The following is a 61493-nucleotide window of genomic DNA, read 5'->3' as shown; positions in this document are numbered from 1 at the left end:
TTTATAAATAATGAAAATATTTAATAAAAATTGATTATTATTTAATTATTTCCTAAAAATTAAAAAGTAGAAATTAATTATTGTATGCATTAATATTTAATAATATAAAAAAATACGAGTATTATTCGTGAATATAATAATTTTTTACTTAAATTCAATATTTACTTCTATAGATTATAAAACATATATAATAAAAATATTAGTTTTTAAAAATCTTAAAAATTACAATGTAAATATTAATTATTTATCTAGATTAATATTCTATGATATAGAAAAATAAAGTCCTACTCATGAATGTGCTAAAAATATTAGTTAAGAAGTTATTAACATAGTCTTTTTTCTTTGTTTAAATATATTTCTTTTATTTTTTACTGTAGTTTAAATATATTTCTAGTTTTTACAAAATGAGTGACTTTTAATTATGTTTATCGTAAAATTTGTTCTTTTATTTTCATCTCTAAAAAATATAAATTGATCATCATTGTCACGAGGGCCGTGTACAACGTGAGGCCAGTTAGGCCATAGCCTTAGGCCCCCGTTCTTTTTTCAATATACTAGTTACTATGTAATATTACAGTCTACTCAGAAAAAAAAAATGTAATATTATAATCTCTCTTTCGAATTAGAATCGTAGCTAATTGTTACACACCCAAAAAAAAGGGATTGCTTGCAGATTATTATTAGCATTGATAGTGATTATAATTGGAATAACATGTATCATTGTATAATTGATTATTATAATAATTATTAATTGGCTTGTTTCAGATTTTTTTTGTAATCCATGATTCATTGTAAGAGAGAAAAAGAAACAAACTATCGGTTGAAAAATAAACAAAGTCTAACTTAAGAATTGTTTCCCCCCCCCCCTAAGATACATGCACTATTACCTCCTAAATTAAGAAATCAAAAGACAAATTTACTTATTTTAAGTGCTTATAAAATTGTAATGGAAAGAATAAAACTAATTAAAATTATATGTTTGATTTTTACTTCTAAGTTATAACGGATCAAATATTTTAAAATTGTATACATATAATTGTTACTTTAATTTGTTTAGTTCTATCATCTTTTCTCTCTTTTTCTTGCTATCTTTGCATACTTTCAAAGACTTGAAGTGAATTTTTAAAGTGAATAATTGATGCTAAATTAGTGGAGTAATCGGTAGATAATAGTCATTTTGTTAATATATGATTTATTATTTGTAATCATTTTGCTAACATATAATTGTTACTTTAATTTGTTTGATTTTGTTAAGATATGATTTATTACTTGTAATCATTTTTTCATTAATAAGACTATATAATCTTAAGTTATGAATGTAATGGTCATCGTAAATCATTTATCTAAAATTTTAATTTTATTTCAAAATGTTAAAAAAATTTATTTTATATCTATTTTATATTTAACCTCTCCTTCACCTAAAAAAATCTATTGAAATTAGTATAAATTTTAAATTTAATGTCTATGGTTGATATATAAAAAAAGATATTTTGGTGAAAAATATTGATTATAAGATCACACATTTAGTTAAAATTTTATTTCATGTTGATATCTTGCATACATAAATTAATTTAAATCTTTAATTGAGTCAATTTGAAATTTGAATAATATTTAAAATAGCAACTCACAATTTTTTTTAAAAAAATTAGCAAAGTGTATTAAATTAAAATTTGAAGTAAATTTTATTTTAAGTCTTATAATCTCTATATACGACTCTGACTATAACATATATAGGTCAATGACCCTTCTGAATTATTTTGAGAAAATATTGTTTTTTATTTCATATTTTTACTAATATTTATAAAGAATAATGAGAATTCCTTGAAAGTGAAGTATTAAAATTGCTTGATTATAAAACTCTCATAAATGATTTTGCAGTTAAAAAAGTTAAAAAATTAATATAAAAATTGATATTTTATAAAATATACTAAGTCTCTTTAAAATTTTTATAAAAAAATATCCCTTTAACATTTTCTTTTTAGGCCTCAAAAATCAAATGTATATTTCATATTACACTCGTTAATGTCAGCGTACCATGTCTGCATGTAACACTTTCAAGGAAATTGCTAACTCCATAAAATAAATATTATTTCTTTATTGAAATAAATGTTATGCGCCGTCAATAGTGATTTGATATGTTTTAAGGATAAAAATCAAAGAACTTTACACAAAGACTATGATTAAAATTTACTCATTTTACATGAACCAAAAATATTGATTTCAAAATTTAGAAGATGAAAAAAAAAGGACTAAAACTAAAACGCCATTTTACAAGAATTAAAAAATATTCAAGTCTCTACTTTTTTTACATTGGTCACTAAGATTAAGTTTTTTTTCTTAAGTTTCTCATAAATTTTAGGTTGAGCTTTTTCTTAAGTTTCTCATAAATTTTAGGTTGAAAATGTTAAGTTATTCCTATGTTTGATATGCATATTTTAAAAATTATTCCTAAAAGTTTAACGTTCTTAATAATTTTTTAATTAAGTATGAGAAGGGGTGTATCTCATTCCTGAACATATTTTAGATATATTAAACATATTTATGGCATTCCTAAGAAACATGGTTTTTGAGAAATATAATTCCAAGAAACATAATTCCTAATAATGGAAAAAGATTTCGTTTACAAAAATACCCATGATTAAGTAATGAAAACATTAAATAATTTGTATAATTATAAGTTTAAATTTCTTTATCATTATTGTACCAGAAAAATGATTAATTATAATACTTAAACATTAAATATTCCAATTACTCAAATTTAAAGTATCTGTGATTTTTTATATTTTTAATCTAATAAATATTTTTTATTAAATACTACTCATTTTTTTCTCTTATTTAGTGTTTAAATATTATATAACAAAGTAAAAAAGATAAATGTAATATATATCGAGTCCAGTAAAAGAAATTCTTAAAGACAATAATTATAAAATATTTATTACAATAATTTAAATTTGTATAGAAAAAAAATGAAATATTATTTGCATAGTAATAAGAATTGCATTTTTTTAATAATGTAAATTTTAAGGATCCTTAAATAACCTTTAATTATATGGTGCATCCTTAAATAACTCTTATCTCACAATAAGAATGATAACTAAGAAAAATTAGGATTCTCAATGTGAGTTATGTGTACTTTTTTTCTTTTAAATTACAACATATAATTAAGTTTTATTTAAGTTTTTCATCCCTTTCAAAATTTTAAATCCAATTTATAGTTTCTCTAAAATTTTAATGTCTAGTTTTAGTCTCGTCAATTTTTTATCATCAAAATTGTCATTGGACTTAACTCACATTTGGTAAGTGATTATACAAGTTGTGTCCACCTGATTGTCATTTAGATGTCGAATAGGATAGGATGCCATATGTTTTCTATTGTTATTGGTTAAACATTAATTTTTTTAAAGTTAAAATTGTTATGAATGTGTATATTGACTTGATCAACATACTACTCAATTCAAAGGGATTTGTTTTAGAAAGTAGTTGAGATTTGTACTTAGGTTGTGATCCTTTAAAAGGATGAAGAGTTTGAGAAACACCTCAAACAAGTGAGAAATCTTCATTACAACAATTTTTTTGGTTTGAACCTTGGGTACTTATACATAATTTGTTGTCACTTAAAAATGAAGTGTGATGTCGTGGGTGAAGCATGGCATAAATGTGTCTCTATTTGTAGGTTTTTATGTAACAATAGGTCATTTGTAATGGATGCACATGGGTTTACTATCTTTCTAGGGTTTATTGTTTTTTATTTGTTATTGTGATGTCAGGGATAACATGTGGGTTATTGTGAGATAAGGTTGATGGTATTGTCATTGTTGTTGTGAGATTTTTTATTAATATTTTTTCAAGTGTCTTGTACATTAATAACAATTAAGGTTTGCTAATTATATTTTTTTTACTACTACAAATAAGGTAATATTTATTATAATTGAATATGAACTGCTTTCAATGATGGTTTTAAAACTTGTCACAAAATATGTTGCGTTATGCAAAAAAGAAAAAATTACATATAGTTTTATGATGGTTTTTTTTATAAAAAAAAAACTGTCATAGAAAACTCAACATCAATAACGATTTTCTACAAAATCATTGTAGAATATGGAGTTTTCTATGACGATTGTCCTGAAACTGTCATATTTTGTAATTTTTTTAAAATATTTATTTTGTTTTATAATCAACCCAACCTATAATAAACAAATTCATGCAATCCAGACAAAAAACAAATACAATAAACAACTTTAGGCAGTCAAAACCAAATTATAAATTAATTAATATCAATAAATATGTTGTAAATGACATGTACAATATGAAACATAGTCAAACATTGGTCAATGCATTATTTTTACATTTCAAAATTCAACTAAACTTTGAGCATCCTTTGAATGTGGTGCTTCCATTTGTTTGCTCTCTCCTCATTAGTATCCTCCAGTAGGCTAACTTCAAGTCTTTATACTTACAATTACATGTCACACTCACAGTATATATGTTTAATTTCACTATCTTTTTTTTTAGAATGTTGGTCTTAATATCATAACAACTAGAATGGGGACCTGACTTTCAAAATGGCAATAAAGAATCAATGATAAATTTGATCATGCATCAAACTTAATTATTATACTTCCAATCCAATGAAAAAGCAAAGTACCCAATATTATTACCTTAGCAGGTAAAATCTAGTGCCCAATATTATTCTCATGAAGGTTCACATTTTCCTATAGAAGAAATAAGAAACTTGATTATTAAAAAAATCAACAGTTTGACCCTTGATTAGTCTTTTACAACTAATCTCTATTCTTGTTCATGTAAAACTACAACTCAAAGATATTGTACATTATGAATTTTTATTGTGCATAAGATATCCTATTTGAATACAATAGTAAATTTGAAGTGCCTTTAAGAAAGAAACTATAATTTGTCTTATTATTATGTACAAGTAACAAACTAACAAATATAAAAATCTGAATCACTTTCCTTTGGTGCCAACTTCAAAATCTTCAAAGAAAAGAAGAAGAATAGAATAAGAAATAGAAAATAAGTATAGAGAATAAAAAATTGATTAAAACATCTTGTAAAAATTTGCAAGTCAACTAGTTGGTGGTAAAAGTGTGTGTAGCTATATATCATTTTTCTTGTAGTGCAGATTTACCTAGCAGTGCATATTGTAAATGACACAAAAAGAGTAACAAATGCCCACACATGTAGAAAGAAAAACAAAATGAATTAGACCTTGAATTGAATGTGGCAAGCATAATGTTAATAACTTATACGAGAACTACCTAAAAAATAAAGGATATGGAAAGGAATCAAGTATGGCAGGGCATTTTCCAATCAACTTTAGATTAGTAGGAGTTAAATTCATTGGAGCAGCAGACATGACTACCTTTGTAGTAGCATTGCAACAACACAATTGGTAAAACCGCATTTTTTGGCCCCTAAAATTTTATGTATAGACTTATCCATAGTGGTAATTCATTGCACAATATGTACATCACATTGCCGAAATTTAATATACCACATTATACTCACAATAATGATTACATTATAATAGAAACGGAAGAAATAAAAATAAGGAAAAAGAATATACTAGTCCACTTTTGCTGGTAGCTTTGTGCAGAATTATCTCAAAGAATTTATTTTGTTGTAACAAACATGAAAACATGTAAATAAGTTAGCATTTATCCTTTGATTATTTCGAGTAGGTTTATTCACTTTTTTGCTACTGCAAACAATAAAAAAAGTATATTAGTAATAAGTTTCAATCACACATGCACATATATCAAAAGGACATACAGATCAACAAAAAACGAATCAACATATGGATTTTGAAAAATACATTTAAAAGATTGTCCTGAAAACACTTTAGCCACTAAAATAATAGGTAAAACCAAGAGTGTAGAGGCTTGAAAAAGTGCAAAATTGACAATATACTTGCCAAATCAACTGATCATTGCCAATTTTAGTAGTATTAATCAGGACACATAAAATTATTCATTGCATACTACAAATCATTCCAACTCTTTAGTAGCAATAGGTCTAGTAAGCTTGTGCTTTTTCAGTGTCTTGGACAGAAGCTTGGACCTTCATGAAATAAAAAAAAAATCAATACTCAAAAAGTTGCAATTTATCCTTATACAATACCAGACCTAATTTTTAACATGTTTTCATTAAACAATACTTAGAAAAGTTAACAAGACTTTTTACTAATGCATTAGCATTGAAGGAAAAGGTTATTCCAAGTCCTATAACTGACATGAAATTTAGTGAATATATAGTCAACAAAATAAAATCCTAGTTCTATATATGACAATCACACTATGATAAATGAAAGGGAACTTCAGAAACACTTTTAACCAAATTTGTCTTAAGCAACATCACAATTATGTCTAAATCATGTTATGATCTCCAAATTGAGTATGAAATTTTAGCATGTAGTAGTCATGAGCATACACTCATATTGCCCCCTAAAATTAATAAATATATAAATTTAGTGTTGCAACAATATCAAGTTGGTTTTCACTATATTTACTCTTTTATAAACAACCTAAGCTAATTGCACAAATGGGCAACTATAAATTTCAAAAGACAAAGACTAAAACCTGACAACAATGCAACATGAATAAATGTAATAAAAAATACAAAAAAAATAAAATCATTGATGTCAACAATGAATAATGGAAAATACAATAAGGATTTGCATAATTTTTTCAATATCTCAAAAAGAAGATGAAGTCTAAAACCTGACAATGATATGTAGTAGCTGATTTCAAAAACTTTCTATAAACACAAATAACACATCCTTTGTGTGGGGCTTCAAAACTACTTGTACTTTATCAACACGAGGTTTAGCTACAATAACAATTCGATCAATGTATGGCTTGTTGAACTTTATAGCTTTTTGTCAACTAGTAGTGAATACCTTAAAATCAACAAACAAACCATAAGGATGAATTGAAGAGGTTCATTCCTGATAATAAGGATTTGCCTTACTTAAGTGGGGGAAATTGCATTCTTTGTTGCCTCGTAAACTTCAACAGTTTTTGTGGTCAATAATTGCACATGAGGTTCAACATTTGTCTTCGCCATAAACCACTATTTTTTTTCAGTCGTGACCCATTTCTTCAGTTGAAAAAAGAGAACGAGTGAGAAAGAAAATAATTTAATTTGACTGGGTATTTAAGAAAACCTAGAAGCTTCTTACAAACAAGGAAATTACCAAATGGATGTCATATTATTAGGATGAGGGAAAAACAAATAAATTGTGAAATAATTCCAATATCTAGCCATAGGACACAGTAATTGCAGTAATCAACTAATTAAAAGTGCATGCCTTTTGGTCATCATTACATTACCACATACATAGATGCATCCCTAACAAGGCATAACATATAACCAAAAGATATAAAAATGGAGGTTTTATAGTTTTAATGGTTTCCACATGAGGTTCAACCCACTTTGCAGCTTATGCCTTTTTTCTTCGGGGCCTAAAATAAACAGGGAAGACATTGAAATGAAGAAGCCATATGATTTGCTTGTAGTAATAAAGAAATAAAATAAACCTTGTATTTGTAATTAATTAACATGTCAAAAGAAATAGTGTGTTGTCGTAACTATTCATCGCCAAGGAAATCAATCCTTCCAGCATTGCTTCACATGAGTCCTCTCCCAAAGGAAAAACCCTAGCAATGAGTTCCTTCAATTCTTCCTTGCTAAGAAAAAGGATTAATCTCACCACTCACTTATCTTCCTCTTCCATCCATGGCATCGCCTCGAGGAAATCCACACACTCCTCGAATAGGAGTTCCAACGCCATTGATAATAGATCTAGCGCCGTTGACACACAGTGAGGGAGAGAGAAATTGAAGTGAGGAAGCTACAATGGTGACAATAGTGCAGGATGAGGGATTCGACGACGACACATGGCAGAAAGAGAGAGGGCACGAGAGATATAGGTTCAAGATGAGTGTGAGAGAGACTGAGAGAACACAAGAATAATAACATTTGATTCCTATTGATTTCAAAGACGGTTTTTAAAAAAACCATCATGGAACACTTGATTTCTATAACGATTTTTATAAAAACCGTTGTTAAAAGGATTCAATTATTTACAAAACTACCACTAGGTTTTGGACGATGACAATTTTGGAAAAATTGTCTTAGATTCAACGTTGTTAAAAATCATTTTTGTAGTAGTGTTTTCTCTTGGGCAAGAAAATGTATATTGTAGATGTATTCCTTTACATGGGGTGTTTTGTGAAAGTACCCTATTTGTAGTATCAGGGTAGATAAGACACCCATTTAAGGTTTTAATTGTTAATACATGACCTCTTATGTATTGTTAAAGAGTTAGGGAACAAAGGTCATGTAAATATGTTGTGCTAGATTAAGCCTAAGTCATGTGAATAAGGTCGTTTGGAAGTGCGCTTAATGAGTTAGCTGAAGGCAAGGATGCTTTGGAGTTGCCCAACTATGCATACTATAAGGTTAACATATTCCTATAAATGATAGGGGATATAACTAATATCATGAGTTCAACCAAGGTGATAATGCTTATTGGTTATGGAAGTCAGTGTGAGTAAGCATATGTGTGAAGTTTAGAAGTTGGAGTGGCTTGTGAGGTAGGCAGGTTATGAAAGAGGTATATGATGACTTTGATCATGTGGATAAATATGTAGTGGGAGAATTGTAAATGAAAAATTTGATAATGTGTAATATTTTGTTCCTTTACTTGGTGATATTATATTCCCTTTGGTGGACAAAGTGTGGGATCCGGGGAAGGAACTGAATGTGGTGTTGGTAAAGAAAATGTGGATATTGGACAAAGAGTTGAATGTGGTGTGTGATGGGGAAGGTGTCGATATTGGACAACGAGTTGAATATGTGGTGTTGGTGAGCAAGGAAAGATATGCCTTATGGGTTTTGTCTAATCAAATAGGTATTTATCCAAAAAAAATGTCATTTCATGATTGAAATCTCGATGCAGAGATTGGGTTCCTCGATGAAGATGTAGAGATTGGAGAGTGCAACCTCCTTTGTGATGGCCATCGATTTTAAGAGTGATGCTACAATGGCCGCCAACTATAAAGGAGGTGAGAGACTCTGAAGGCTCAGAGATTATTAGGAAAAAAAAAAAAAAACCTGTGTGAAGGATGTATGAAATAATGACAATGACTATATGAATCTAATGTTAATTAAAACTGTTGCACCATATACCACTTATGGCCATGCTAACATTAGTCTTAAAATAAATCAACAATATTATAATTTAAAAATATTTTAGTAAAATTTATATATTATTATATATTTTTATACTAACTCAAATAAATTAATGATTAATTTTCAACGATTTAAATTTTTATTTTTTTAATTAAATAATTTTTTAAAAAACTATCTTATATTTTTTCAACAAAGTAACTAACTCTATCCATCAATTTTTTTCTTCCTAAAATCAAAATGCATATTCTTGTTTAGGAGAGGAAATTTAACCCTTTTTTTTAATTTTCTTCCCAGCATAAGTAATTTTGGGAGATAAACGATTGTCAACCGTGGAGTTGACGGTGACCACATTTCCCAAATCGGATAAAGGGCCCTGATTTCGTAAATCTTGCGGGACCCTTTCTCTCTTCTCCACCACTCCAATTTACCCCCAAACGAACCTCAGCTTCTCTCTTCTTCCATGCTCTTTCTCTCTCTACAATTCGATCTCCTCCTCAATCCTCTGGTCAATGCAGGTACTCTCTCGCCGCTTTTCCACTCTCTCTGCATTCCCCCTTTCCTCAATTCTTTCTCTGCTTCCCTCACACTGCTCCAATTTTGCTTGCATTTCATCGAACCCTAGTTTTTTTGTTTTTTGTTTTTTTTTGGGGGATTCGGATTCTGAGGTTGCGAGTGTTTTTCGCTCGCTTGAATTTTGTTTTCGGGTGGCAATTTTGAATTTCGAATCCTTTTGCTCGCGCGTTCTTTTAGCTGAATTCCATTATCTTCTCATTCTTCGTTGTTTTACACTCAAGCTCGTTGGTTCAAACTTCGAACTGTTATTGCTTCGTTATTTTCAGCAATGTGCGTTTTGTTCAGTAACTTCTGTGTGCCGAGGAACCACGCCAACACTCGTTTACTGTAATTTTAGTTTATCTGTAATTGCATAGCATTGTTATGTATTGCATGAGCAAAATAAGGTTTATTTTCATCCGGTTTTTTTATTGTATCTTTAAGTTAAAGCCGCTTATATTTTATGGTTCTGCAGTTTTTGTACAGTTATGTGGTTTGTTTTGTATGTAAAAAGTAGTTTGAGTTTCTGCAAGGTTTGTCAACATTTTTGTGCATCTTGGTAAGGCGTGGTGTGGCATTAACCATTGGGTCACTTTTTTTGAGGTGTACATGGTGTCAGTGATCTTAAGTGCGGGTTGAAATTGTATAAAGTTGTGTATTGATTATAGTTCGTGGTTATTGACTTATTGCAGATACATTTCAAGTATCTGATTACTCGTACTTGTTTATGGTTTAATGGCTTGCTGTTAAGAGATCCTTTACTGTTTGAGTTGCTAAGAGAAAGTATGGTGGAAGACGCTGGATATATGTTTAGTTAACACTGTCGTATGGCAGGAAATACTAGATTTGATTTAAGTGCAGCTAAATCAGACGAATTGGCTTTCAAGGGGAGTTTTACAAATGGGCAGAGAGGGAATTTGACGAATGGCACTTTGGACAGGTCTACAAGCTTTCGTGAGGGTAATGAGGGGCAGATGTTTATTTCGGGTGCTAATATGTCGCGGGGGAATTCCACATCAGCAGGGGATTTGGCTTCTGTTGCTCAATGTTTAATGTTAGATCCAATAACCATGGGAGATCAAAAATATACTAGGTCAGGTGAGTTAAGACGAGTCCTGGGGATATCTTTTGGAAATATTCTTGAAGATTGTGCTTTTGGAACTGCTAATCTGAAGGCTCCCCCTCCAGTGGCTACTGAGGAACTAAAACGATTCAAAGCAAGTGTACAAGAGGCTTCTGTCAGGGCTAGGTAGTTTGAGGAACTTTATACAATACCATTAATTCTTTCTTAAAGTCACACCAATCTAATCTTTCTCCCCATTCAATATAACTTTCAATCAATTATGTCACAAAGAGCTTGCGTTTGCTGCATGTATAGCTGAATGCCTATCATGTTATTAGTTTTTCTTTTCCTTCTCTGTTTTTGGAATTTATTTTGACTAATTGTCCTGAAAACTGTTTAAAAACTGATGACTTGAAGTTTGTTTATTGTCACTTGAGTAGTCCTCTGTTCTGAAGTTTTAAGATTCCTCTCAGATATAGATCAAAAAGGTTGGATGAATCTTTAGACAAATTGAACAAATGTTGGGAGGCTGTAAGCTTAAAGAAGCAACTTTGGAACGATTTGGTGCCAAATGAAAGGCTGGGTGGATCTCACTTCTCGAAGATGGGAAGTCAGACTCATCGAAGACCATCAGAGCTTGTGAATCAAAGACCAGAGAACAGACCTAAGAATGTCATTCTGAATAAGCGCATCCGTACATCAGTTGCTGAGACACGGGTTTGTAGCCAGTGTTTTTAATTAACTGTTGCATTTCCTGTAGCAACATGTCAATTACTTATTATTGCATTTTTCATTGTAAACCTTATTAGGAGAATAGAATTCCAATTGTACCAAAACTTAAAATAGAATTGTTCTGGTGCATAGGAGTTAAATTGGGTAAGGTATAGCATGGTAATAATCTTCTCTTGATTCTGGATATATATATATATATATATATATATATATTTGTTGCACATGCATGTGTTTCTCTGAAGATTTGGATGACATACTATGGTAATTGACCTGAGTGGAACACTGGGATATTTAATGTTGCAACCTTATCAGGCATTTTAATTTTAATAAGGATCCATATGACTGAATTTTAACGGTTTTGGTTGAGGATGTGCCAAGTTAGATATCTGATATTTCCAATAATCACTATTTAAGAAGGAAACACAAGCAAAGGAGGAACCAAGGTAGGGGATTGTGTCTTTGGAAGAGACTAACAGACTGACCAACACCAAGCATTAAAACATGTATGTATAAGAAGGCCGTAAAGGAACATAAATAGAGAAATTTTACAATCAAGAAGCAAGAGATTCTCTGCTTGCAGAAATACTAACAGATGTACTCTTATTTTTAACTGTACCTCTGCTGTCAATATATTTGTTGTAAATATCTGGAGGAACTTGACTTAAAATATTTTGTATTGCATGTCTGACTTGTTGAAGGCCATCACTTATTGTAAACAATCATTGATAACTAATTGCTGCTTTGTTTTTCTTTTTCTTGGATACTGACCATGCCATGTTCTTTTTATTTATTCTTTACCTAAATCCTAATTGCTACATATTCTTCTGCCTTATCTTAACTTCATTTTTTTCAACATTCATATTGACTCTATATATGTTTTGTTGGAAAAATACTAGGCTGAAGGACTAAGTAATAGCTTTGCAAGGCAGCCCTTGGCCATGGGAAAGGATAGAGACAACATCAAGGATGGTAGCAGAGGCTGTGATATTTTTGAAGAGAAGATTCGAAGATTACCAGGTGGAGAAACATGGGATAGAAAAATGAAAAGAAAACGTTCCATGGGTACTGTTGTTGCCAGATCCATTGATGGTGAAGGAGAGCTGAAAAAGGTTATGCATATAAGGCTAGCTAATGAGTCAGGTCCGCAGGGTTCTGATGCCCAAGGTTTGAGGTAATGAAAATTTATGAAATGCTTTGGTTTCTGATTTCTCTTATTGTCAAGAAATGGCAATGATTACTGAGGTCTGAAAAGTGATCTCACCAGCTGTAAACATGAGTTATGGAACATGTTAGTGCATATCAGGTCAATTTATTGTGTTGAATTATGAACATTTTGTGTTTATGCATGCAAATCAACTTATCAAGTCAAATGATCATATTGAATTTTTAGGAATATTTTGTGTTTATGCAGTTATTACTTCCTTCATAAAAAAACATATTTATTGGAGAAGAGTAAAAAGCTGCGAAGATGGGTAATATGAGATGGACTGACTTCTGGACATGTTATTACTAAGGGGCATTTAATGATAGTACATAACTGGTATTCAATAACATATAACAGCAAAGAATAAACTTTTTTGCAACATTCTGTTTCTCACAGATCAGGATATTCTGGCAGTAATAGCAAGCTTGATGGTGCTTCCGTGCCTGCCACTTTTACGACTGCCAATAATGAGCAAGAAAAGGTGTCAAGGGGTTCAGTGGATGGATCAAATAAGGAACGGGTTGTGCTTAAAGGAAATAAGTATGTATCTGTCATTCATATCCATGATGCATCTATATAGTCCTTTGCTATAAACAGCTTTTAATTCTCTAATATAACATTATATTACAACTTTAAAACTAATCTCATTTTTTTTTCCTAGGTTTAATGTTCGCAACAATAATTATACAGGTGGTATCCATACTTTGACAAAAGGAAAAGCTTCAAGGCCACCTCGAACTGGTGCTTTGATGGCTGGAAACTCATCTTCTGTTCCTTGTTCTTCTGAAATACTTGATGCTGAGGAACAACCTTCAAATGTGAACAAGCCTCATTCAGTAAGTGGTACTATAAATCGTAAGCGTCCTTTGCCTGTAGGATCATCTTCATCTCCTATGGCCCAATGGGTTGGACAGAGACCCCAAAAAATTTCTCGCACTCGAAGAGCAAATGTGGTATCCCCTGTCCCAAGTTCTGATGAAGTGCATACGTCATTAGAAGGTTGTTCCCCTTCGGATGTCATTACCAGAAAGACTACTGCTGCAACTAGTGGATTTCTTATTTCCAATGGTGCTATCAACGGTGGCATTCACCCAGGGAAAATGAAACATGAAAGTGTTTCATCCCCAACCAAATTATCTGAAAGTGAAGAATCTGGTGCAGGAGAAAATGGTGAAAGTAAAATGGAGAAAGGATTGGAAAGTAATGAAGTTGATGGAAGTGCCATAAATAATTCTTATAATACAAGTTCCTCCATGTTAACATCGAAAAAGAAAAAAATACCCAACAAGGAAGAGGTTGGAGATGGTCTGCGTAGACAGGGAAGGGGTAGTAGGGGCTCTTCAGTTTTGAAGAATGGCATCTCACCAATGAAAGAGAAGTTAGAGACTCCAACCTTGATGAAGCCAATTAAAAATATGAAGCCTGCTTCTGAAAAGAATGGAAGGTATAATTCTCTCTCTCTCTCTCTTTTGGTAGTGGAAACAAAAGGGGCACCTTCCCACTACAATAAAGAAGATTAGTGGTGTTTTTTTTTTCTTCTTTTTCTTTTTTAAAAACTGTCTTTGTTTCAGTAAATCAGGGCGTCCTCCTTTGAAGAAATCATGCGATAGGAAATCTATTACTCGTATTGGTCATCCATCAACTAACAATTCCCCAGATATTGCAGGTATACCCATCTGTTTGAGCAACAACTTATTGCATTAAATGAAATGGAATTATTTAAAATGTTATACTTGTCAATATGATAAAATTTTATTTCTTATCTTTTTATACCTATCTGGATACTTTAATATAAACCTTAATAATGCTTTCCAACTCCTGATACTTTTGCTTGCAATCTGTTAATGCCCCTCCTCTTTTTTACCCTTGATTCTTCCAGAAGAAAACCCTAAATCATATGCTAAATCCTAACTTCTTCTGTCACGCGTCACTGATGTTTTCTTTTATGAGTGTCAGCAACACACTCAATACTATTAGTTAAAATTTATTGAATGCTACAAAATCATGAGCGGGTCTCATTAAATAAGAAGTGAGGCTAAAAGAGTTCTTAACAAAACTGAAGAAGAAAAAGAGATAAATTGAAAAGGAGAGAAAAAACCTTTCAGGAAACAAAGTGTTATTATGATTTGCAACTGATTTCTGTTACAAGAGCTCTGGAACAGTTAGTTATTACTAACTAACCTTCTAACAAACTCTTAACTAACTTGATAACTGTCATAGTTAAGTGAGTGTGCAGTTGAATACTGCACCTCCTTTTCTACTACTCTAATAGAGGCCCACAAAATTGTTATTTCCAATAAATTTCAGTTAATGGTAAAGTGTCTCAAAAGGAGTTTGTTGCTTGTTTCTCTTTTATATACTTGCTCTGTTTAAAAGGGGGTCTGTTAGTTATCAAGTTAATTCTCATTAGTATTTTCTGGGAAACTTTGTGTGTACAAGATTTATGTGATTGCGTATTGCTTGTTCATATTCACTTTGAAATTTTTGTATAATGTACTAAACCATCTGAAACGCCAGTGGAGGATGATGATCGTGAGGAACTTTTAGCTGCTGCTAACTTTGCTAGCAATGCCAGCTGTATGTAACTAAACTCAAAACTGGTTTATGCTTTTGCAGTTTTATACTTGCCAGTTGCCACATTTGGTGTGTATGCATATATATTTAAAAAAATTCCATTTATATGTTGCTTTTGGTCTTGGCAGATATTGGCTGTTCTAGTTCATTTTGGAAGAAACTGGAACCTATCTTTTCTCCTGTCAGCTTGAAAGACATGTCCTACTTGAAGCAGCTGGTGGGTGCTTTTACTATATTTGCTTTTATGAAATTTATGTGGCCCTTACTGGAAGCATTGCTTTCCCCTCCTTTTATGTTAACCATTTTATGTTATTCTTGGCATCAGGTTAAAACAACAGAGGCTGATCTAAGATGTTTGTCTCAGATGCTAGGCATTGGAAGTGATGCACTGGTAATGCATAAGAAGCTAATATTTCATATTTCCAGTATTTTGTCTCTTTGTTAGCTCATAACTAACAATTGGCATGGTAAACTTGGAATAATTTTTAACTACTATTTTATTGAGCATGTTTCTTCCTAGTTGCAACTTGCAATCTGGATTTGACTTTCCATCTAGCTTGAGTACATTTATTTTGTTGATTGCATGAACGACCTCCAAAGTAAATCAATCTAAATATCAATTCTAAATGGACTATCTCATTTTATACTTTCTGTCATAATATTCTTCCATTCTTTTGCATCATATACATTAGCCAATAAGATGCATCTCATTGCATGGACATGGTAACACCTCTTATATAATTTGATCACTGAGATTTCTGTCTTTATGATATTTCATTCTCTCCCATAATTGAGACGAGTCAATAGTGTGCAGCTGATGGCATCAATACCTCTTCCTGAACATGCTTAATGAAATCTGTCTATTTCTCTCTTAGGAAGATTTTAGGTTCTGATCCATTTGTTATTTAAAGTATCGCATGTGATGATTAAAGTCATTATGCTACATTGAAAAAATGTGGCGCTTAAATTTCAAAATAGGAGACATGAACTGAAATGTTAATGAGTTTATATTGTTAGTGTAAAGATTTTTACATTATCAACTAATCAAAAATCATCTTAGATATGACTTTTACATTAATTATTACAAAAGTTAACCATTTTCAATTATATTTGAATTAAAAATTCAATGTTAATCATCCAATTTTTAAATTTGTCTTTCATTTACATTCTCAGGATAGACTTACACATACGGAAAGCCCTCTGTCACAAAGTTCTATCTCTAGAGCAAGAGAGAGAAGCATTGTAAATCAAACTGATTCCAAGGAGATATCCTCAATGGATGACATGGTTGGTCAACATCTGGATGTTAGTATTTTGTGCCAACAAATGGATTCAGAAGGAAACAAACTTGTGCCTTTGTATCAAAGAGTATTGACAGCTCTGATCATTGATGAAGAAACTGTTGAAGATGGAAATATGCCTTCTCTTTGTGAAAGAGATGACTCTCCTCAGGTGGCTTGTCACTTTCAGGATGTTGAGAACCAATCCAGCATCAGGATGGATTTTGAATTCAACTCTGACAAGGTTTCTTGTAATGGGAATGCTACCTTTACTAGTTGCACAGACATCCATGATCAAGAACTTGGTGTTTTTCTGCAAATGAATCAGGGATCATTGCATCTAGAAACTGAGAGGGTGTCCATGTTATCTGAAAATGGTAATGATGAGTCAATGGGTATGCATGGAGTTTCTTGTTCAGCATCTTTCAGTCGCCATTTTGAGCAAATGAGTATGGAGGATAAACTCTTACTGGAGCTACAGAGTGTTGGCCTATATCCAGAACCAGTGGTAACCTTCTTATTTTAAGAAACTTTAGAAAGCCAATGGTCTTTGTGGTTTATTTATATGGGAGGTTTTCTGTATGTTTCAACAACTGTCTTTGCTCTTTTTTTCTTTCTTTCTATTCTATGCATGCATGAACGCACCATGCATGAAATTGGATTGTTAGAGATATTAACTATTTGTGGTTTTATCGTTAACTTCCCCTATTTATTATCTAAGTTAAATTAAATTTCAGGACTGTAAAGTTAGCCTGTGCATTGTTTATGTTTCAAACCTAATAACTCTTGTTTGATATTGTTAGGGATTTACTATTCATATGCCTATGCCTAATTTAATCTTTTAGCATTAGTGATGCTTGAATCTTTCACACAGAACATGATCTTTATGTACTAGCAGATGGACATTATGTTTAAAGAGTTTGCTGACTATTGAATATAATAAATTTTTTGTTCATTTTTAAAAAATCAATGCTTCAACTACTTACTGATCTCCTTATGATTGTCTTCTAAAAGCCTGATCTTGCTGATGGAGATTGTGAAGCTATTAATCAAGATATTATTCAATTACAGAAGGGACTCTTCCAACAGGTTTTGATTCTTTTGTTTTATGATTGATATGTCTGCTGAAATATAAGGTAGTCAATTGTTTAGGGAGCGGAATCTGCTTATGATTTTTAGTTATTCTTGATTTATTTATTTACGTGGTTGCCTATCCTCTATTTGATCAATTTTGCAGGTCAATAAAAAGAGAGAATGCTTTATGAAACTTATTCAAGCAGTAGAACAAGGCAGAAAAATGGAACAAGGGTACAATATTTGATAATATATAATTTATCTTGTTTCATTAATTGATTATATTTTTGATGTTGATAAATTGTTTCATTTGGTTATCCTTTCTATGTTGATAAATTGTTATAGAAGTAGTCTGTATATTGTTTATCTATACACTGACCCTCACCAATAGCTAATATATATATTGTATTAACTTGCAGAGCCCTTGAGCAAGTTGCTATGGACAAACTTGTTGAGTTGGCTCATAAGAAAAAGCTGGTAAATTTTTTTTTTCTGTGCTTTTCTCCTTTTGCTTTGTTCAATGTTGGTTATCAGTATATGTCAATGTATAACTGTGAAAACAGTTTTGTATTTTGTCTGTAAGGACTGTTAGCAGCTAACAGTCCTTACAGACAAAATACAAAACTGTTTTCACAGTTATACATTGACATATACTGATATTGGTAATTTGTAGAATTTGGATGTTGTTGCAAGTTGCAAATGGCAATTGAATTGAGCTATTTGACAGATTATTTGTAATTGAGATACAGTTTATTTTTTATTATAAAGGTTAGTGTCCCCCCCATGTGTTACCAAGCATGTGGCATGTGCTCTTAGATTATTCTTTTTAAGAATTTTTCTGTGATAGTGCTTTTGTCATGAAAGAGTTAAGGTAACTGGTTTGCACCTTGAAATGTCCCTTGATAATTTTGATAGGCCACCCGTGGAACTAGTGCTGCAAGATATGGACTTTCTAAGGTCTCAAGGCCAGTTGCTCTGGCTTTTATGAAGAGGACTCTTGCTAGATGCCGCAAATTTGAGGGAACAGGGAAAAGTTGCTTTTTGGAGCCTCTCTTTAAAGATGTCCTGTTTGCTGCTCCTGCTCCCGACAACACTGGTTCAGCTGTTGCTGCAAATCTATCACTAACCCGTAATTCTCAACAAGAGTCTGCACCATCAGGTTTCCTACTTTAACCATGTTTTAATTGTTTTGGAAGTATTTGCTATGGTATACATGTACTCAAATAAATTGAGCCTAGGCAGTGAGGCATCATGTTTGTCAAGAAACAATTTCCTTAGGTTATTGCTTTTTGCTTAATTTATATCTCTGTTCTTTCTGAAATCTCTTTGACTAGTAGTATACTTCCAATTTGTTTCTTATTGAGTAATGGATTGGGCCTTTGCTCTTGCAGGTTATTTTCCTTGCAGGGAGCAGGATGTGTTGGGAAATCTAGACCATCCCTCCGACCAGGATTTTGCTATGACTGGACCAATACTAAACAGAGGGAAGAAAAAGGAACTGCTGCTTGATGATGTTGGTGCTAGTCCTTTGCTGAGATCTGCATCAACTCCTGGTAGTTCTTTAATAGGTGGAGCAAAGGGAAAGAGGAGTGAACAAGCCAGGGACAATTCTTCTGGGAGAAATTCTGTTTCAAAAGGTGGTCGTTCTTCTGCAAAGGGTGAGCGTAAAACAAAAGCAAAGTCCAAACCAAAAACAGCTCAACTATCTAGTTCTGGAAATGGATCTCTAAGCAAGTTAATGGAAAATACTAACTCTGAGAATCAATTGGCTTGTGGCTCTAATGAATTTGTTTCCAGTGATGGCAGCAGAAAAAGTAAAGTTGGGTCTGTATCTCATAACTATAATACTAATGATTTGTCCATTGGAACTGAGGAACCCATGGACATCACATTAGACTCCATAGAACTAGGTGTAGGTGATGAACTTGATGGACCTCAAGACCTGGATTCTTGGTTGCTGACCATTGAGGATGATGGTTTGCAAGGTGATGCGATTGGCCTAGACATACCAATGGATGATCTGTCTGGGTTGAATATGCTTTTATGAAGACGAATGCAAGATACGATATGCTCCCAATCCCATGCAGGATTTGATATTTATGAACAGGTGGAAAGCTGCTTATACAATTCATGCTTCTGATAACTGTAACTTGTAATTATGTCCATTCTTTTTGTATACTTATTATCTACAATACCAAAGATAGAAACCCAAAAAAAGGGTTAGAGAAAAAGAAAAATGTAGTCAATTGTTCATATGATCTAGAGTTCTTTAGGTTGTAACTACTACATTCTTCAACAAAATTTTGATCATCCTGTTGGTGATTTCGAAAATCGAAATATGTAATTACCAATGTGACATTTAGATTTACTTTTGTTTTCGTATTAAGTTCATATGATTTTAAATAAAAAAAAATGTTATCTTCTTAAAGAAATGATGAAATTTGTATTGTCAATTTTTAAGAAAATGATAAAATTAAGATTATTATTATTATTTGCAAGATTTTAAAGTAAATATATAATATCCTAGATAAAGTAAATAATAAAATAATTTGATATTTTCATATTATTAACGAAAATATGTTAGTTAAAAACATAATTGATGGATTACTAATTTTTTTATTGTTTTTATTACGTGAAATATATGTTTATGGTTCTTAATAAATAATCGAAAATTGTTTTCTTATAATTTTTTTCTTAGCTTATTGTTTTATGATATAATAACAATTTTATTTTTAATTTTTGATTATTTTTCTTTATTTTTAAAAAATTAGTAAATTTTATGTTTGATTTTTAATAAATTTTTTTATTTGTTGTTAGTTCTGTTAAAAAAACTAATAAGAAATAAGAATTTTTTATAAAAAATAAACATAAAATTCATTAATTTATCATAAGTTAAAAAGAGTGTAAAAAAAATTATTGATTTATTAGCAACTCAATATAATTTTTTTTATCAAAACAATCACTGACATTCGAATATATTTTAGTTAGCATAAAATAACTCTGTAAAACAATTTAGAAAAGGAAGAATAAAATCAATGACTTGTTTCCCTGAGTGTCTTTGGAGGCAGGGTTTCATCTGTTCTGTTCTGGCTCTTATTTTCCATTGTTTTGTTCAACTATTTTCACTGACTTTGATTATTATATATAAACCGAACCAATCTCCAAAAATCACATTAACTTTGAATTTCTTGACGGAGAAACCAATGGCTACTGCTGCAACTACAACTACTGCCCCAGATTTTATTGAATGAGAAGAGAAGAGAATCTCCAAACCCAACACTTTGTTTGACATTCCCATTCATTCAAGCTAAAATGATTCGTCAATCTCTTTACACCCCTCCTTCCATCACCTTCTCAACCCCATCTCCAAAACGTCATCGTTTCGCTCCTCCTAGTTGGAGAATTCGATGCGACGCGTCGTCGGTGTCGGTGGAGCAGAAGGTTGTTGGGCCTTACCCTGGTGGGCTGGGCCCACACACGGGTAGAGACCCAAACGCGAAGAAGCCAGAGTGGCTGAGGCAGAAAGCTCCTCAGGGCGAAAGGTTCCAAGAGATTAAGGAATCCTTGTCCCATTTGAAGCTCAACACTGTCTGCGAGGAGGCACAGTGCCCCAACATAGGAGAGGTTCCATTTTATTTTATTTTTTTTCCTTTCTAAATTCTTTTACACTCGCTCTCGTTTTTTTTTTTTTTTTTATTCGCAAATGTTAGTTATGTTAGTTTTGTTAAGGGAAGGAATCGCACCCGTGACCTTTTCCCTCTTCCCTTCTCCCTTGTATTGTTATTTGTTGTTGAGCTTTGGATTGTTATGTGTGTGTGTGTGTGTGGACAGTGTTGGAATGGAGGTGGAGATGGCATTGCAACTGCGACAATCATGCTTCTTGGGGATACTTGCACACGTGGGTGTAGGTTTTGTGCTGTGAAGACCAGCAGAAACCCTCCACCTGCTGATCCTATGGAACCGGAAAATACTGCCAAGGCAATTGCAAGTTGGGGGTGAGTGAGTGTATCTCTGTGTGTGTGCTTTCTGCTATTTATTGTGTATGGTAGTGTGTTTTTTGTTCTTAGATCTATTTGGATTAATTTCTATCAAACTTCTTTCATAAATTAAAATCAACTTATACGCCTCAACTTTTGGTATAAAAGTTGAAGTGTATAGGTTGACTTTAACTTGTGGGAGAAATTATTTCATTTTTCCGCTATAAGTGTTTATAGAAAAGTTTATCTAAAGAGAGTCTATGGCTGGTGCATTCGCTTAGTTTATAGAGATCCTTAGATCATTTATGGAGTAAGATTGTACCTGTGGCGTCTCTTTCGAGCATAGCCAATGATTTCTTTAGGGAATTAGTGCAGATCACATGATGTCATGCAAAGGTGGTTTGAAACTTTACTTGGATAGTTACTCTTTAAATTTTGTTGTTCTGATCTTTATTTCATTCAATGTAAAAAGTAAAAAATATGCGCGGGTAATCTTAGATAGTGCCAAGATGTTGTACCTTTCAAATTGCAGCCACACCTTAGGCCCCAATGAGTTCTTATCTGAAAGTTCAGGGAGTTATTTTCTTGCTAACACAAATATACACAAAATTTGCTTGGTGATAATCAGATAGGTATTTAAGTAATCATTATCATAATAATCAGATAGGTAATTAAGCAATCATCTTGATGGTCGTTACCTTCTTTCAGGATGCATGTGATATACATTACTCTAAATAATTTTATGCAATCTTTTCTAGTTTGTTAAAGATTATCAAATTCACATGTATCTTTTCTTAGGAACCAGGATTAGAAAATAGGTAAAAGAAAAGAAAGATTGTATTCTAGATTTCAAAAGAACAGAACAAAGGAGATAGATCTCTACTCCCAGGGTTCCCCATTTCACAGAGCTAAAGCTCAGTTTATGATTGATACAAAACAGAATGATCTCCTGATGGATCATGAGCTAATTTCTACAAGTTACAATGCCTAGATTGATCATGGGCATATATTTTGTGCTGCTAAAACTTTATTAGATCTCATTCCCTGTTAATTACAAGCTACCTTTTTTGCAGCGTGGATTATATTGTCTTAACAAGTGTGGATCGTGATGATCTGCCTGATGGAGGAAGTGGCCATTTTGCTCAGACTGTCAAAGCTATGAAGGTGCTTTTGTTATATTAAAATGTTGTTTATAATGCATTTTACAAGATATACAATACAAATTGCTAATACATGCTAATTTGTCTTTATAATTGCTTTGCAGAATCTCAAACCCGAGATCATGGTTGAGTGTTTAACTTCTGATTTTCGGGGTGACCTGAAGGCTGTAGAAACTCTGGTTCACTCAGGTTTAGATGTCTTTGCTCACAACATTGAGACAGTCAAACGCCTCCAAAGAATTGTTAGAGATCCTAGGGCGGGGTAAGCTGCATTGTTGATCCAACTGCTTTGTAATATCAACCATAAACCATTGCTTCTTCAAAAGTAAAATAAAAGCTAATATATATATATAATGTCCTTAATGAGAATTGAGGAATAGTTGTTTTACTGGAAATATATATAACGAATGTATAAATATATTTATTTCTTTTATTTTGCATTGTTACAGGTATGAGCAAAGCTTGTCAGTTCTAAAACATGCAAAACATAGCAAGGAGGGTATGATAACAAAAACTTCTATAATGCTGGGCCTTGGAGAATCTGATGATGAGGTGAAGGAAGCAATGGCTGATTTAAGGGCCATCGACGTTGATATTCTGACACTTGGTCAATATTTGCAGGTTTGTTAATGTCACAAATACTTTAATGGTTTCCAGACCTGCTTCTCGTAGATTAGAAACCAAATCTCAAAATCCCATCCATCATGCTTACAGATGGTGCTAATCTTTCATTTGATCTCATAATTTAAAGTTGTGATAACATGTTTTATTGAATCTATACGAGGTTACAGTATGGTTTGCTCAGCTGATAATAGTCATAATAGACCTTGCAGGTCTTTATTATTGATCGTTTACTTGTGGCTTATTGTTAATTCGAAAGATTTTATTGTTGCAGCCAACTCCCTTGCACTTAACTGTCAAAGAGTATGTTACTCCTGAGAAGTTTGATTTCTGGAAAGAATATGGGGAATCTATTGGTTTTCGTTACGTAGCTAGTGGTCCACTGGTAAGCTCTTTGCAAATGCATTAGAATTTGATTTTACCTTTCTTACGGTAGTACTTGACATATGTGTGTTATCATTTTGTGCTTTTAACTGGCGTCCACAATAGGCCAACTTCAGTTGATAAGTTGCTTAATTATCTGATCATCATATCATTAAACTTATGGATTGTTACTGCCCTCTGTGTTTTGCAGGTGAGATCTTCGTACAGGGCTGGGGAGCTGTTTGTCAAGACAATGGTACGGGAAAAGACCAAGAATGTTGCTGACTCGTTGTTATGATCTTTAGGTTCTGCGATTATGTATATTAGGCAACAACAACTGACGAGGTTTTGGCATGTTCATTGCTGAGGAGAAAATGTGTGCGGGCAGAAAATTCAATACTTTTGAAGTCAATCAGCTTTACGTATTCTTTGAACCAGTAATGTTTCTCAATTTTAATTCTTTAGTAAAAATTGACAATATACGTAAGTTAAATTGTGATAGTGAAAAAAGAACAAAAATTTCAAAAGCATTATAAAGCGAAAATGATAATTGGTTTACTTAAAAGGAGGGTGTTTTCTCTTATTTGCATTTGGTTGTTAGTGGCAGTAGCTGTTTTTGTTTGGTTACCATTTTTCTAGTGTAATGGTCACTCTTATTTTGATTTTATCATTCGATAAAATTGAGGGTATCTAAAAGAGAAATACTTAATATTCATGCTTAACACTCATCACAATTTGGTTCGGTCATCTCAATAAGTGGATAAAGAGTGCTTTGGTAATGGAGAAGAAGGTTTCTTCTATGCTTCTATGCTTTGAACTTTTATACCTCGGTTATGCTTGGCTGTTCACGAATTTATTATTGTTAATAATATTTTTGGTTAATAAACTAACAATTTTTTTCCTAAACAAGAAAATATAATGTTAATAACCAATACTTGTTAATAATTAAGTGTATTCCAAGTGTCAAATTCAGGTGTAAGAATAATATCAATGTTTTACAACTAGAAGCATTGTCTTTGACGTTTTGCCGAGGAATTGTTCAATGCTTACAATTTTTTACGTTTTGGTTCAAGTGAAAATAAGTTCATGTTTTATGGAGCAGTTTGGTCCAACTGTCCAAGGTTCTTGATATGAAATTAATTATCCTAATAAATTCAGGTATTGCATTTTAAAAAAACTAAAGACAAGATGTGGTTTGTTCTGGAAAAAAGCTTAGGTTCTACCAAGATATTTTTGTGTAAAAATTATGTGGCTTGGTTTTAGTAAGGTCGTCTTTTTTTTTGTTCTTTCAATGTTATGCTTGAGAAGTTATTGACAAATATAAAATAACTTTTAAGCTTGTTTTACGATAAAAATTCTTGTTTAGAATTAATTTGGTTTACAAGTGCTCTGTTTACTTCGATAGTTTTAAAAGAGAAATCATTTTCTATCCCATGCTTTTTTTAAAAAAATTTAAGTTGTATATGTTCAAGAATTTACTCAATTTTAATTGAATATGACAACTTTCGAATTAAATTTTTTTCTTTTTTTTACATTAATTAGAAATTGAACTTTATATATAGAGATTTTGGTAAAACTTAAGCAAATTTTCGGACTAAACAATTTTCAAATACGTAAAAGTTATTAAAGAGGTTATTTTATAAAATACAGTTTTTATTAGAAGTTATTGTTTAGTTTGTTCTGCATAACTTCTTTTCATGTTTTTGTTTTTTCAAATGAACTTGTATGATCGTTATAAATTTGTTAAAACATTTTCTTTTTTATAAAAATACCAAAAAACATATTTTTTAATGAAAGAAATATGAAATTTTATTCATTAAACACGTTCTTTTTAAGAACTTCTAATAAATATAATCTGAGATGGTGATCCCCGTTTTTTTTTTTGTAATAAATATTAGCCTTCTGGTTTTAGCCCTAATCACATGGGATGCATGCAAAGCTTGGTGGATTCCACTAAGTGTCAGTACCTAATCTCTGTAGCCGTTGTAGATTCTCTCAAATGTTTCCAATTTAATATGATTTTCCCTCAATTTCAAACATTTTAGCATTGAAGAGTTTTTTTTTTATTACCTTATCAAATTAGTGGGTTGGGTAGGGTTCACTCTCTACGATAGGTGTTCTTTAAGGAATAATCGGACCAGTGGGGGAAAAACTCACTATGACCAATTCTTTAGCTTATAAGACAGATAAAATGCAATGAATAAAGGAAAAGAATGAGTTGGCTAATGCTGTCATTAAATGATCCAACTAATTAAAGTATCCTCTCTTTTTTCCAAAGCAAAGTTGCCGAAGAAAATATAAACCCTTATAAATTGATGTAGTGCTCAATAATTGATGAGACAAATTGAGAAGAAAAATCTTCAATTGTGACTCCTCAACCCACTTGATTCACCCCAACTCAATAATTTTAGCCACCAGTGTGTAGATAACTTAAGCCAAAACAACTCACCAATTCTTTTGGATACCACCTTCCATATATTGATATTGCAAAAGATAGTTAAATTTCATTCCGAAACAATGATCAACAAAGTAGCAGTTCTATTAGTTGTTTTGCTTTTCATCATTGCTGCTTTGGCTTCTGATCCTGATCCAGTAATGGACTTTTGCATAGCCAAATCACCAGACAATAGCTTCAGTTGCAAGAACTCATCTACAGCAACAGTGGAAGATTTCACCTATTCTGGCATAAAGTCTCCTGGGAACTTCAAGCAAACTGGATTCTCTTCTATGGCAGTGAATTCGAATGTCTTTCCGGGTTTGAACACTCTTGGTGTGTCATTTGTGCGAGCAGATTTTGGTGTTGGCGGCGTCAATGTGCCACACTTCCATCCAAGAGCAACAGAGGTTGCTTTTGTGCTGGAAGGAAAAATTTATTCAGGATTTGTGGACACCAACAACAAGGTTTTTGCCAAAGTATTGGAGAAAGGAGAGGTCATGGTGTTCCCAAGAGGCCTAGTGCACTTTCAGATGAATGTTGGAGATAGGCCTGCTACCATTTTGGGCAGTTTTGACAGCCAAAATCCTGGCCTGATGAGGATTCCTAATGCAGTTTTTGGTTCTGACATAAAGGAGGAGCTTTTGGAGAAGGCTTTTGGACTGAGTTCTAAGGAGCTTTCCAAGTTGAAGAAGAGGTTTTCTCCTAGTTAAAATGCATTTTCTGTTTATGGAGACAGTGGAAAATTTAACATGATACCTATTATTGCAGAATGTTGCTGATGATTAGTTGAAAATACCCCCATCAATAGAAAGCTATTGGATTGATTTGTAGTTAATAATTATTTTTTAATAATTCAGCCTTTCTTACTTAAAGGGCTGATTTTAGAGCTAGAGTTATTTAGTATAGAAGTTATTCCATTTTAAAATTTCACTTCCCTTCAGTTAAGGAAGGAGCTTAAGAGGAGTTTGAACTGATTAGAACTTTATTTCCAACTTCTTGCTTTTGTCTTCTGAACATATTCTAAAGTCAATGCAGTCATTGACATTTGGTTCAATTATACACGTTTGGCACAAAAGCTAAAAATCAAAGGAGTGGTTGTGGGCATGTTTCCTATTTGTGTCTTTACTCTTTACTTTTCCATTCTTCTACGCTTTGCTTCTGCCAGGGTGCTTTAATCCAGCAGCATCATTTTAAAGAGTCTGTAACTGCTCCAAAAGCTAATTTGTTAATGATTCCCCTTCCCCTGTTTGGTTGTTTCACCTTTTTGACTGGCATTTTAATTTGCTTTCTCATGTGTATTTAGGTGTCACGCCTTTTGTATTGGAGAACCAAACAAGCCATGACTATAGGATTATAGGTGTCAAACCTCTTCAAAAGGAGAAGGGTGAATAAACTAAACACACTCTTTTTGGCAAAATAAACTTAAAGGAAATTATCCACTTATTTTCTAATATTTTATTTCAAGTTTTCTCCCCCTTTGTTTACATTTAATAAACTGTTTTTTTGAATAAGTTTAAAATCTCAACCTTTTTTTTTGTTTCAATGGAGCAAAAGTGCTTAGGAGGTAATAGGTAGAAGTCATGGAGGTCTCCCTAAGGATCTCTACCTTTGAACCAACCTTAGAAGCCAGCTCAAAAATGCTACCTGTTCTTAAATCTTAAGGTTGTTTGGTTTCTAAGGTGGGGTGGTTTTACATTAACATACTCATTACTAATACATAACACATTTATGCATTTTACATTTCAGTAATCTTTACTTAAAATTACAAACAAAAGGTGATTTGGCTGCTTGTGAAAATCAGAATGACAAATCCAAGCATAGTGTTATTGATCAGATAACATTGATAATAAAAAACACTCAAACAACCTGGTTCTTGGAGGCTCTCTAGATGATAAAAACAAACCCTGATCTAGATGAGTTGTTTAACACTTCATACATTTTGCATAGACATTCTATTAATGTCATAGTTAGATAAATGCACTGAGCATCTCATTCCAAATGTCTGGCACCCCAGGGAGGCACCAATGGCTGCAATCAGAGGAAAGACCTGTGCCTGCTTTCTGCCTCTCTTCACTCATTGCCTTGTTATACACTGAAGGATGTCCATCTCTTCGGAAAGCAGTCATTGTTGTAATGTCTTGCAGATATACTGGAAATCTCATTCTCTTTAGCACTCCTTTTAGCACTACCAGTGGTTCAGGAACGTGTATGTGGCTGAAAAATTGTAATGGCTGCCTCTGCTTATAGCATTTCCAACCATTTAGCCTACATATAAAAATATGAAACAAGAGGAGCTGAGTGTAGCAAAAAATTGATGTATCCAGATCTAAAGTGAGCAATTCACTTTAGAGAATAAAGTAATTTCAATTGTTAATGTGAAAATCATGGCTGATATTATACACACATGCATCACAAATCATGCATGTATTAGAATAGCAACGGTCGATTTTCTCACCAACAACTGAGATTATGCACTTGACTTTTTTGTTTGTTTTAGAGTAACCAAATCCAACAGTTTAGTTTAATTAGGCAATAAAAATATATTGTACCTGTTATGCCTAGGTGACATGCTTCGGAAAATGATTCGGGTTCTTCTAGAGTCCAAATTAAGATCCACCCACCTTGCCCATGTACTGAGTCCTTTCTGATAAGCAACCATAGGATTCATGTTTGTGATGATACTATTTCCCTCCATGTAATAATCCCACCTGATATTAATCAAGACTGAATCCATTAGGATGTGAAAATAGCAAAAAGGTTTGGTACCCTTTGGTGCATTCTTATCTGATGAGGACTTTAGACTATAGAAAATTAGAAATGTCATTATTTACTGAGAATTAAATTATGGAGAGAAGAGAAAAAGATACTACATTCAAGGGGAAGACTAGAGAATGAGAAAGCTTTCTTACGAGCGTGTTTGGCCAGAGTGAGTCCACCAATGGGCTGAATCAAATACAAGAACATCAACTCCTTTCCAATACCTTGCATTTTCTTCAATCAAATCCAGATGTAGAATTCTCTTATTGTCAGCCCCTTTCTTCAGTTCTACCAACAATGGTGCCCAGAAGAACTCAATTGATGTCTCAAAATCCTGTAAGTGAATTATATGGTGTCAGTCATTTTCAAAAGGAAAAGAAGAATAAGCTTTGATTAATTGATTGATGCCATACCATAGCATGGAAAGCCATTGCAGGACCATTATAGGTCACCCATTTTCTATCAGTTGGAATAACTCCTTGAACCAAGCAAACAAGAGATTCCCATTGGTTTCTCATTATGGAATCACCCACCAGCATTATTCTCTTTCTTCTCATTTTACTTAGAAATCCCAGTGCATCAAACCTGTAGGTGTCATAAAAAAGCCAAATTTATATGTAACTTTGGCCAAGAGTGGAATTGATTTACTAACTAATAACCTCCTAAGCTCTCTAGTTGCAAGTAAACGCCTATTTTCCAACTGAATTTTGAGCTTTAGTAATTCTATTTTCGAGATTACAATAGCAAATAAAGAGGAAAAAAAATATATTCTTCATGCATGCATATAAAAGTAATAATAATAATAATAATAATAATAATATGGTGGCGATGTGAACAATTGTCCAAGTTTAGATAATATAAACACCTTGGGATGGAACAACCAAATGGCTTCCACTTCCACTTCTCATAGTCAGAATCTGGCCTTCCATTCTTTTGACAAGCAACTGCAGTGCTGAGATAGGGACAATTGGAATCATAGAGAGGGTAAGATTGATCAAAAACCCATTTTCCAACAGAGTAGTCACATTTTTTCCAAGTATCTCTCCGGGTTCTTACAATGTTAATGTCTTCAGTTTCCATGTCAGTCCAGCTGGGCTCATCCTCTGGGTTGATCAGTGAAAATGTGCAGTGGAAGAAGCTTAGCAAGATGCTGCAGAAGAGAAAGGACAGCAAGTGAAGCTTTGGTTTTGCCATGGAAGCACAAGGTGAGAGCATAATGTGAATGGTCCCAATGGAGGGAAGGCCTTTGTAATTTAGAAGGGCCTTATGTTGAAAAAAAGTGTTTCATCATGGCATGACTTCCGGTGGTGTGGACCATGGAAATATGTTACTTTCACTTGTTGACATTGCCCTAGACTGTGGTAATTGATATCTGTAGCACTTTTCTTCTTTCTTACTACAAATGCCGCGTACCTTTATACTTCTCTAATGAGTAGATTGATCTTTAGAACATAGAGCAAGTAGTATATTTGACTGATATGGACAGCATTTGCTTTTGCTTAATAGATTGATACATTGAAGTAGTAGTGGAAAACGATTTAAGGAGAAATCTTAAACTTGTTGCCACTAATTGATATTATTTGAATTTTTTTATATAATCAGGTTAATGATCATTCATACAAAAGGAAGTCAAAATAAATCAAGGGTAATTCACTTAATTATTGAGGCTTATTACACTTTTTTTTGTCTAATCTAATATGTTAGACATCTATTAGTATAGATCCAAATCCTTACGGTCCATTGATGGGAATATGATTGTTAAAATAGACATTTATTAACAAATATATGCTAACTTCTCCAAACCCCTTTTGCAAGCGCTTTACCCGTTTAGAACCACATTTCGACCTAGTGATTGGAGGAAAAGACTTATAATCAATGGAGATTGACATCCAACCATTTCCAAGACAGGTTACACAGTTCATGGTTGTTATTTTGGTACATGGTTTTTATTATCATATATGATGCCTTTCAATTGTTTACATCATCTAGGCACAGACAACGTTCACGTGAAGCTGTTGATGTAAGTTTTGCGCTGCTGCTTGTGAGAGGAAAAATAGATAACGGGACAGATGGCATGTTTTCTGTCATGCAAAAATAAGCAATATGTAGCTAGACATCAACGTGTTAGGATTGATAAAAAGGGCTCTTCACATTTAATGTCTCAACCAACTGAACCAAGTAATGCTTCTGGTTACTTAACCATGGGTAGCTTATCAAACCAGTGCGGTGCTTTCCCCTTCCATTTTGCTCTAGTGCTTACTTGGCGAGTTATAGCATTGACATCGAGTTTCAATGTTGAAATGCATGTACTTCTGCATAACAGGGGTTCTGCTTGGCTACTTGGTTACATTACATGCATGTAGGTTTGAACAAAATGTTACGGTTGAGGGTCCATAAGGTGAATGAGCATCTTTTTAAGCCAAGTACGATGGAATAAAATGGAACACTTGATCAAAATATAGCAAAGTAGGGAGAATTGTTCAGATAAAAACTGACAAGTTTAACTCGCAAGCTCAAATGAATTGAAGGTATTTTGCTCAATTCAAAAAAAGGAGCGAGACTTATTTTTCTCCAACAAAATAGCCCAACTAGATCTGAAACAAAAATTACAGATACCTAAACAAACACATACTGCGAACTAGGAGTAACGAATCATCATGCCACGAGTAGCATGGGCTTCCTTGAAAGGGTCCTCTAGTCAAAATATTTTGGGCTCAAAAAGCCAGCTAGTGAAGCCCAACGAAAAATAGATCAACCACCAGAATGTTTCCCATGAACTTACTTGGGAAGCCCAGTTTCATCGTTCAGAAGTGCTTGAATGCTATCAGAAAGCAAAACAGGTCCCCTTCCAGGTCTGGTACATATGAAGTAACTGACATCCCCCTTGTATTTTTGTGATGGAATATTATCTTTAATTTCTGGAGGTGGCGGCAAAGCTTCTACATCCTGTATTCCATTGATCCCAGCATCTTTTGCAATTGACTTGTCCCCAATAATGTAACTGAAGGAAGTGTGTATTGCAGGTAACTAAGAAATTCAAAACATTGACAAAAATCTAAGAATAGTATGCATGCAACTTGCAAAACTTAGAACCTGCTGAGGTCATCTGAATTTGGAGGGAAGTAGTAAAGCAGCCTCTGAATCAAAGAGGTAGCAGCATTCCTGTTGCGTGCAATTAGAACAGCATTTGGCCCCGCATCAAATGTATAAGCTACCTGCAAGTCAAAATTATTAAATATTTAAATAGAAATATAGAGATTTATACACATTTGTTTGTTTACATGAGCCCGTGTAATTATCACAACTAAAAAAGATGTATATATACACATTATTCAAATGGGGGTTATACGAAAGTTTGATGTGGTGCAGGGGCATGGCATAATGACACAGGAAACTCAGTTATGGAATAGTAGTGAAGTGGAAAATGCTTCACAAAATTTGGAGAACAAAGAGAATAGGTCAAATCAATCCCCAAATAATAATAATAACAGTTCTCAAATCATTCAACTGTTTTATGAAGCTTGTGGATATATTTTTTCCAAAGTATATATATGATATGATCATATATGATTATAATTTGACCAAATGAAAGAAAGCAAAAAGATTTGTCCACTACGTTTGAACTTGAAAATAATTAATTTTCTTTTAATTTGAGATAAACTTCACAAATATTGACCATTGGAATGAACTGTTCTACATATGACACTATAATATGGCCAATTAAGTAATTCAAACCTGGGGAGCTTCTTCTGAACGGTTCCACTTTTCAACGATGCTGATTATTCTGAAGAGAAAATGCACCATCAATAGTAAATTAGAAAAGAGCTGTGCCAGACTTGTGATCTAATCACATAGACATAATAGTAATAGCCAACTCTTGCAATTATCAACAACTACCTGTGTGATGTATCGTTCATGTAAAATATAGGGGGGCATGTGTCCAGGCAGACTGCATGAAACTGGTTGCTATCAGCACAGGTCAATTGCGAAAAAGATGCAAAATCACGATTTTTAATGGCTTCTTCCATTTGCAATATCCGCTTTGGCACAATTTCCTATTTCAGTCAAAATGAGTAAATAAACAAAATAAAAAATAGTCAAAACTAAATCACCATTGTTTACTTATTTATATAACAGGCAGTGAACAGCAGTGTACAGTCCAGTAAACTTTCATGCATTCATAATTAATAACTAGTGTTTGCATTCAAATGTTGAAATTGGTAGAGAAACAGGGGAAAATAAATTCCATTTTTAACAATAGTAAGTAGCGTAGCTTGGTGCGGACAAAATGTATTGGAATAACAATTTTCTCTGTGATTTTAGTAATCAGAAGCTCATAATGTCAAGATTCTAGGGAAAAAAACACAAGGGGATCCCCTTTCTATAGTGGTAAAGGGGTGTATTTGGGTAATTAACTCAATTAAGCACTTACTCGACAAGAGCTTATTCATAAGTGTAATTATGAAAGCTTATTGAAATAAGTTACAGAACTTGATTTGTTAAGCTTCTCCACAAAACTTATTGAAATAAGCTAATAAGAACTTGTGGGAGGGCCACACAAGTCGTTTTTATATATCCAAATCAACTTCATTGAAGATCTACCCAAACACCCCCTAAATAAGGAATGTCTGTATTCTAACTATAAAAAAATCTACATGGTTGGTGGTGCAAAACTTGTACGGAGGGATGAAGTACCTTTGCCCTGTGTTGTAAAAGCAAACTTGTTTCAACACTCTCACGCATTCCAGTGGTGCTACTTGTTTCCTTCTGCCGTGAACTAACCTATAAATAGATAACAACATGGGAAAATTGAGTAATGTATGCATATGAGATGATAGAGTAAAGCATATACACACTGCCAATATGAAATAGAAACATGTCATTGACAAAAAAAAAAAAATAGCATGGCTTAGACAGCTCTCTCTTATTTAACCATCAGCACATTCTACAACTGAAGGCTTAAACCCTCTATTATTGGAGGCATAAGTAGCAAGATGGCAATGAGAGTCATGCCATGTATGACAGACAGAAGAGGAGGAGCAGTCATGGAAGAAGTTGATGATGTGGCAATGGTGAGAGTTAAAGCCATCTCTTCAAAGTTCAGCACAGCAGGAAGCAAACTGCTGAACTTTTACCTTAATATCACTAAATTTAGTATATTTTATGATTAAATTATAGATGTATGCAGGTAACTTGAATATATAAAGAAAAATGATATGATATCAAATAATAAGGAAGCATTAAAACTAGTATGCAGTATTGAATAATGAAAAACTAGACAGACCATAACAAAATTAGGAAATACTAAAAACAGCCATAAAATAAAATGCAAACACCTGACTTACATTGCTATACCAATGTTGCAAAAACTTAACCATACATGATATGGACATATAAAATCTAGAGTTCTTTGATGGGATAAAAACAAGTAACAGATTTCAAGCATATGGAGTTCTATGATCTGAAGAAAGCACATATTCCAATTGCTAATACGATTATTATCAGGTTGGCAAACTGAGAAATCATAACAACAGCACTTTTAGTGGAAAAAGTCCAAATCAAAGTTTAGTTATATTTAGCAAATAATAAAGACAAAATGAACTGATTACAAAAAAACTTGAAAGAAAGAAATAGGAAACTGGAAAACGCAAGCTATGGGCTATACATAAATGACCACAGCAGACCATTTTTATTGAAATGTATTATAGGTCAGTCAATAGCAAACTCATCCATTCAATTAAATAAGACCAAGTGTCATACCACGGCAATAACAATAACAAGATCATCCCAGTGCTTTTCATCAGTAAGTTGAACTGCAAGACTATCACTGCCATTATCCTCCTACAAATGTAGAAAAATAGAAATTACAAATGGATTCTCGGACAACATGGTGCAGTATCAAAATATAAAATAGGAAATAAATAAACTTACTTTTCCCATTATCCACTTGACAAATCCCCCAAATAAGCTGCGGCAAGCACTACCTGATCCTTGCCTGTGCATAATGACAATTTTCACAAGTGTTACCAACGTGTTATTAAAATTCAAAGTGTCCAAATGAAGCCATCACACCTCCCAAAATTAAAGCCAATATAAAGACCTTGCGATAGCAGATAGTTGGCTTTCATCTTCTTTGACATTCATTAGCTTCCCAAGGGCATAAGCTGCAAATAGAAGACAAAATCATCAAGACAGGTGGTAACTAATATTACGCCCAATATAAAATTAACAAGCACCAAGAACCTTGCAGTTTCAAATAAGAAAGCATGGAAACTAGATCGAGATTGCAGTAGAGTGAACAAAACTAAAATTTGAATATCTACAGTTAACTCCAAAGAATATAATGTTAGAAGCAATGTTCAAAAACTTCTTGAATGAACAATAAGACTACGACTCTATGAATTCAATCCTAAGGAATAAAACATACTTCATGAAATTAGCCTGTTTGTCCAGGAAAACATACTTTCATAAGCTACTTTTTAATTCACTTTTTTAGTCCCTCAATTATGGCTGACATACACTGCAATTCAAGCTAATTGTTAATGGAGTCCAGTATCCACATGAAATTATATCATATCAGTACCAACAACAATTTCGTTTTCTTATCAAGTTTATTTATCACCACCTTGCCATATTTGCTCTAGAATAACCAATGCCCTGTTTGATTCAACCTGCTAAAGCAGGCAACCAATCACGACCAGATTTGATGGATTGACCCAAGCAACCGGACATTAAGTTCAAAGTACAGAAAACTGATAATTTTAAAATATAGAAAACTGCCCAAATCCTGGGCAGTAGTAGCCACTAATGCAACCCACTCAGTCGTCCCATCTACCGAATGAAAGAAAGCTCAAACAGAAATTCAAGATTAACATGTGTATTACCAAGGCATGCAAAACCGGCAGCTGATGAAGCCAGTCCTGCTGCAGTAGGGAAGTTGTTGTACGAAGCAATGTGTACATGCAATTTGCCCCAATCCTCCTTTGTGATCTTTATACCCTTTGTTTCATCCTCAACATCACAAGCACGAGCACGGATCTCCCTTAAACAGCTCTGGAACCTGCCCCCAGAAAGAGAAATCTCCTACACTAACCAGCGTAACCAAATTCCATGAATCAAAAAACAGAAAGAAGCAGAATAACAAATCTCCAAGCCACTATTCAAGAAAGAAGAAAATAAATCAATTTAAGAAAAATAAAATAAATCAACCATCTCCCTCGATTATGCAAAAAAAAAAAAATTATGAAAAAGTTTAATTCATTTGATCTTCGTTGATTTGCTTCCTTTTGTTCTCATATACGTGTTTATGAAGAAATTCATCCAAGATTCACTCTAAATCCGTTTGAAGCGTAATCTTCTGCATTACTTGTTTACATTATATGGCTTCCAATAGATCCGAATGAAAATGCTGATTTATTCCCACTCAAGAGAAGAATAAAATATACCTTTCCATTGAGCCACATGCGATCTTGGTGGAAAGCGGGACTGACGGCAGCAGTGGTAGTGGTGCAGAGGTGGCTGGGATCGAGAGTGACACTGATACTGTCGTTAATCGGTAAGATGAGGGTTTCGTCTCTTTTCCCCCAATACTTGATAACGGCAATGTTGGTTGGTGTCTGTGCAGTGACCATGAACACCCAGTTTTGCGACTCACTCGCCATCATCTGAATCTCAGAAATCAATGTTGTGTGGGAAGGGAATGGAAGGAGTATTAGTATTATATAGCAATGACACCAAAGGAAGGAAGAAAAACCAAACAAACTCAAGCCTCTCACCGTTATACTTTCTTCTGCCAAACCAAACCAAAACCTAACTCTATGATTGATTAATTTTCCAACGGCTTTACTGTTCTCATTTCATTTTCATTCATAAATAAATATAAATGCTTCCCTAATCCCTGTAGTCCTTCTTCATTTTATTCCCCATCAACAACACCGCTCTTTAATTTTAACCTTATTAATTGCAGTTCTAATATCTAGCCCTCTTACATTATCTTATGCATTACTGCACCATATATAAAACCCATTTTTTTTTAAATTTAATATAAGTACCGCCTCAATTTCATTATAATTGTCATGCTTGAAGAAAAATTTTGTCAAAAATAATTGTTATTTTAATTTTTTAATATAATATTAATTACTTTTTTTCTTTTATGTTCGTTATGATATTAATGATATGGGTTAAAAAAACAAAAAAATAAATTAATAATAATAGGTCAATTTTGTAAAATTATTATTCTTTTCATTTATTTATTGTTTTTTCTTAATTTATATAAAACAACCTAAAACTAAATATCTTAAATTTGTATTATAATGAGACGGAGGAACTAATTTGTATCGTAATAAATTCTTCTTAGTTATTGATAATTTTTTATTAAAAAAATATTGAGGTTCAAGTTAAAACTAAAGATCTTAAAAATAATGAATTACAAGAAGAGATGCAAAATTAAGTTGAATCATTCAATTGGTACTAAAAATATAAGATGTTATATCATTTGAGCCGGAAAAAAAAACGATATATCATATATTAGAAACATATTTAAATTTTAAAAATTATAAATCAGTTTGTGATATTTAGTTGTAAGCTATTAAACGAGTTTAGTTAATACTAAAAACATGAGATGATATATCATATTCATAATATAAGCATATTTGAAATTTGAAGATAAAATATATATTTGAATTGATTTATCCTATTCAGTTTGAATTTGTTAAACAGCTCAGAGATATTAAAAACATGAAATAGTATACCAGATAAATGTCGGGATAATGAAATTCATCACTTTCAACGCAAAGTGAATGTGAAGGAAATCAGAGACATGAATAAACAAATAGTCGATAAATTATTATCACATAGTTTTATATGTATATAGGTTTATTTTATTTATTTGTAGTTAATTTTTTTGACTGCATTTATTGTTATTAATTAAAAATATAAATAAATATAAATATTTTAGTCAAAAGTAATTAATGCAAGTTATAATTAGAAAAAGTTTTATGAAAAGGGCAAATAAAATTCTTAAAAAATATATCTTATACAGATTTAGTTTTCATATTTTATTATTATCATATAATAGATTTTAAATATTTATGGATTTTGATAATAATTGTTCTCTGTTTAAAAATATAATTGACCAGCTTTAAAGAAATCTCATTTCATAATCTTCGAAATCTTATTTAAAAGATTTGAAGTTAATTCTAATTGGATCAACATAATGTTAAGCAATTTTCGTATACTTAAAAAAATCAAAGCTAACTCCTATCTTTAAATTAAAACTTTATTCACGAGGACATTTGCTTATTGAAATTCAGGTAATGTTTGATTTAGTTTGTTTTGGATTTTTGTCTTTAAAAGAAAATGTTGAGTTTTATTGTTCAAAATATTTTAAAAAAAAATAGATATAGCTTTTATAATAATGCCATAAGTCATACTGAATTATATATGCACCGAAAATTTTAAAACTGAATTATTCTAATATATATCGTTTATAATTTTAAATACTTTTTTACGTTTTGTATTTTAAATATTTTGAAACTGAACTATATGTCATACCTTTTTTTTTTTTTTTATCGTTTTCATTTACCCAGTGAGCAGTGTTTTATGGTACACAAATATTATAACGAATTTACCCGAATTCAAAGTAGAGAATTTTTATTGGTTGTTACCTCTGTTCCATTTTTTTTAGGTTTATGGATTTGATACAGAAATTAAAAAAATACAATTAATATTTTAGATTTTATAAAAGTTATTATGCAAATTTTCTCATATATCTATTTTTTCATATCAATTAGATTCTCTTTCACATATATTTTTCATTTTATTTTTTCTCTTCACAATAAATTTTTTTTATTAAAAGAATTAGGTGAGTTAGATCTTAAAAGTTCTACTGATCTCAAAATTAAATTTTTTTTATAAAAATACTTCCAGATTATATTATAGATAATTTATTATTAATAAAATTTTCGTGTCAATATTTAATATTTAATAGTGAGATTCAAACTCACATCTTCAAGGCATATGAAGTCAATCTTACTAATTTGATGAATTTTTGTTTGTTCCACAGGTTAAAAATATAACAGCATAAATGCTTAATGTTTTATTAATACTGTAAAGTGATAAATAAAATGAAATAATTTTTTACTAAAATGTCAAACAAAGTCAGATAAAAAGAGTGATTAATTAACTAAGCACGTGACATAATTTAATTTAATTTCGTACAATTTAGCATTTTCTTTTACCTAATTTATAAATTATAAATATGGGAGCACGGGATACATGCGACAAGTTGGTGGACATAGGACAGAATTTTATCACGGTGTTATCTTGCTCGTGGTACACGAGGACACAGCAAAAGTAAATAGAAAATGGACATAAGGAGGAAGGTGTTGCGCGTGGTACAGAGTTTACTTAAAATAAAAGATTTTGTGGTAGGGCGTGTTTGTTAGGATGGGTGAAAATAAGAAATAGGAGGACCCGAATTTGATTTTAGCATAATACTACATTGGAAAATGATGAAGAGTTTTAAGAATGATTAATTTTCAGAGTCTTATAGTCCATCTAAATGATTAATGATTGTGAAGATACTTTGGAATCCCGTTGAGAATTAGAAGCCAAAAATCTTGCCTTCCAAACAAAAGAAAAAAGCCAAAAATCCTAATTATTATGATTAAAAAAAAGAAAGAGAAAAAATAGTGATAGTAAGATTATTCGGTTTAGCATAAAAAGAGAGGAGAAAAATGAGATTAGTGATAATAAGACATCTAATTGAATTCTTGAACATGAAAACCTATTGTTGCTCACCAAAATCATTTCCTCCGACTATACTGCACTATAGTTGGATAGGCACCAGAAAGAAAATTGTTGATTATAGGATTTTATTTTTTCCCAGCAAAATGATGGTTACCAAAAGAAAAGTTTATCCTACAAGAATTGAAGTTTGACGTTAAATAGAAATAAGCAAGTTGAGCAATGAAGAAGACTCACAGAAATTGATATCACGTTCAATTGTGATGTGCTTGTAGCCCATTGAAATCAACAGTACCAATCATATTGGTCCAGGAGGTGTTTTCGTCATATTTTGTGTGAGATGCACAATTTCCAATATTTTTCATATAGTGGAATCAAGGGTTTGCCCCCCTTTTCTCAAGCAGGTGGCCATAGTAGGGATGATTGTGGAGCTTATTGCAAGGAACTGGACTTTGTCTTTTGGATTGGTCTAATTGTAAAGAAAGTGAATCATTTAGTATTTTACTATTTCTATAAAAAAAAATCATGTACATAATACTTTTTTATATTAGTACCAGCTCAAATTTCAAACAAGTTAAACTGGCAAAACAGTCTTCATATCCTTGTGCATTGTTCTAATGACAGTAGTAACCTGCTCAGTCTGATCTTCATTGGAGCATGCTGCAAGAAGTACCTTAGCTGTTCCCCCATCTGGGTAACAACCATCATCAATCATTTCTTCAAATATTTCTAAGCACTTTAAGTAAAGCTTTTTTTTAGAGTAGGCTCCAATACGAGAAGTCCAAGTCACCACATCAGGTTTTAAACCTTTGCTAGGAAGCAATTGAAACAAGTCTTCCATTCTCTCAATAAATCCTGCTTGACCATACCTATTTATCAAGATATTGTATGTACTAATATCAGCTACATATGATCCTTTTTCCATCACTCTCAGAACTTCTTCCATCTTTCCAAATTGGCCTAACCGTCCATACAAGTTCAGCATGCTGTTGAGAACATAAGTGTCTAGTTTCAGACCAGATTTACACATTTGGTTAAGAATCTCCTCACATTTATTCACACTGCCCATTTTGGAATAGGCAGACAGAAGAACCATGTGGGACTTCATTGTTGGTGTTATTCCCACTCTTTTCATATCTTTAAAAACAGCTTCAGCATCTGAATTTCATTCATAAGGTTGTGAAGGGAAAAAAACATGTATCAGACCAGTAAAGTAGATAAAGAGGCAAAAAGCACACTAAAAAATATAAATTGACTGAACCAAGAATTATCTTCCTTCGTCAATATTTTTATAGTGTGACTTGTGTAAAGCCAAAGAGTTTATAAGACATAACTTGAAAGAAGTTCGAGGATTAACATGAATCATGGTTATCACGTGTCAAAATTTTCTGCATCCTCACTTCAGTGTATCTTTTAAGTGTACAAACCCAGATCAAGATTTTGAAGTTGAGAATTCAGAATTGAATAATTAGCACCAAACTTCTAGAGATTTGACCTTTTTTATGTGCTGAAAAATAGAGATTTTTTCTTGGTGGGGTGGTATTTGAAGTAATGTTAATTGCAGACAAGATAATAGAAATTTTTGGAATCAATTCATAAGATTTTCTTATAAACCATTTGATTAACAAAACAAAATCATAACTTCCAAGAGAAGGTAATTACCATCTTGAAAACCTGCTTTCCCATATGCATCTACCAAGATATTATATGAGGCTCTATCTGGTTCACATCCCATGTGCTGCATTAGTGAAAAAATTTCTGCAGCTCCGTAAGGATAACCTGCACGACTGTTGGGAGAAGAAAATTCTTGATTTTTTCCTAGATATGAAACCATTAGATTAATAACAGAAAACACTAAACAAATGGAATGGCCAGAACTAGAACACACATCAGCTCAGCAAAGGTAAACCAATCCCAAGGCACATTAGACAGAAACAGCTTTTATAAAAGGCCATCAGCCTAGCACGGTAGCACTTAAATCTCCTATTTTAAACCTTCTAACACATTATAGCTGAACTTTTTTAATCATCTATCCAAATAATGTGACAAAGCCTATTTGATATGACCATTTATCTAATCGTATAAGCCCACAGCATTTCTTAGGTTTCTTTTGAAGAACATCTAAAATATCATGCATTCATGGTTATCTAAAAGAGAAGTGGATAGAGTAAAACAGATTAAAAGCCATCCTACTTAACAACCTGTAAGCTTCCATGAGGGCATTATAAGCATATACATCAGGTTCAAGTCCAGCTTCTTGCATCTGCTCGAACACTTCCTCTGCTTTCTCACATAGTCCTTCTCTCGCAAATGCATTCACCAGAGCAGTATATGTGCAAATATTAGGTTTGCAATCATGGCTCATCATTTCATGGAACAATTTTAAGGCCATAAAGGATTTACCAGCCTGCATACATTTCAAATTTTACAAATATTATTATGTTATGACTGCACTGTCAAGAGTTTTCCATGCTAAATCTATCTGTTCATTATTTGCACGTTATTTCTAACCATTTCATCCTACATTATGTTGTCTCTAACCAAGCGTCAACCTTTATGACATGAAAAATTGTCATTTTTCTAGTTGTGAAGGTCAGCAACAATTACACACATTTGGTTTAGTTGAAGACAGTTACAAAATTTGATGCCTATTTTGTAATCTATCAGATCAGAATCATACAGAAAATGTAAAAAGTAAAATTTTAGACTGAAAACAAAGAATCTTAGTAAGCTCACCTTTCCATATAAATTTATCAACATGGTATAAGTTTCAGTAGTTGGCTTGCAGGCATCCTTCTTCATCCTTTTGAAAATCTCTTCTGCTTTGTCAGAATTTCCTCCTTTCATTAATCCGTTTATATAAGCATTGTATACAACTGCACCTGGATTATTCATTCTCATATATGGTTAGCTATTTTAAAGGATCAAATTTCCAGTTATCTTAAATTTAAGCACATATAAGTTTTGCATAAAAAAGTTACAGGGTAAAGTTGGAATAACCCCACTAAATGCAGAAGAAAACCAAAGTTGCTGAAAGCATGATACATACAGACACAGTGAACTTATCACTTCCTCCAACATCTCATCTCTTAGTGTGTGTTTGGTTGTGGATAAATATGAGAGAAAGGGAGAGAAAATTTTAAAATTATGTGTGGGTCCCATACCTCTTTCTCTCTACTTTAATTCAAATATTTCTACTTTAATGCTTGAAATCTAAAATTGGATATTCACCAAGTCATTGCACAGAAAAGTTGGCACAATAACCTTTTCACTATCCAAGGCTGCCAGCAACCTTATCGAAATTAGTCTCCCACCAACATGAAAATAACTATTTCTGATATTGTACAAGTGACCAACACATAATAGAACTTCTGCAACATATCTAGTTAGCATGTTTAACTTAGCCATGAACCTTGAGGAGTCAGGGGAAAGAGCAATGAAATGGCTTTTGTTGTATATAAATTAATAATGAAATAAATTACTAGTGTAATTTGGCAGTGTCCTTTGAGTTTTAAATACTAAGATTACCTGCATTGTCCAGGTCCTCAAAATCAGAGTTGGAAATTTTTTAACATTTTGAGAATAACAAGCCCCATTTCAATATCAACCTTATCATGTCAAATCCACAATCTTTGATTATATTTCTTTTTCAGCATGTGTGGACGAACAAGTTAATTCAGAAACATACTTGAGGGAAGGCCATAATTTCGCATTTCGGCAAAGACTGCTTCAGCTTTTTCTAGCAGCCCAGATATGCAGTAGGCCTTTATAAGAAGGGCATAAGTATCTTCGGTAGGAATGCATCTAGCCTCAAGAAGCTGCAGATAGGTGGATTCTGCCTCCTTGTATAGAAGCTTTTGCCCAAAAGCTTCTATGAGTAAATTATAGCAGATTACATCTGGCTTAAAGGAGCTCCTTAGCAGTATCCATCTACATATCTGTACAGTTTTTTTCTGTTATGACGGGCAACACAAATCCACTAGCCAATCCCAAAATAAATTAAGAATTGCAATAAACAAAAACAAAAAATTAGTGTCATAATATTGCCCAAGTGAACATGAACATGAATGCATGATGGATTCAATGGTGTACAAGTGACACATGAACATGAATGCATGATGGATTCAATGGTGAAACGTTACAAGAGATAAGTCAACCTTCACGCTTCAAATAATTCGACTGATAAAAACTGTACCAGTAAGGTAAATTTGCTAGAAGCGAGTGAAACAAATATCATCATTACTAAACACTATCAGAAAGACAGACACCACATTTTTTTTTAGAATAATTAATTTACAAGGTAGCACTACTTCAAAAAGAAAACTAAAATTTGAGTGTGGAGTTACAATACATCACTACCAGTTGAAGATAAAATGGGTTAAGAAATGTCTACACTAAGAATTGGTATCCGTATTATCTTTATATAATGTTATAGATTTTCAGAAAAATCATTAGGCATTCCATTGAATAATTCTGAAAAGAGATAAATTAGTTTTTGAAGTTAAGAAGTTAGAAGGGCAACCAGGGATGAGTTTCTCACCGAAATGATTGAATCCCACTGTTTCCTCATCCGAAGTTGAACAGCCACAGTGAAAATATCATCCCATGCATCAAGAGTGGGAGGAAGCATGTCCAAAGAACCCCAAATGCTCTCACTCTCCACACCCTTTTCAACATAGTCCAGAATCTGCTGTGCAGTTGGACTCAGCACAGGAAAAATCCCATCAACAAACCCAGAACCGTATTTCCATCCTCGTCCTCTCAAAGAACCACCTGTCCATATGTAAAACAACACACTTTTCAAACATGACACACACGTTTCAATGAGCTAGTGAGGAAACTCATGTTCCATGATGTGTTAATTACATTTTTTCCTTGACACTTTTTTGTGATTGAAGTTCCTTAATCTGCCATTTTTGTCAATATAAACGCTGTCTCTTTTGAACTTCTCCAAAGCCACGCTATTGGAATCATTTGCTTTCCATTCAGAATCATTCATGCAAGCTCTTGGTTCTATAAGTGTGTGGCTTAGTGTGCAGATAGAATTTAACCTGCAGATAAGTAAGGCATTAGTTAAAGTTTCAGTGCCACTTAAAAGTGAAGTTACAAAGATGTCATGTTATGTGACAATGCAACGGGCCATGTCCAAAGTCCAAACGTGGGTGAGAAGAATGGAACACAAAATTCAAATGAAGAAAAGTGGAATAAAGCTTACATGAAGGAACGTAGGAGAAGGTCCGAGTGTGGATAATGAATGATAGGATTTTATTTTTTTAAGGCGAAAAAAAAAACGGGCCTTAATTTTCTGCTTTTGATAAGAATGGACTAACGAGAAATATCCATGAAAATATCTTGGGGCGGATTCAGAAGGGCCGAGCCTAACAATGTACCATGAAAGCATGTAGCATGAAACGATTGGTAACATTTTTTAACAGAGTGATCATTGATCATTACTAGTACCAAAATGGAGTAAAATTCCTAAAATTGTGGGACGCTGTTATAAACTTATAATAGTTCCGGAAATTTAAAAAAATGTCAAATAAAATTTGTTAATCATTATTTTTTTAAAAAAAAGTAAATCATATTAGTTATTGTCACTAAATTTATTAGGGAGTATAATGATAATAAGTTAATTCAAAGGATTGACACAATGGTCTAAGGTAAGGTCCATTGTGTTCACATGGGAGGAACAATTTATTTGATAAGAGTTTTTTTATGTATAAAATTCTTTTGATCACGCACAACAAGTGAAATGAGTCTTTGACCCACTAGGTTGGGAGACCCTTATGGTCTTTGATTCGGGATAAAAAAGAATGACTAAAATATATTTTAGATCCATAATAAATATTTTGAATTTTGTATTTGTTACCTAATAATTTTTTTTTGCATTAAATCCTAATAACACAACAATTTTTTTTGTTCATGACATCTTTTTTAGTCTCTAATAAATTAATGAATTTTGTATTTGTTTCTTAATAAAAAAAATTCATTTGTTATTAGTATTTTTCAAAAAAATAAAAACATATGAATTTTTTTACGAGGGAAAAAACATAAATTTTATTAATTTATTTAAAATTAAAAAAAAATGCGAAGGACCAAAAATAAAATTTTTGTTTTATCATGAAAAAAAAACAAAAAGTTAAATTATTAACAACAAACACAAAATTTATATATTTATTAAGAATCACTAACATATTTTAACTAAAAAATAATGATAATTACTTGTAAAATTTAATGATTAAAATGATAATATATTACAAAATAGAATGAGAGTAACTTTTATTTAAGAAATTGATTTGATATTTTTCTTAATTTCAAAGATTAATATAGTTAAGTCTTATAATTTTAAGTACAAAAATGAGCGTTTAAACATCAGAAACCTTACACATTTAAAATTGATCATAATCTAAACTCAAAGAAACGAATATAAAAACATGATCTGAGAGATTCTGTTATAGCTGATCGAATATAAAAAAAACAGTGAGGACCTAGGAGTGGAGGATATCGTGTATTAATTTCAAGAGAATCAAGAAAAAGAATCGAGTCATTGGAGAAGAGAATGGAATCGCGAGTGAAGTTGTTGGAGATCGAACATGCTCGCTTCTTTGGAGGCGCAAGAAAACCGCATAATGAGGATGGAAGAGTTAATGCAAACGCAAACCAAAACGCGCACACCAGCAAAAGGAGGAAGATTAATTGTTGGAGGAGGGGCTCTTTGTTCCTACGTTCGATGGGATAACTTATCCCTATGCGTGGATCAACAGCATGAAAAGGAACAGCATTAAGGTTACAAGTCGTGTTCCTAGCCATGGCAGCACTTCTAAAAGAAGTGCTTTTTACGACGGTTCTGAAGAACTCTTTAGGACAGTTTTAAGGAATAGCATTATGCAGACATCAGTTTTAATTTGGAAATCCGCTTCACTGAACCCAACTTGGAGTGCCTTCAAAACTACAGTGACAAGAAGGTTTGGACCCTGCGTGACACCGAGCCCGCACGATGTTGTGTCGAGGCTGAAACAAAAAAGCACAGAATAGTACTGAGAGAGTGCTAGTCCTTTCGTAGGAGAATCAAACCATGAACTACTTGAGGGTACTTTCTTGAACGACAAGTCAGGAATAAGATGTGTGTTGAAGCCATGGATATTGCTCAGTTGATGGATGAAAACAATCAGCCCCAGAAACAAGATTTAGGATTGCAATACTAGCTAGTTTTTATGAAGCTCTAATGGTATGCTTCATTATTCATTTTGATGTTGTTGAGCATGGCTCTTATGTAATTAGTTTGATTTTATGAATTGTCAGTGTTTGATGGCACATTCGTTTCTTCAGAAATCTTTAATGAATAATAGTATGGAATTCTTTAGTAATCCAAGCATTCATATGTCTTGTATTGATAAAAAAAACAAGTAACAATTGTGTTTCTAATTATTAGGAGTGTTCATTAACCATCCAATTCAATGTGGATAGACAAAATCGACAAAAAAAAATTAAAAACTGAATAAACAAAAAATTAAATGGATCAAAAAATTGGAAAATCAAATTTTTTTATTAGATCGAATTGGATTTCGAATTTGATTTTAGAAATGATTCAAACTTAACTATACATATGTATGTTTGATTAAAGATATTTAAAGATGTGTAAATATTCTATTATTAGTTAATAAAATATTTGATATTTTAAATTATTCTTTTATTATAAATGTTACCTTTTATTTAGCATTTTCTATAAAAAAAAAATTAAAAGTAATTAAAACTGAAAATTAATCTAATCCAAATTATTTTAAATTGAATTGGGTTAAAAATTTAAATCAAATTGATTAAATAATAAGTTAACAAAATCAAAATAATTAGATGAAATGATTTTTCAATTCAAAATTAATCCAATGAATATGCAAAGACTCTACTAATCTCGTATACCGTAGATAATACCACAGTCACTGAGTAATTTTATTGGCAGAGGAAAACAAAGTAGTGGTAGTTTTTGGATTAAGGAATCTTGCTCTCTTTATTTATCGCCTAATTCAAGCCTAATAAGAATGAATGGTCCCCATGCACTGCCTCGCATAATTCCTTCCTCTGTCTTTAATAGTCCCGCGGTGGGAAACATATAGGCTATTTGTAACTAATGGATTTGAGAGATTTGGAAGGAGAGAGAGACTAGATATGATAGATTAACAATTGAAGATTGGAAAGTGAAATATTGGGTCACAAAATGATGGTGGACACTATACAAGACACGTTAAAATAAAGCCAAACAGATAAATTTTCTTTTAGCTTCCTTTTCTTATAATAAAATAAAATAAGGATTAATGATAATTATTGTTCTTGTAACATTGATTAAAGAATTAAAAGAACTTTTTTTATTAGAATGCATAAAATTGTGGTATCTAAATTTTTTTTTACGATCTCTTGTGATTTTCATAATAAATATATTTTTTAGTTTTTTAAGCAATATCCATATGACAAGTGATTAGCAAGACCTATGAAATAAAACAAACAACTAAATGATGTGTAGTGGATATGTGATTTATAGGACTATTGCAATTGTTTATTAATATATTTTGATTTATCGTACATGATTTTGAGTTGCTTAAAATAAGAGACAAAATATGGAACGCTAGAGAAAGAGAATACTTGTGAATATTTGTGAGTTGCATAATTTATTAATAAAGACTCATAAGAAAAATTAATTGGGTTGCCGTAAAATTAAAATGACATAAAATTAGATACTTATATAGAACATATATAAAATGCTTTAAAGAGAAACAATAAGGGTAGACCAGATAAATTTTAACAGGCTAAACTTTCTTGTGTTCAAACATTTTTTTTTTCAACAACACTTCCTTTCATATGAAAAGGAACTTAAAATGTATTTTTATATTTCAAATTATCTTTATAACAAAAGGAGGTGCGGTAGAATACAAGAAGAAACGGAAGAAAATTGATAAATTGTATAACATTTTATTAGAAATGTGAACACATTACATACTGTACAAGAGAGACATAAGAGAAATATACAACATAGTGTACAAAGATTATACATAGAGGAATTAATTGTAAATTAATTGCAGATTAAGAGATTCTAAATATAGACTAGATTCTAACTATAGACTAAGTTTCTTGAATATGTTCAGCTAGAATTTGGTTTATTAATTTGCTAGATTGATTTGCACCACTTAAAGAAAATTAATCCTCCAACAACTCTCTATTGTTGGTGGTGCAATTACAGGAATTTGTTTTCAACAGTTCTTTGTTTCCTTTTTCTGCATAATTAACATAATTGGCATCCATGGATAGATGATTACGACTAATACCCTCCCTCAAACGCGGTCGAGGTTGAAGGCAGAGTTTGGTCCGAAAATGCATGAGAATAGCTTTGTACACGAGCTTAGTAAACAAATCAGCAACTTGATCATTGGTAGGAATGTGGTGAGTGGCAAGATGGCTAAGAGAAACTCATTCACGAACATAGTGATAATCCAATTCAATGTGCTTGTTGCGGGCATGAAAAATTGGATTAATAGTCATGTGAAGAGCGTTGATATTGTCATAGTATAACAGTGGAGGGAAGGCAAGTGAAATGCGAAGGTCTTGCAAGAGAAAGGTAAGCCATGTGAGTTCAGCTACAGTGTTTGTCATGGCCCTATATTCAGCTTCTGTGCTGGAGCGAGAAATTATTGATTTTTCTTAGCACACCATAAGATAAGATTTCCACCAAGATAGATACAATAGTTGATGGTAAAGCTTCGAGTGATAGGACAACCTTCCCAATCTGCATCTGAAAAAGAAAAAAGATCAAGCATGGTATTTGAAGTAAAGTGGAGTCCAACATCAATAGTTCCTTTGACATATCATAATATATGATGGGCCATTTGTAAATGCATAATGGTAAGAGAGTGCATAAATTGAGACGCATAATTAACACCGTATGAAATATCAGGGCGAGTAAGGGTGATGTATTGTAAAGATCCAACAAGCCCACGAAAGTAACTTAGATCATCAAGGGGAGTGTTATTAGACATTATCTTGGTCTGAGCTTCAAATGGTTTGCTCTTTGGCTTACAATCAACCATGTTAGCTCGTTCAAGGATGGTAAGAGAATAGTGTGACTGGGATAGATGAAGGCCATCAGTTGTCGGAAGGATCTCAATGCCAAGGAAGTGATGAAGAGGCCCCAAGTCCTTCATGGAGAATTCAGATTGTAGAAGTTGAATGAAGTCAAAAACTAGAGTGGTAGTGGATCCCGTAAGAAGTATATCATCTAGATAAAGAAGAAGAATTAGTGATCCAATATTTGAGTGCCAAATAAATAAAGATGGATCAACCTTACTACAAAAAAAACCATATTTAAGAAGAAAAGAACTGAAGCGATCAAACCAAGCATGAGGTGCTTGTTTAAGGCCATAAAGAGCCTTTTGAAGCTTACAAACATGGTTTAGGAATTGAGGGTTAGCCATGCCAAGAGGTTGCTCCATGTATATGTTCTCAGAAAGAAAACCATGCAAAAACACATTTTTTACATCAAGTTGTCGAATGGGCCAATTCTCAACAAGATCTATAGTGATGATTAATCAGATGGTGCTTGGCTTGATTACATGAGAGAATGTTTTAGTACAGTCTACTCCATTAACATGGTGATAACCCTTTACAATAAGGCGAGCTTTGAGCCAATCTAAGGACTTATTAGGGTTAAGTTTTGATTTGAAAACCCATTTAGAGCCAATAACATGCAGGTTACAGGTGCGACGAACGAGTTCCCAAGTTTGGTTTTTATGTAAAGCCTCAAGTTCTTCGCACATGGCAGAATGTGTGGAGATGACATGGTGATTAAAGCATACTTAGGATTAGGCTTTATAATTCTGTGTTGTGAGAATGTAACTATGGAATGAACAGGTACAACTTGTGGTAGTTGAGTCTGGGTAGAAGAGGCAGACTCAAGTGGTTGTATTGAGGTAGACGGCCCAAGCTTAAGGTCAGGTTCAGTTTATGAATATTGTGACTCAAGGTGCTCATCTTCAGGAAATGAGGATTGTTCTGGTTGACCAAGAGATGCAACAGGGAGTTGTAAGGCAAAAGATTGGACTAAAGAACTTGAGCATGGTGGAGTGGAAACAGAAGCTATTGTTATTGTTGTTAGGTCTGCACAAGAATTGGAGTTAGTACAAGGTAGTCAAGAATCAAATATACTAACTACATGTTGTGTAGGGGAGAGAATTGTATTATGATGGTTAGTTTTATAGGGAAAGAATGACTCATAAAAAAAAACATGTTGTGAGATAAAAAATTTCTTACTAGAAGGATGAAATCATTTATATGCTTTATGTATATCACTATATCCAACAAAGACACAAGAAATAGTTTTAGGGTCAAATTTGTTATGCCATGTATCCCAGGTGTAAGGAAAACATTTAGAACCAAAGATACGTAACGATGAATAATTAGGGTGTGTGCCATGCAAGGCAAAGTAAGGACTTTCAAAATTAAGAGAAGATGACGAAAGTATATTAATAAGATAAACAATTGTAGTGAAAGCTTTAACCCATTGGCATAAAGGTGCACCACTATGAAATAACATAGTCATACCTAATTCGCGTATTATTCTATGTCTCCTTTCAATCATACCTGTTTGTTTTGGGGTATATGGGCAAGAAACTTGATGTATAATACCTGTTAAACGAAAATGAGTTGAAAGTTTAGAGTTGATGAATTTACCTCCTCCCTCAGAATGAAAAACTTTGATTTCTTTGTTAAATTATTTTTTAACATATTGTTCAAAAGATAGATAAGCATTAATAAAGTCATATTTATATTGTAAAGGAATAATCCATGTATATTTAGAAAAATCATCAACCAAGCATGCATAATATTTGAATTTACTAATAGACAAGACAGGAGCGAGTCTCCAATTGACAACTATCACAAAGATGTTCAAATTTCAAGGTTCCAACTACATCAATTAATCCTTTATTCTTTAGCAAATGTAAAGCCTTTGTTTGAGGATGCCCTAGACATTGATGCCAAATATTTGCTGATCCTGATTTGAAATGATTGGAAAAATATGATTCCAACAAAGGGAAGAGAACATATAAGTCTCCCGGTGATAATTGGTTTCCCTGTTTCTCGTTCCTTAACACAAAAATCAGCATTAGAAAACTCACAATTACCAAGGAATTATTTTGTTAGTTGGCTTATAGAAAGCAAATTTTTTGTTAAATCAAGAACAAGTAAGACATTATGAAGAGGTAGAGTAATATTTTTTTTCTTAATGAATGAGTCTCCAAAACCATGAATTGGGAGAGAAGAACTATCACCAATAAGCACAGAATCTATACATGAATATTGTCAAATATTACTTAACATACTAGCTTTACCTGTCTTGTGATTGGAGGCTCCGGTGTCGGAGGTCCATTCTGTTTCAACAATTGTGTTGTCTGAGGTAAGGGATACAAGTGCTTGAGGTATATCATCAGATTGAGTTGGTTTCTTGGACACCCACCAACATATATTTGCTATATGGCCCATTTTATGACGACATTTTTCATTCTGATATTGTTTTCATTCTATAGGAGTCATACAATGTTGTCCTGATGGTGGAGGACGTCTCTGCTATGTGCTCATAAGGTTTTGTCTTTTATTTTGGTTCCTGGGTTGTTGAGCCTGAAATCCTCTCCCGGTTGATGTGAAGGTTTGAGAATTCCCTTGATGTTGAGAGGAAAATTGACGAGATTGTTGTTGTTCGTCATAGAAGGCCACTTGAGGAGCAGAAGAGTTATGCACAATGGAGTGATTGGAGAACCAATTGCAACGTCGATCATGGCCTTGCCGGTTTTAGCATGGTTGTTTTGAATGTTTCATACTCCTGCCAAAGGCTTGTGAGGAGATAGAAATTTTTTTCTTTGTCTAGGATAGGTTTCCAATTGCAGCAAGGTTGTCACATAGACCTTTGAAAATGCGAATGTGTTCGCTAATACTTTGATCATCTTCCTTGTGGATTTGTTGACGGAGTGTGAATTTACGTTCTTGCGAGTCTTCCGCATATGAATCTTTAAGTGCAATCCAAAACAACGTGGGTAGTGTCTAAGCCAACGAGTCCAAGTGCTTCCTCAGAGAATGTTCCAATTATTATCCATCCTCGAAGAAGACAATTTGCCTTGCGCCAAGTAATGAATTTGTCAGTTAAATTTGGAACAAAATTTTCTCTGTTTGTTGTGTCATTGGAATTCGATGTGGTGTATTGAGTGAGGGCTGGATCATCATTTGTAAGGTGACCAACCAAGTCTTGGCTTTCTGCTAATGCTAAGGCTTGTTCATGCCACGGTGGGTAGTTTGTAGGGATGAATCTGAGAGTGATGAAATTGCCAATATTGAGGGAGAAAGAAGTCATGTGTAACTTTTTATTAGAAACGTAAACATATTACATATTGTACAAGAGAGACATAGGAGAAATATATAACATAGTGTACAAAGATTCTGCATAAAAGAATTAATTGTGAATTAATTGCAGATTAAGAGATTCTAAATATAGATTAAGTTTCCTGAACATGTTTAATTAGAATCTCATTTATTTGCTAGATTGATTTGCTGTCACCTAAAAAAAATTAATCCTCCAATAACTCTCCATTATTGGTGGCGTAATCACATGGATTTGTTTTCTTTTTATACATAATTAACACAATTAACATACATGAACAAATGATTAGTGTTAATAAAAACTTCCTTCTTAACCTTGACACACACCAACTGGGTTGGTGCATCTAGCCTAGTAACAAACTCAAAAAAGGGTTAGGTTGAGCAAAAACAACTAAGATAATTAGTTATTTTAAAAAAAATTATTTTATGTCCGGACAACAAAGTATAAAAATTGTTTACTTTTACTTTGCATAAAATATTTATCTTAGAATCCTTTTATTTTTCTCCAATCAAATTTTAATTATAATTTATTTGAATAATTCATGAGAATCAGTTATCAATCCTACTGTACAAATTATAGTATTACCATAAAAAAATATTTTTCACTTTACCTTTACTGTAAATAATTAATTGATTATTTAGTCAAAACATACTATTAGGAGGGGAAAAAAGAAGAAGAAAGAAACAGGAAAGGAAAAGGAAAAGCGACCTTGCCATCCTAATAAGGATCACACGATCTTAAAACCCACATAAAGTCCTCAAATCGAACGGGTAAAGAGAAAAAGTTCGTGGTCTCAATTTACGTCTATTTATTTTTTTGTTAGTTTTGAGAAGGCCCCTTGAACAAGCAAAATTAAGCACAAAAGCCCAACCCTCTCTCTCGCTGTTGGTCTCTCCTATTTGGCATTCGCAGATCGATTACGAAGGTAGGGTTTTTCCTGTTTGAGGTTTAATTTTATTTCCCCTTCCCTCACCCCTCTTTGATTCATTGTATGTTGACATATAAGAATCTTGTCGTTGTCAAAACTTTGGTTGGATGATCTGATGCCGTTTAGTCAATAGTGTGTGTGATTTTTGGTTACATGAGAGCTCGTGCACCAGCTATGGTTGTTACTTTACTCGGTGAATATCACATCACATGGGTTGATTCATGGAGGCTTAAAGGTGAAGAGATACTGCTTATGCCTGAACTGAGTTTGTTATGTAAAAAAATAAAAATGAGGTGGGCGTGTGTGAAAGAGACGGAATCTGAGAGAGGGTTTGTTTGTGTGTAAATGTTTAGAGGGAAAAAAAATCAGAGGGTGAGAGAAAGCAGGTTCGTGAAATTCAGAGCTCGGTTTGTTGTGGTGAGGAGAGTCTTGGTTTCTGTATGTTTTAAAAAGAAATGAAAAGAATCAGTTGGGGGAGGTAGTGTGGAAGAAATTGAAAATACCCAATGTCAATCTGTTTTATCGTCCACTGTAGTATTGCATTTTCACGTATATTGTTTTGTTTTTCAGAGGATGGTGCATGAATAGGAAATAGGTGAACATGTTAGATTATTATCATAAGTTCTACCATGCTTGTGTTAGATTTGTAATGTTGGATTAATACCATCTTGTTATTGTAAATTCTACCGTGCTTGTGTTTGATTCATAGTGTTAGATTTTAAATTGTAGTGTTAGATTGTTAGATCCACAAATGTGTTAAAAGTGGTGAACAGTAATCAGGGCGGGGAAGGAAAAACCCATCCTCGCCCCATTGCCATGCCTACAAACCCCAGTGAGGAGCAAACCGAATGCCTCTTCACTAATTCCCAATATCCCCAACCCCAACCCCAAACCTTTCCCATTCTTTTTACTCTTTCCCTTCATTGTTCTAATTTTTTTCTTCAACCATTTTATGCAGTAATTTCACTGAATCTTATTGAAGATGTTTCTCACAAGGTGAACCTACCCCCTCTTTTGCTGCAAACTTGCATTTCAGGGTTTTTTGTTTAGCAAATGGGTTCTCCTGGAATCTATTAGTTTTTTTTCCCTATTTGTTTATTTTTTTATTTTGTGAGTGAAATAGGACTGAGTATGACCGAGGAGTCAACACCTTTTCTCCTGAAGGCCGTTTATTTCAGGTTGAATATGCAATCGAAGCCATCAAGGTATGTTGTTTCACTCCAATCTTTTTCTTCCATGATTTTTTTATCCATCTGCAAGAAAAAAAAGGGTTTACAACTTTAAGAAAATTTTTATTTGATTTTTTTTTTTCTGTGTTTGTGTTTGTAAATGGGATTTTATTGGATTGCAGCTGGGATCAACTGCAATTGGGTTGAAGACGAAAGAGGGTGTTGTCCTTGCAGTTGAAAAGCGCATCACTTCGCCGCTGCTGGTCTGTTTATTTACTTTTTAATTATGTTAGTAGATTTTTATCATCTTACTTTGACATTTCTACAGATAAATGTGCTGTTAACTATTAACTATCAGTATACAATTTGATGAAACTAAGAAAGAAACATGCTTGTGCAAAATAATACGGAAATTGATTTGCACCTTAATTGATTTAAGCATGAAACTTCTCTTTCAGGAGCCAAGTAGTGTTGAGAAAATTATGGAAATTGATGAGCATATAGGTTGTGCAATGAGTGGATTGATTGCTGATGCTCGAACACTTGTTGAGCATGCACGGGTTGAAACTCAGGTACTGTAAACCTTATAGCAGATATTAAGTAGCTGATTAGCTAATGATTGATATGTTTTGTTTTATTGTTCACAGAATCATAGGTTCTCATATGGTGAACCAATGACTGTTGAGTCCACAACCCAAGCTCTTTGTGATCTAGCCTTGCGTTTTGGTGAAGGTGATGAAGAATCCATGGTGAAGAACCTCCCAGCTTTGATATGCTTGTCTATTTTTGTTTGTTTGCTTGCTTTTGCAGTTATGCTACATCTATTTAGGAAAAAGGGTAAAATAGGTTTTTGGTCCCTCTAAAATTTCTCAAATTTGGTTTTAGTCTTCCAAAAATTTTTGCCATACTTTGACTCTCTAATTTGGAAACTTTTGGTCCTCAAAGTGGTTATAATTAACATTTATTAACGGTTATAATTTATAAACCATATAAAAATATACTTTGAGGATAAAAAATGGAGTATTTCCAAATTAGAGGGATGAAAATAGGACAATTTTTTTGGAGGGCTAAAACCAAATTTGGAAAATTTTAGAGGGACCAAAAACATATTTTACTCTAGGAAAAATAATTTATGAACATTTCTTGTGAAGTTGCTTATTATTTATCTGCTAGAAAAACTGATGCCTTATATATTGCATTTGACAACTGTTGATTGGAGATATAAACAAGTGTTATTTACCTAAAAAATTCAGAATGTACAGATATCCTCATATTGCATCAATTGTTGAGTGCACAATAATTAAATGTGTAATTCTTCGTGTAAGGTGCTTCAGAGTTCAGATTGACTGGTTCAGTAGCACATGCCAATAAAAAATTTTCTTTTGTACAAAATTCTAAATAGCAGTGTTCCTGTTGCAGTAGATCATGATATATATATTTTAACATTCACCATTTCTTTTTTCTTTGGCAGTCTCGACCATTTGGAGTATCTCTTCTCATTGCTGGTCATGATGAGAATGGACCTAGCTTGTAAGTAATTGTTTCATCTATTAGGCAATGGCTACTTGTGGGTAATTTGATGGAGTTGTCCTTTTTGCTAAAAGTTTGCTTGTTTGAATTTATGATATCAGTCATCTTTTTAAATTGACGTTGTTCCTAGTATACTATATTATGTTTTTCTCTGGGGATTAGTGAAGTTACTAAAAAAGGAATTCTGGACACACAAATATTTGAAGAACAATTACAATTTTTCTGGTTGACCATGATCAAAGAGTATCAAGTAACCACTTATCAACTTTATTAACTACTTGGGTGTTTAATGGTTTCTAAGTTGGACATAATTTTGTCAAGAATTCCTTTTTCCTCTAATTTCTCTCTTTTTTCTCCCTGGTTCCTAGAGGATAACTCATCCTCTTTTGCTGTCACTTAATGCCTTTCTCTTATTGTGAGCCTGCTTGTTTAAGCTTAAAATAAGTAATTTTAAGATTGTGTAAAGTGAGTTTTTGTGGAGATTGTTTTAGGAGCTACTCGATATAGTTTCTCAAAATAATATAAAACATTAAAACCTGACCCTTTTCAGATTGTAATTATCTTGAAAAACTTATGGCTTACCCAAACATACTAACATATGACTGAAGTGATTTTCTAAGAAAAAAATCTTAAAAGAATGCACTGTATATTTTGTCTTCCTTTGTCAAAGGAAGTAGAAACTATTATGTTATTTGCAGTACTCCTTTTATGCTTTAAGGAGGATGCTATTTTAAGTTTATTGATGCTGGTCCTCTTTGCATCCTTTTTCATTTTGGACTTCTTACATTTACTGAATTTAAACATTTTGATTTTCAGATATTACACTGATCCATCTGGCACATTTTGGCAATGCAATGGAAAAGCTATTGGTTCAGGGTCAGAAGGTGCTGACAGTTCTCTGCAAGAACAATACAATAAGGTATCAATGATTATATATTGATAGTTTCTAAACCTTATATTCTGTTTATAACAGTAAACTTATAGTTGACTAGGATTTGAAAATGGAAATAGAGTGAAAACATAAAGAAATCAGGAGACACCCATCACTCTTGGCAGGGCTGGTAGAGTAGAATGAAAGCATGCTAATTACAATACCTACCATTATAAATAATGTATCAAAGAGCCAATACTATTTAAATAATATATATTCATTTTATCTGGAATCACAAAATTGTGGTAATTTTGATTGTCAAATTAATGCAACGCCATTCCCAACTTGTTCCTCCATTGTTTTGGAGTTTGTGTATGCACAGAAGAACTATCTTTCGTGCTAGAGTCTTTAAGTGCATGTATGGTTCAATTGTACCTTTAAGTGCATGTTTGGTTCAACTGTACTTTGAAGAAATAATTGCTTCTTTTAGTTTTTAAAAAATAAGTGATTATTTTTGTAAAATTAAGTTTGAACTATAACATGCTGTAAGATGACTTGAAATGAATGCAATTTGGTGCTAATTTATCATGTTGTGCAGGACCTAACTCTTCAAGAAGCTGAGACTATTGCTTTATCCATTTTGAAGCAAGTTATGGAAGAGAAGGTAAGGATAAAATCAGATGCATGTTATGCCAATTGATTGAGGCCCCTCCCCCGAAATGGAATGGAAAATAAGTATAATTGTTTTGTATTTCATCTTAGGTCACTCCCAACAACGTGGACATTGCCAAAGTGGCTCCAACATATCATCTTTATACCCCATCTGAGGTGGAAGCTGTGATAAGTCGTCTATGATTTTCTTTTTGTGACTTTCTGTATTCAACATTTGTGTTTCCTATCATTCCTACCCGTACGTCTAATTATTGAGTATTACGCGGAAACTTTTTTGGTGGATGATGTTTGCATGTGCTACACTTGTGGCCAAGTTGTACACTGTACGAGATTCTGGTGTGTCATATTTGCTGCATTCAGTCTAGTTGAAATTGAGTACTAAAAGGGTTTCAATGATTTTGAGGAGACGATGGAGGAAAAAAAAAAGAATTACACATCTATATGCACATTATGTGTATACTATTGAAAGAAATAGGATTTATTTAATCCTTGCAGTCAAAGAAAATTGCTCACCTCAGTCAAATACTTGATTGGATATTTTCTCTTATAAATTATATTATTTTATCATTAGTTTTAAAAAAACTATTTTTTTTCATTATAAATTTTCAGATTCTATTTTTATATTTATGATATCGAGCTATAAATTTTTATAACATTTTAATTATTTTTATTTCCTATGTTTTCTCCTTTCCTTTGTCGTTGTTATAAAAAAAATAGAGGTAAAATCAATCAATTTTTATTCCGTGTTCATTTTTTTCCCATACTCATTGACTTGGATAGGTACTATTCTCGCGTACTAACTATATTCCTAAATGACATTATTATAGTCGGGCGTAGAGTTATTTTAACTATAATGTAATTGAATTATATTTTGTTACATGAATACGAGATATCAGTAATTTTGGAATTTGTTTAATACCGTGTGGAATTTAAGAAGCTAAGTTCTCAATCAAAAAAAAAAAAAAGAGATAGCTTCTAAGCTTTTTATAAATTGTACATGGTTATTTACGTATTAAGATGGACATTGTAAAAGGAAATGGGGATGCGAATTGCGAAGGGACGATGTTCATGTAACATTTCATGTTTGCAAGGCGGAGAGATTGTGCAACGCACATATGATGTGTGATGTTACACTACTCAGTTTGCTCTTTGAACTACCTTTTCTTTTTTGATAAAAATATCCTTTTGCAGAAACTAGTTTCCGCCATATATTTATATTTATATTCTAATACATTACAGAAGTTAATTTTGATGGGATAATTTTTTACATTATAAAAAGAAAGTTTCCGTAATATATTAAAACACTACAACATCACAGAAATTAATTTAACATTTATGTGTAAAGGAGAAAGAAGAATATTTAGGAATATAAAGGAAAAAAAGTAATGGGTGTGTGAGAGAAAAAGGGTTGTAAATAGCATGGTCAAATAACCGTGAAGAACCTATGCATCCGTACATTTTGAATAATAATAAAAAATATTAAAATATATTTTTCGTGCTTTTAAATATAAAAAACTTCAGAATTTATTCGTGTTAAATTTTCACTGTATTTTTTTATCATCGTAAATTTAAAAGGTGTTATTTTCTCTTGAAATTAAGCTTAAACGAATCTAAAACTTGTCACATTTTATAAAACTTAAATTATAAAATATAATCTATGAGAATTAAAAATTGTCAAATTATAAAAAAAATAAAGAAATAAAATCATAATTTATGACAGCTAAAACCGCCACAAATTATAGCATTTTTAAATTTGTTTTTTTTAAAATATAACTTTCTCCCAAACTCATAACAGGCATCACCCTAGTATTGCCACCCATAACAACCCCCATCAAAACCAACAAACCACCTCCATAATCAAACACCAAACACCACTATCAAACTCAACCGTCCCTGTACGCCTCCAAACACCACCATCAAATCTGGTGGCGTTGGAGTCGGGCGGCGCCGAGGGTGGCTCGTGCGCGCTGGGATGGTGCTGGTTGGTGCAGGTAGTAGCGCGTGGTGGTGGAGGAGGTGGTGCAGGTGGTGGCGCGACGCGAAGGAGATGGGTAAGGTGCTTGTCTGGTTGGTTGTGTGGGGGTCGAAGTTGTGGTGGTGATGGCGCGCGCGAATGGTGTGGGGGGGGGGGGGGTGATGTTTGGGTGCAGGTTGGTGACCTCACGGTGATGAAGGTGGCGGCGCTAGGGACTTGAGGTCGACGCAGTGAGGATTCCTAAGATGGCGACAAAAGTGGCACAGGTGTGGTGGTGCCGTGGCAGGGGATGAGGTGCTTCGATAAGGGGAGGCGGAGGGCAGAGAGAGCGACGGAGAAGTCCTCATCACCGGGGGGGAGAGGATTTAGTGGATGCCGTTCTGGAGGGGTGGAAGGAGAGAGAATGGAGGAAAGAAAAACAGGAAATATAACTACACGTGTTCAATTTTTAATGGACATATACTTAGGTTTATTAAGTCCCGAAAAAAAAAACATTTCAATTTTAAAAAAACATACCAAAAGTTTTACCACATATTTTAAACTTTTCAATATTTATACGGGATGAAAAATATATTTCAGAAGAAAAATTTTAGTGATTTTACATCTTTTGGTTACTCACGATACACTAAACCTAGAAGCAAAAAATTAAGGGTATATTTAGTAATCAATTTAGAGCCCTATAAACAGAAAAATCCCACTTTCCAAATAAATAAATAATATAAAAATATTTTTACAGTAACTATAAAACAAAATTTAATCCCAACAAATGATTTTTTACTCTATTATTTTTTCTCAATATATATAATTATTTATTATTTTAAATTCTTTATTTTATTAAAAATTATTTAATTTTTAAGAAATTAAAACCAAAAAAAATTGAAAACAGCTCTTCTCCCCTCTATTTTCATTTCATTCCGGGGGAATCTTTTTTTATCCCAAAAAAAAAAACTTTATTCCCAATTTTGTTTTATAAAAAACAATTAAATTTTTTTATATTTTCATTTTATCACCTTTCTCTTTATTTCTTTCTTCCCCATTTACGCGGAGAGAAAAGTAATAAATTCATTTAACTTTCTTTTTATAGTACTGGAATTTGTGTTATTAGGTTTTAGGGTAAAAAACTAACGGAACTTTGTGGTGAGTAAAATTCCATTTTTATGTATATAGGAAAAAATGTTATTTTA

General features: G+C 32.7%; 7 protein-coding genes across 10 annotated transcripts; 4 read left to right on the top strand and 3 right to left on the bottom strand.

The window, feature by feature from the left end:
• The first annotated feature begins 9593 nt into the window (after positions 1–9593).
• LOC114403416 lies at positions 9594–20060 on the top strand. Of its 2 annotated transcripts, none has more exons than XM_028366375.1 (16): positions 9594–9728; positions 10458–11014; positions 11302–11545; positions 12457–12731; positions 13161–13304; positions 13426–14208; positions 14336–14430; positions 15282–15341; positions 15467–15555; positions 15664–15729; positions 16512–17126; positions 17633–17707; positions 17856–17926; positions 18112–18169; positions 18608–18851; positions 19084–20060. In XM_028366375.1, exons 2-16 carry the CDS (start codon positions 10593–10595, stop codon positions 19737–19739), a joined length of 3897 nt encoding a protein of 1298 aa, XP_028222176.1. In that variant the 5' UTR covers positions 9594–9728; positions 10458–10592; the 3' UTR covers positions 19740–20060. The 2 variants fall into 2 exon arrangements, with proteins under 2 accessions (XP_028222176.1, XP_028222175.1); XM_028366374.1 differs by having other exon boundaries at positions 9595–9728; positions 10600–11014.
• Positions 20061–20747: 687 nt separating this feature from the next.
• Positions 20748–24396, top strand: LOC114403417 (lipoyl synthase, chloroplastic-like). Its single transcript, XM_028366376.1, has 7 exons — positions 20748–21316; positions 21524–21687; positions 22743–22833; positions 22934–23091; positions 23279–23450; positions 23725–23835; positions 24025–24396. Exons 1-7 carry the CDS (start codon positions 21005–21007, stop codon positions 24109–24111), a joined length of 1095 nt encoding a protein of 364 aa, XP_028222177.1. The 5' UTR covers positions 20748–21004; the 3' UTR covers positions 24112–24396.
• Positions 24397–26083: 1687 nt separating this feature from the next.
• On the top strand, positions 26084–27357 carry LOC114403728 (germin-like protein subfamily 3 member 2). The gene has a single exon (XM_028366852.1). The coding sequence runs from the start codon at positions 26331–26333 to the stop codon at positions 26958–26960; it is 630 nt and encodes a 209-aa protein (XP_028222653.1). The 5' UTR covers positions 26084–26330; the 3' UTR covers positions 26961–27357.
• Positions 27358–28001: 644 nt separating this feature from the next.
• On the bottom strand, positions 28002–30391 carry LOC114403727 (protein trichome birefringence-like 36). Its single transcript, XM_028366851.1, has 5 exons — positions 29873–30391; positions 29421–29592; positions 29160–29341; positions 28800–28958; positions 28002–28515 (listed from the first exon to the last, which is right to left on the bottom strand). The coding sequence occupies exons 1-5, from the start codon at positions 30220–30222 to the stop codon at positions 28218–28220; spliced, it is 1161 nt and encodes a 386-aa protein (XP_028222652.1). The 5' UTR covers positions 30223–30391; the 3' UTR covers positions 28002–28217.
• Positions 30392–31436: 1045 nt separating this feature from the next.
• Positions 31437–36917, bottom strand: LOC114403726 (diphosphomevalonate decarboxylase MVD2, peroxisomal-like). The gene is made up of 11 exons (XM_028366850.1): positions 36783–36917; positions 36453–36671; positions 35892–36090; positions 35108–35171; positions 34939–35002; positions 34768–34848; positions 33703–33789; positions 32905–33062; positions 32743–32791; positions 32101–32222; positions 31437–32008 (listed from the first exon to the last, which is right to left on the bottom strand). The coding sequence occupies exons 2-11, from the start codon at positions 36669–36671 to the stop codon at positions 31786–31788; spliced, it is 1266 nt and encodes a 421-aa protein (XP_028222651.1). The 5' UTR covers positions 36783–36917; the 3' UTR covers positions 31437–31785.
• A 3069-nt stretch (positions 36918–39986) lies between these two features.
• Positions 39987–45075, bottom strand: LOC114401314 (pentatricopeptide repeat-containing protein At2g35130). 2 transcript variants are annotated; one of them, XM_028363805.1, is made up of 8 exons: positions 44969–45075; positions 44620–44804; positions 44294–44526; positions 43442–43691; positions 42490–42635; positions 41955–42160; positions 41416–41540; positions 39987–40911 (listed from the first exon to the last, which is right to left on the bottom strand). In XM_028363805.1, coding segments are annotated over exons 1-8 (1731 nt in total). In that variant the 5' UTR covers positions 44971–45075; the 3' UTR covers positions 39987–40327. The 2 variants fall into 2 exon arrangements, with proteins under 2 accessions (XP_028219606.1, XP_028219607.1); XM_028363806.1 differs by lacking the exon at positions 44969–45075 and having other exon boundaries at positions 44620–44924.
• An 8861-nt stretch (positions 45076–53936) lies between these two features.
• LOC114401447 (proteasome subunit alpha type-5-like) lies at positions 53937–58731 on the top strand. 2 transcript variants are annotated; one of them, XM_028363957.1, is made up of 10 exons: positions 53937–54089; positions 55051–55088; positions 55216–55297; positions 55444–55524; positions 55720–55833; positions 55909–56010; positions 56733–56791; positions 57608–57710; positions 58261–58326; positions 58425–58731. In XM_028363957.1, exons 2-10 carry the CDS (start codon positions 55075–55077, stop codon positions 58515–58517), a joined length of 714 nt encoding a protein of 237 aa, XP_028219758.1. In that variant the 5' UTR covers positions 53937–54089; positions 55051–55074; the 3' UTR covers positions 58518–58731. The 2 variants fall into 2 exon arrangements, with proteins under 2 accessions (XP_028219758.1, XP_028219759.1); XM_028363958.1 differs by lacking the exon at positions 53937–54089 and adding an exon at positions 54204–54327 and having other exon boundaries at positions 58425–58730.
• The last annotated feature ends 2762 nt before the right edge of the window (positions 58732–61493 follow it).

This window comes from Glycine soja, chromosome 20 (assembly GCF_004193775.1).
Source record: "Glycine soja cultivar W05 chromosome 20, ASM419377v2, whole genome shotgun sequence".
NCBI lineage: Eukaryota > Viridiplantae > Streptophyta > Magnoliopsida > Fabales > Fabaceae > Glycine > Glycine soja.
The sequence above is the reverse complement of the archived record's forward strand: the minus strand, read 5'-3'. Positions and strand labels throughout refer to the sequence as shown.

Excerpts from the sequence above, each read along its gene's own strand:
- LOC114403416 (XM_028366374.1), top strand. The coding sequence starts at position 9,674 with ATGCTCTTTCTCTCTCTACAATTCGATCTCCTCCTCAATCCTCTGGTC. Across the intron at positions 13,305-13,425 it reads GTTGTGCTTAAAGGAAATAA|GTTTAATGTTCGCAACAATA; the intron begins GTATGTATCTGT and ends TTTTTTTCCTAG. Across the intron at positions 18,170-18,607 it reads TGGCTCATAAGAAAAAGCTG|GCCACCCGTGGAACTAGTGC; the intron begins GTAAATTTTTTT and ends TAATTTTGATAG.
- LOC114403417 (XM_028366376.1), top strand. The coding sequence starts at position 21,005 with ATGATTCGTCAATCTCTTTACACCCCTCCTTCCATCACCTTCTCAACC. Across the intron at positions 23,451-23,724 it reads CACTTGGTCAATATTTGCAG|CCAACTCCCTTGCACTTAAC; the intron begins GTTTGTTAATGT and ends TTATTGTTGCAG. Across the intron at positions 23,836-24,024 it reads ACGTAGCTAGTGGTCCACTG|GTGAGATCTTCGTACAGGGC; the intron begins GTAAGCTCTTTG and ends TGTGTTTTGCAG.
- LOC114403728 (XM_028366852.1), top strand. The coding sequence starts at position 26,331 with ATGATCAACAAAGTAGCAGTTCTATTAGTTGTTTTGCTTTTCATCATT.
- LOC114403727 (XM_028366851.1), bottom strand. The coding sequence starts at position 30,222 with ATGCTCTCACCTTGTGCTTCCATGGCAAAACCAAAGCTTCACTTGCTG. Across the intron at positions 28,959-29,159 it reads CACTCTGGCCAAACACGCTC|GTGGGATTATTACATGGAGG; the intron begins GTAAGAAAGCTT and ends GATTAATATCAG. Across the intron at positions 28,516-28,799 it reads ATGTCACCTAGGCATAACAG|GCTAAATGGTTGGAAATGCT; the intron begins GTACAATATATT and ends TTTTATATGTAG.
- LOC114403726 (XM_028366850.1), bottom strand. The coding sequence starts at position 36,671 with ATGATGGCGAGTGAGTCGCAAAACTGGGTGTTCATGGTCACTGCACAG. Across the intron at positions 33,790-34,767 it reads TTGTTATTGTTATTGCCGTG|GTTAGTTCACGGCAGAAGGA; the intron begins GTATGACACTTG and ends ATCTATTTATAG. Across the intron at positions 32,009-32,100 it reads AATTCAGATGACCTCAGCAG|TTACATTATTGGGGACAAGT; the intron begins GTTCTAAGTTTT and ends CACTTCCTTCAG.
- LOC114401314 (XM_028363805.1), bottom strand. Across the intron at positions 44,527-44,619 it reads AAAAGTGTCAAGGAAAAAAT|GTGGTTCTTTGAGAGGACGA; the intron begins GTAATTAACACA and ends ACATATGGACAG. Across the intron at positions 42,161-42,489 it reads TGATAAATTTATATGGAAAG|GCTGGTAAATCCTTTATGGC; the intron begins GTGAGCTTACTA and ends AAATGTATGCAG.
- LOC114401447 (XM_028363957.1), top strand. Across the intron at positions 55,525-55,719 it reads GCATCACTTCGCCGCTGCTG|GAGCCAAGTAGTGTTGAGAA; the intron begins GTCTGTTTATTT and ends CTTCTCTTTCAG. Across the intron at positions 56,792-57,607 it reads GATGAGAATGGACCTAGCTT|ATATTACACTGATCCATCTG; the intron begins GTAAGTAATTGT and ends TTTGATTTTCAG.